General features: G+C 42.4%; 5 protein-coding genes across 5 annotated transcripts in view; 3 read left to right on the top strand and 2 right to left on the bottom strand.

The window, feature by feature from the left end:
- The window catches only part of LOC308662815 (olfactory receptor 5AR1-like), a gene marked incomplete at both ends in the record, with an annotated part of 1,482 nt that extends 879 nt beyond the window's left edge, over nucleotides 1-603 (top strand). The window contains one exon of the mRNA XM_081318960.1: nucleotides 1-603. This exon is cut by the window's left edge and continues 370 nt beyond it. Coding sequence (XP_081175086.1) covers nucleotides 1-603 — 603 coding nt within the window.
- A 553-nt stretch (nucleotides 604-1,156) lies between these two features.
- Nucleotides 1,157-16,539, bottom strand: LOC308662550 (oxidoreductase HTATIP2-like). Its single transcript, XM_081318492.1, has 6 exons — nucleotides 16,440-16,539; nucleotides 14,727-14,901; nucleotides 13,363-13,470; nucleotides 12,163-12,300; nucleotides 7,069-7,130; nucleotides 1,157-1,634 (listed from the first exon to the last, which is right to left on the bottom strand). The coding sequence occupies exons 2-6, from the start codon at nucleotides 14,898-14,900 to the stop codon at nucleotides 1,418-1,420; spliced, it is 699 nt and encodes a 232-aa protein (XP_081174618.1). The 5' UTR covers nucleotide 14,901; nucleotides 16,440-16,539; the 3' UTR covers nucleotides 1,157-1,417.
- A 20,144-nt stretch (nucleotides 16,540-36,683) lies between these two features.
- LOC308662551 (oxidoreductase HTATIP2-like) lies at nucleotides 36,684-45,876 on the top strand. Its single transcript, XM_081318493.1, has 5 exons — nucleotides 36,684-37,466; nucleotides 38,879-38,986; nucleotides 40,570-40,707; nucleotides 44,018-44,079; nucleotides 45,562-45,876. The coding sequence occupies exons 1-5, from the start codon at nucleotides 37,293-37,295 to the stop codon at nucleotides 45,776-45,778; spliced, it is 699 nt and encodes a 232-aa protein (XP_081174619.1). The 5' UTR covers nucleotides 36,684-37,292; the 3' UTR covers nucleotides 45,779-45,876.
- Nucleotides 45,877-46,573: 697 nt separating this feature from the next.
- On the bottom strand, nucleotides 46,574-50,613 carry LOC308662814 (olfactory receptor 5AR1-like; the record flags this gene model as incomplete). Its single annotated transcript, XM_081318959.1, has 2 exons — nucleotides 46,574-47,546; nucleotides 50,606-50,613. 2 exons carry the CDS (start codon nucleotides 50,611-50,613, stop codon nucleotides 46,574-46,576), a joined length of 981 nt encoding a protein of 326 aa, XP_081175085.1.
- Nucleotides 50,614-67,115: 16,502 nt separating this feature from the next.
- Nucleotides 67,116-67,979, top strand: LOC308662813 (1-phosphatidylinositol phosphodiesterase-like; the record flags this gene model as incomplete). Its single annotated transcript, XM_081318958.1, has 1 exon — nucleotides 67,116-67,979. One exon carries the CDS (start codon nucleotides 67,116-67,118, stop codon nucleotides 67,977-67,979), a length of 864 nt encoding a protein of 287 aa, XP_081175084.1.
- Between the last annotated feature and the right edge of the window lie 100 nt (nucleotides 67,980-68,079).

Here is a 68,079-nt window from a genome sequence, read left to right as displayed (position 1 = left end):
CTGGCAGCCATGGCCTATGATCGTTTCCTGGCCATTTGCCACCCTTTGACCTATACCTTACTCATGACCCAGAAGAATTGCATTTGCCTTGTGCTGGGGGCTTACAGTTGTGGTTTAGTGGGTTCCATCGTTCAGACTAGCGGAGCTTTCCGGTTGTCCTATTGTGGGCCAAGCCATATCAACCACTTCTTCTGTGATATCCCTGCTGTCTTGAAGCTCTCTTGCTCTGACACTCAGCTTTCTGAAGTAATCCTTTTTGTTTCCACAACTGTCATTGCCATAGTAACCATCACTACCATCTTTGTCTCTTATCTCCGGGTTTTGTGGAATGTCCTCTGGAGCCACTCTACGCAAGGACGACAAAAGGCCCTCTCCACCTGCTCTTCCCACCTGATCATTCTGAGCCTCTTCTATGGCACTGCCATCTTCATGTATGCCCAGCCAAGGAACAAGGATGGATCACAAGATCAAGACAAAGTGGTCTCTCTGTTTTATACTCTGGTGATACCTCTTCTGAATCCAGTCATCTACAGCCTGAGGAACAAAGATGTGAAAGAGGCTATGAAACATCTGTTGACCAGGAAGATCCTGGCCATGAGGTAGCTTGGAAGATGGAAATAGTTGAATATCACTCATAAGTTTGCCTTATGACAGTCTCAAGCATAGGCTGGTGGTGTGAGAAGTCTCATGAACCAGTTAGTGGATTCTCCCCTTTATCTTTGTTTATTCAGGGTCCCTATAGCCCATATGCAAATGGCTAAGCATTAGACCTCTTATTTCTGAAAGTCTTAATGACCGTTTTGCTTAATCACCTGGTTGGTGGACCAGAACGAAGTCACTAAATGAAGGATTGGTGTATTAGATAGGCACCTAGGCAACAAATAAGCCGAAGTCTCTGCAGCAGCATATAAGGCCTGAAATGAGATTAACAGGAGCTCTTCATAACATTCCTATAAAACTAGTGAATTTTGTACAAGGAGTCTCTATATGGCTACTGTATAAATGTTTCTGCATTCTGCTTGATATTCCTGGATTTTGACCATAATAAAGTTTATACATTCATATCTTCATTCTGTCCACCATGCATTTTTAAGTTGCACTGTTGACATTAGTGTTTAATCAACAGACCATACACAATTCCGTAGCTAATTAATTAATTTTATTAAGAGGCAGGATCCACGTTTAAAGCTTTTGAAAGAGCACCAATGACATTAAGGCTTTTTTTTTTAGTTATTTCAGGATCACATGCTCCTGATGCAACAATCCTATGAAATGCAATTCAAATGCCATTCATAGGTTCTTATTATTCAAAGAGCCTCTGCAGTATAAAAAAATTGCAAGTAAAGCTGGGCTTTGGGAATCAATGGAACCCCTTCATTACAAAGCTATCCAAGAAACATCCCTTCTTCTCTGTTGATTACTTTGACTGACCAAGGGCATGGATGGCTGCATTTTCCAGCACCTCCACTTTCTGCCCATCTTTTGCTGGCATCACTGCAATATTGGCCATTGCTCGAGCCACTGTTGTGACAGGGATAGACATATACGTGGGAAAGAAATGGGCTACCACTCCTAGGGCTTTCCTGGCCATCCATTCACCAGGCCGAGATTCCTGGCGATCACATAGCAGCACCCTAGGGAAGAAAGGCAGAACAGTTACTTTTTTCTCAGTTATATGTTACCTGGCTTTTGTTGTTCTCAACAAAGCAGCAACAAGAAGATAATATTTTCTTATTCACACCAAAGAAGTATGTAGCAAGATAATTGCAAAACAAGCCACGGAAGGATGAGATAGGAACAGTGGGTTTTAATACATGAAAGCCTTCATTATAATGAGTTATGTTTGATTATTGATAGAACGCTTGATAAAATTTACCTGCCTGTCAATAGAATGTACTGAAAAGTTTGATTACAAGTGTAACATTATGTGGTACTAATGCTTAAGATGGTGCTTCTAGCTGAATTGATTCTTGTCCCTATTGGCTCTTTTGTATAAATGGAAATATTGTAGTGCATCTCCTTGGTTATATAATAGAGGGAAAAAGCACAGTTCAATCAAGCTCTAAGAACTTTGTTAAAAACAGTTATGCTCTGCTTCATCCTAAAACACATGTAAATTTGTACCCTACTGGCAAACAGAAAAAAATCCTGTGTGCATTCAGCAGTTTACTGGTGATTTTACTTCTTTTTCTTCAAGGTTGGGAAATGAGGTGCATTCAAGACCAGAGAGATGGTGAAGAAATAAAACTTCTTGATAAGGCAACATCTGTTGCTGGGGATGCCAAAATTAACCAACTATAAAGGTAAAGGTAAAGGTTCCCCCGCACATGCGTGCTAGTCGTTTCCGACTCTAGGGGCCGGTGCTCATCTCCGTTTCAAAGCCGAAGAGCCAGCGCTTGTCCGAGGACGTCTCCGTGGTCATGTGGCCGGCATGACTAGACACCAAAGGCGCACGGAACGCTGTTACCTTCCCACCATAGTGGTTCCTATTTTTCTACTTGCATTTTTACGTGCTTTCGAACTGCTAGGTTGGCAGAAGCTGGGACAAGTAACAGGCGCTCACTCTGTTACGCGGCACTCGGGATTCGACCCGCCAAACTGCCGACCTTCTGATCGACAAGCTCAGCGTCCTAACCCACTGAGCCACCGCGTCCCTATTAACCAACTATAGAAAATCCTTAAAAAGAAAAAGATAATACTAAATTGTGTTTCCAGTAGAGCAAAGGTATTTGCCCAAGCTAGGAAAGGGCAGCCACACCATGGTAGCTGTATATATAGTTTGGCTGAGAAAGCAATGGCCCTGGGAGAGGCTGTTGTTAATTTCTGCTATGAATCTGTGTGGTTCAAATAATATGTTGAACAGCCACAGGTGAAGGAAAATGGTTCTCTGTGATCTGCAGTGTGAATTTTGGTTTTGCCTTGGCGAGGGCCAGGGCTTAAATTTCTGCTCATCAATGAAAAACAAAACAAATTAACTTACTCATTTGTATGTTAATCTGCTTCACAGCATTGTGACTTGGACTGCACCCCCAATTACATACAAAATAAACTCTTAAATCTGACTCTGCATAAATGATACCTGTGGTTTAGGTTCTCAAATTTACTCAAAATCACCACTGGTATTAGTTTTCACCAATTTGCTTAAGCATGTGTGAATGGCAGTATACTCATACCTCCATTCTTGGAGATCAAATTTTGAAATTGGCTACATTGCAATAATTTAATTTAATTTAATAATTTGATTTCTATACCGCCCTTCTCCCGAAGGACTCAGGGCGGTGAACAGGGCAATACACAATAAAAATCAGATACAAAAATTAAAAAACCATTAAAAACCAATTAAACATCATGCCCATAAAAACAATACATATTAAGTTAAAAACTAATTTTAAAAACCCAACCCCATCCCGTCAGACCAGGCCAGCTTGTTCGAAAAAGAATGTTTTAAGATCGCGCCGGAAGGAGCGAAGGTCGGGGGCCGTCCGGAGCTCAACCGGTAAGCTGTTCCAAAGGTCTGGCGCGCCCACAGAGAACGCTCTCCCCCTGGGGGTCACCAATCGGCATTCTTTGATCGGCGGCACCCTGAGGAGGCCCTCTCTGTGGGAGCGCACTGGACGGAGGGACGTTGACGCCGGTCGCAGGTGTTGCCGTAGGTAATCCGGACCCATGCCATGAAGGGCTTTGTACGTCATAACTAACACCTTGAACCTCACCCGGAGAGCAACCGGTAGCCAATGCAGCTCGCGGAGCAGAGGTGTAACATGGGAGTATCGGGAAACTCCCAAGACGACTCGCGCGGCTGCATTCTGCACCAGCTGGAGTCTCCGGGTGGACCTCAAGGGCAGCCCCATGTAGAGAGCATTACAGTAGTCTAGACGAGAGGTCACGAGCGCATGAGTGACTGTGCGCAAGGCATCCCGGTCTAGATAGGGCCGCAACTGGCGCACCAGGCGAACCTGGGCAAAGGCCCCCCTAGTCACAGCTCCAATATGCTCTTCCAAAGAGAGCTGTGAATCTAGAAGGACCCCCAAGTTGCGGGCCCTATCTACGGGGGGTAATAGCTCACCCCCCATGGCCAATGATGGAATAATCGGAATTTCCCGGGATGCCGGCACGAACAGCCACTCAGTCTTGTCAGGGTTGAGTCGAAACCTGTTCCTCCCCATCCAGACCCGGACCGCCTCCAGGCAACGGGACATCACGTTGAGGGCATCGCTGGGGTGGTTTGGGGTAGAAATAAAAAGTTGGGTATCATCAGCATATTGGTGATACCCAACTCCAAAACCACGAATGATCTCACCCAGCGGCTTCATATAGATGTTGAACAGGAGAGGCGAGAGAACCGATCCCTGAGGAACTCCACAAATGAGAGGTCTCAGGGTCGATCTCTGCCCCCCTGCTAACACCGACTGCGAACGTCCCAGGAGGTAAGAGGAGAACCACTGGAGAACCGTGCCTCCCACTCCTAACCCCCTGAGACGTCGCAGCAGGATACCATGGTCGATGGTATCAAAAGCCGCTGAGAGGTCTAAAAGGACTAGGACAGAGGAACAACCCCTGTCCCGAGCCCGCCAGAGATCATTCACCAGCGCGACCAATGCCGTCTCCGTGCTGTACCCGGGCCTGAAACCCGATTGGTACGGGTCTAGGTAGTCAGCTTCCTCCAAGAACAAAGGGAGCTGATGCGCCACCACGCTCTCAACAACCTTCGCCAAAAAGCGAAGGTTGGAGACCGGACGATAGTTGTTTAAAATTGCTGGGTCCAAGGCAGGCTTCTTGAGGAGGGGTCTCACCACCGCCTCCTTCAAGGCGGCGGGAAAACTACCCTGACTCAAAGAAGCAGTAATCACTGCCTGGAGCCAGCCTCGTGTCCCATCCCGGGCTGCATAAGTCAGCCAGGAGGGGCACGGGTCCAACAAACACGTGGTGGAGCTCAGCTTCCCCATGATCTTGTCCACTTCTTCAGGGGTCACAGGATCGAACTCTTCCCAGATTAAATCGACAAGACCGCCCGTATCCTCTTCGTCAGACTCTGCCCAGTCGGAGTCCAAACCGGTCCGGATCCGAGCGATTTTGTCCGACAGAAATCGACTAAACTCCTCGGCTCGACCCTGCAAGGGTTCCTCCCTCACCTCCTGATTAAGGAGAGAGCGAGTCACCCTAAACAGGGCGGCCGGGCGATTCTCTGCGGATGCAATGAGGGTGGCAAAGTGGTTAGACCTAGCCACCCTCAATGCTGCGAGATAAGTTCTCGTAAACGACCTTAGTCGTAACCGGTCGGATTCGGATCGGCTGGACCTCCAACAGCTCTCTATGCCCCGTCTCCGACGCTTCATCTCGCGGAGCTCCATGGAGAACCATGGGGCCCGTTGGGATCTGCGTCGGGTCAAGGGCCGCATGGGTACAACTTGGTCGAGTGCCTCTGTGGCTGCCCTTTCCCAGGCTTCCACCAGGGCATCGACCGAGCTGTGAGCAAAGGAGGCAGGTGGGGGCCCAAGCGCCGTTTGGAACCGCTCAGGGTCCATAAGGCGCCTAGGGCGGAACCATCTTGTTAGCTCAGCAACCCCACGACAGGGAGTGGCAAAACGGAAGACCATCTGCAGGAGATGATGATCGGTCCATGACAGGGGTAAATTAATTGGGGAACCCCCCCCAAGATCATCTAACCACCGTCCAGATAGAAAAACCAGATCGAGCGTGTGACCCCCTCCGTGAGTTGGGCCCAGAATAACCTGCTTCAGGTCCATGGCCGTCATGGAAGCCATGAACTCCCGAGCTAACTCAGATGATCCCCCCAGGGATGGTAGGTTGAAGTCACCCAAAACTATAAGTTTGGGGAACTCAACCACCAACCCTGAGAGGATATCGAGAAGCTCAGGCAGGGCTGCTGCTGTTCTGAACCAGCCCTCTTCTCGCACCCCTAATCAAAAGAAGAGTCTGGAAAGCGTCCAAGGCTAAAAGGCTTCTGCCAAGATTTAATTACGCAGTTAACAAAAACACAAGAGCTAGTCTTCTCAAGCGGAAAAGTTGCTTTCAGCAACCAGCCCCTCCCCAAACACTTCTTTTATAGAGAGCTCAGGGCGTGGTCTCCCTGTGCCTCCTCCCGAGGAGTCCCATAGTCTTTCTTTGTTTGTCCCTGCTCGTCTGCCTCCTGCGTCGGGCGTCCTTGAACAGGGCCAGCTGTGGGTCATCATCCTCCGCACTCTCGGGCTCACACAGCTGAGAAGAGGTCCCCGGCTGAGGACTCTGCAAAGCCTCCAAATCATCATCAGCCGGTTCGTTTCCCTCCTCCAAACCATCATCAGCCGGTTCGTTTCCCTCCTCCCCCTCAGAGTCATCCGATACATCAGAGCCGGCTGTCGGACCCACAGGCTGGCCCTGAGTCACAACAGCTGCCACGTGTCTAGGTGAAATATACACCAACAGCAAGCCCAACTGAGCTCTGGGACCACATCTCAGGAGGAGGGACTCACACCCGGCTATCTGGACTATGGTGGTCTCCCGCGGACATAAGGTCTCCCTCACAACAACTGCCACTCCACCGCCCCTACCTTGAGCCCTAGGCTGGTGTAGCACCCGGAAACCTGATGGGCTAAGATCAACCAGGGGGACCCCGCCCTCTGGGCCCAACCAGGTCTCCGTAATGCAAGCCAGGTCCGCATGCTCCTCCTCAATCAGATCGCGAATGAGAGGTGCTTTATTCATTACAGACCTGGCATTGAAATACACGAGCCTGAGCTCAGGTGGCTGCTCATCCTCGCTCCCGGTACCACGTGCTGAAATCAGAAACCTTTCTACATCTACGCTGCTTATTTGGTGTACTCTTGACTAACCCTAACCCTAACCCTAACCAGCCTACAAGTAAGGTTATTAATTTTTTTAAGCAATAGCTAAAAAAGAAGTTGAATTAAATAACTAATTTTGTTACAATGAGAAACTTCAAATCTTAGCTAATCAGCAACACTCACAACTAAGACAACTTCCTATGTGATGGAACGAGCATCCTTCTACATGCCGATCAACTGACGGTTTGTTCTTCCATCAGATTCACATATACAATGTACTTACGCTGGTCTAAATATGGAGAATCTGTCAAATCCAAGTGCCTTAATCCTGTTCTCTACTTCACCCTAAAGAGGGAAGGAATAAAACAACCTCCATTGGTTGAGCTCTCTCTCCTGTACATAGAAACACATGGAAGCTGAAAAGTATACACATCAAAATAAAACAGAAGGAAGGATTGCTGAAGATCCTCATATGACAGAGGAGATCTACCTTCACAAGTACTATTAGGTTACACTCTTAGAATTATAAACTGCAGAAAAAAAGTAACCTGCATGCTCTGTAATGGCTAGAATTTGACAAACCATAGATCTTCAGCCAAGAAAAACGAAAATGTATTGCCACCTACGTTATGCTGTAGGTCACAGTGCAGCTTTTTCCTTTGCACATATTACTTGAGCAACCTGGAAAAACAATTGTAATAAAGAACAGTATCTCCTGGAGCCATTGCTCTAGAAGGGACTTGCTTCCTCTGCTGAAGCAATATTTCTTGGGGAATGTTGGAGCTTGTCTCTGAATGTATCTAGAAGGCATCAGATTGCCTATTATGGAATTACGAGTGGTAGTCTACACTTGGGAAAGGAACAGATAAGGGGAATCTGGGTTATTAGATTTAAAATAGTTAGAAATTAGTGGGAAATAAGGCTCTGATTTGTACAATATTGAAAAATTAGGATTCAAAGGGAAATAAAAATTAACTATCAGGAATATGTTTGAGTTATTGATTAACCCAGGCAATATCTATAATGGCTATAATCTACTAAAAGGGGAGAGTTTATTATTAACTAGAATATTTAGTATGGTGGGAAATAGAAAATCTTTAGGAAATAGCATAAGATTACATTAAAACAGGTAAAACGTGTATTTTGGATATTATAGTCTCTTATGAAGTGAGATAAGGGAAACCTTGGTTACCCAGAGCTTGAAAATTATGGATTTTAAAGGTTGATTGGAATATTGGTGAGAATTTAAAAATTAAGTAAAAATTAACAAAAGGACATGGATTGTTATACCCAGATTAATTAAAATATGTATAAGTTAAAAATGTATTGATAAATGTAACAATGATGTTTTTATTGAGTTGATTTAATCAGAAATGTACTACCTTGATTAAGGGGAAAAGAGAAGGAATATTTGATAATGTAACCTGAGATCGGTACTAAAGTTTATGCTATTTATTTATTGAAAAGTTTTATAAAAGTTACAATATTATCCCATCCCCAACTCACCCCTAAACCCCCCTCCCCCTCCCCCACTTCCCAAAGCTGATTACAGGGTTACAAATATATAATAATCATAATCTAACTGACATTAACCAACCAAATACATAATGCACTTTAACCCACTTTAACCCATTTTAACCCACCTATAACATAATTACAAACAATCTAAAAGTATCCAACTTATACTAATACAATAATAATACCATATAATATATATATTATTATAACTCATAATAATAAAAAAAGGTTTAAGTTATAACAATCTAAAATTTACTCATAAGCTAAATGGAACTTTTTGGTCCCATATTTTTTCTGAATATAGTCTATCCATCTTCTCCAAACCGAAATGTATCTTTCTTGTGAATGATCCTTCAAGTAAGCAGAAATCTTAGCCATTTCTGCTAAATTTGACACTTTAAGCGTCCACTCCTCTATAGTAGGCAGGCAATCCTTCTTCCAATATTGCCCTACCAATAACCTCGCAGCTGTTATCAAATTCAACATCAAGTTAATTTCTTTAGTATCACAATCTGTAATAACACCCAATAAAAATAATTGTGGGGTAAACTTTATCTTTCTCTTAAAAATCTTTTGAATGTTCCACCAAATTTTAATCCCAAAAGCTTTTATATTTCTACAAGTCCACCAAATATGAAAATAAGTAGCGTCCAAACTACCACATCTCCAACATTTGGGCTGTAAATTGGAATATATACAAGACAGCTTTTTGGGATCCAAATGCCATCTATAAAACGTTTTATAAAAATTTTCTCTTAAATTTTGGGCTTGAGTAAATTTTACATTTCTAACCCAAATTACCTCCCAAACATCTAATGGGATCGATTCTTGAATATTTTGAGCCCACTTTACCATGCAGTCTTTCACCAATTCCGTTTCCGAATCCAATTCTATTAAAGCATTATAAATTCTCTTTATATGCGCTCGAGTTTGATCTTTAATCTGTTTTACCAAATTTTCATCCATCAGTGTCAAACCAACCTTCTGATCTAATTTCCACCTAGCTTGCAATTGGGTATACTGAAACCAAGACTGTACGATATTTTCTTGTTTTAACTCGGCTACCGACCTTAATTGCCAATCATTCCCTACCAATCTAAGTAATTGCTTATAAGAAATCATATCCAAACTCATACCCATAGATACACCCTCTATCGCGTGTCCAGGAATCCCCCAAATTGGTATTTTATAATTCAACTTATAATACTTTTTCCAAACACGCAATAAAGCACTTCTTAAAATATGAGATTTAAAAGCCTTATCAACTTTTTTATCATAAATCAAATATGCATGCCAGCCATATAATAAATCCCATCCCTCCAGATAAAGTATACTTTTATTGGTTAAATTGAGCCAATCACTAACCAGTGTTAAAACCACTGCATCATAATATAATTTCAAATTAGGCACCTTAAGTCCTCCTCTTTCCCGAGCGTCTTGTAAAATCTTAAGTTTAACTCTCGGTTTTCCCCCCGCCCAAATAAATTTATTAATACCCTTCTGCCAATCATCCAAATTAGCATCCTTTTTCAAAATAGGTATCATTTGAAACAAAAAGAGAAACTTTGGTAAAACATTCATTTTAACAACTGCAATTTTTCCCAACAAAGATAATTGTATTTTTTTCCAATTATTTAAATCCTTTTGTACTTTTAACCATAACATCTCATAATTATTCTTATATAATTTCACATTAGAGGCTGTAATATATACTCCCAAATATTTAACCTTTTTCACTATTTCATAACCTGTCAATTTTGCTAACATTTCCTTTTCATTCATAGTCATATTTTTAGATATTATTTTAGTCTTATTATTATTTACCTTAAAACCTGAAACTTTCCCATATTGACTTATGATTTCCATCAAATCTATAACCGATTGAATCGATTGAGATAATGTAACAACCAAGTGATCCGCAAATGCTCTTAACCTATAATCATTCTGCTTTATTTTTATTCCCTTTATTTTAGTTGATTCCCGAATTTTAATCAATAAAATCTCCAATGTTAAAACAAACAGTAATGGTGACAGGGGACACCCCTGTCTTTTTTTTTTTATTGAAAAGTTTTAAGGTACAATTTTCCTTTAAAAATCCCCCCTTCCCCCTCCCTCCTCCCCCCCCTACCTCCCCCCCTCCCCCCCTCCCCCCCCCCGACTTCCCAAAGCTAAATACAAGGTATATATATAAAAAGCAATCATAAACAATCATATACTAACAACTATAAACTCTAAAATCCAACATTCTCTAGCTTATATAGGATAAAACAAGCCTTAATAATATTGAATATATATAAAAAGAAACTAAAATAAGAAAAGAGAAAAAAAAAACGAAAGAAGACTTATTCAAATGCTACATAAAATTTCTTAACCCTATACTTGTTCTGGATAAACTCAATCCATTTTCTCCATTCCATAATATAGCGTTCTTGCGAGTGATCTTTCAAATAGGCCGAAAATAGGCATCTGTTAATCCCTCATTAATTATAATTTGCGCCGATTGTTGTTGATATATGGCCTTGATAGATTGCAAAAATTTATCCCCAAAATTCATCTTATCCACAACTTTCAATAAAAATTGCCTGTTCAACTGATCAAAGGCTTTTTTAGCGTCCAAAAATATCAATGCCGCAGGGACTTGGTTATTCTTATCCAAATACTCAATTAAATTAACTATTTGTCTTACATTATATTTCATATATCTTCCAGTTATAAATCCAGACTGATCTGTATGAACCATCTGTTTCAAAACTAACATTAATCTATTTGCCAATATTTTTTGCAAAAATCTTATAATCTGTATTTAAAAGCGACATAGGTCTATAATTCTTAGGCTGAGTAAGATCTTGATCCTCCTTTGGGATCAACGATATAAAAGCCCTTCTCCAGGATGGAGGCACCTCCCCTCCAGCCTGGATATTATTGAATAGTTCCTTTAAAGGTTCTACTATCTCTGTAAGTAAAGTTTTATAATAAATTGCTGTTAAGCCATCTGTACCAGGAGCCTTACCCACTTTTAACTGTTTAATTGCTGATATAATTTCCTCAGAAGTGATTAAACAATTCATCCCTTCCCGTTGTTCATATGAAAGCATAGGAATATGCGCTTCCTGTAAATATTTATCTATATCTAAGGTTTGTATATTCTCACTAACATATAACTTTTCATAAAAATCCAAAAAACCCTTTTTAATCAAATTTTGTTGATATGTTTCTTTACCCTTATATTCTATTTTCTCTATAGTACGTAACTTCTGTTTTTTCCTTAATTGATAAGCTAGCCACCTACCGGGCTTGTTTGCGTTACAAAAAGTATTATGTTTCGCATATCGCAAATTAGTTGCAACCTGATCCGCCATTAACATATTAAATTGCTCTTTCAACAAATTTATTGAAATCCTTAGTCTCTTATCTGATGGATTCAAAATAAAAGCTTTCTCCTTCAATTTAATCTCTTCTTCCAATTCTTTATGTTTTTGCATCTGCTTACGCCTATGACCATTATTCATATGAATCAAAATCCCCCTCATGTAAGCTTTGCTGGTTTATGCTATTGAATTATTATTTAACCCCACCACGTTGCTTTTCAAATACTTAAATGTCAAATTGGAAAACCAATAAAATGTTACAAAAAAAAAGAGTAGGGGAAAGAACCAACTATGAATCATGACCTCCTTGGAGGATACATTAAATAAGAACTATCTTTCTCTGTCTAATCCCGAATGGCAGTAGAATGGAGGAACTGGCACTCTGTATATAAAAATTAAACAGAACCTGGGGACCCAACCAGGGGAGAACTCTGAAACCAGTTGGTTCTCTCACCCACTGCGTATCTCGTTTTGCAGCCCATCAGACATACCTTGGTCTTTAGATAGAGGAATCTGCTGGAGCTATCTGCACCTTTGCTTGACTCTAGGATAAAGTGGTGGCAGCCACCAGCTTTGGCTAGCTTTGCTGCATGTTCAACATAATCACGATCAACGCGCACAAATCCATCCTGCATTTAGAGAAAGTTGCATTTACTTATTTGAAAAAGTCTCCCCTTTCCAATGACCTGGAATGAGTTGGAGCCTGTTTGACATATCAAGAGATGACACATCAAGAGTTATCTAACCTGAGTCTTCAGGGCTGTTTCATCTCCAAAACTATGTTTATGATAATCAGGCACCTCAAAAATTGCTACTAATTTTAATGTGGAAAGAAAAAAATAAATACATGCTGATCAGAGAATAGCATAATGTATAGTTATGCTTAATTAAATGTAAATGTAAATGCAAATGAACTGAGATCAAATTTATTTTTTGATATGTTGGATCTTCCTCCACCCTTTTCATGCACTCAAATTAAGTGCAACCATTGGCCCAGAAGATGTTATCCCACCAGAGGTGCAAGATAACTCCAAAAGAATTAAACCTGTAAACAGCCAGTACAATGCACAATTTGGGTGATTTGGGTAAAATCCTGTGTTAACTATAAAATTTAGAAAAGGTGGCATGCAAATTGGCTTACCATGGGCAAAAGATAAGCTAAGTTGATATGCACTTCTAGCATTTTGGAAGAAACATAGTAAACTTCTAAAGTCTTCATACCCGTTCCTCATCAGGCCAACTCATTCCCTTAAAATGCCAAGCGGCCATTTCAATCTTCTGTCTCTCAGATCCCAAGGAACTCACATTTTCCAGTTTGGTTTCTCTAAGTCAGACCTGTCAAACTTGCGACGTCACGTGACGTCGCACAACGTATCGGGACGGTTTTGCCATTGCCGGCAATGGGGTGGGCGCGCCTTCCAGATGATGCGTCTGGCCCGTGGGCCAGCAGTTTGACACCCCTGCTCTAAGTATATGGAAAATGCAATTACCATTAGTACCCAGAGCAACTAAAACTGTAGTCTAATAATAACAGGAGGATGCCAAGTTGGGAAAGGCTGAAACAATCCATGAAATCCCACCTGCCAGCAAAGTCCACTCTAAGGTGTATTTTATACCTCTTAACTTCCTTTCAATTTTCCACCTTTCTCAATTCCACCCAGACCCAGGTATTGACCTATTTTTCTCCTCACCGCTCCAGCTTTGGCTCTGCTTGTCCCCAAGCAGCAAAATCCTACGTCATGTCCTTGGAAGGCAGCAGCAGATTCATCTAGCTTCTCAAAGTCAACAACTTCTTGGACCTGGAAACAGGCAGGAGAGACACCCAAAAAACCAGACGTGAAAGAAAGAACTGGAAACTCCAATGGAGAAAATGAAATATATGTGTCTCCCTGCTTCCCAAAACATATGAAGACAGAACATCTCCTGACTAAGGACAAAATCTCAACTCATGTTGAGAAGCCAAGATGAAATTATCAAACAATCAATAAAATGTAAATATTAAAATGCACAACCTGAACAAGGCAGAGAAGGAATGCTGAAGTTTCCTTCCAGGTGTGGTGTGATAAAAGGGAGCGTAGAAGCAAATGTTCTCTACTAGGCTCCCTTCTTGTGGAATAAGCTACACTCTGAAATAAGAAAAGCACCCTCATTGCTGATGTTCAAGAAGCTAGTTAAGTTATTCTTGGGAGCATTTAGGAACTGAAGAATTGAATAGATTCATGTACCCGAGATAAGTTTGAAACAAATCAAGAAGAGAAGTAACCTAGAACTAAGAAGAAATTTCCTGGTCCCTTCCAACTGTTATTCTTTATATCTATATGTAAACAGTTATCTAAACCACTTAAGATTTAATTGAAAGAAGGAGCATAGAAATGTCTGAATCAAAAGTGCCAGTAAGCTAACTTAAGAGCTACACCATATAAAAAAAGGCTCCAGTATCTTGAAATACCAGCAACTCTGTGATGGATATTATAATCTAGTATATAAAAGACTGAAGACAGTTTGGTTTATCCAGTTCTTTTTTATATGACAGTTTTCTTTATGGCACCATATTCTTTACATTGTTCATGTACTATATTATGTCCTACATAATTCGATTTCCAAATTCTTTTATCATTAGTGTTAGTAAACGAATAATTATTTATACAAGTATTTAAAATTGCTTGATTGTCTTGTATTTTGGATAGAGTATTCAATATTTTCAATTATTTATATTTTTGATAAATTTGTAAGGTGTTCTATTGGTATAGAATAGAGAAGAATAAAATAAAAGATATGTAATATATTATTAATGACTATAAATATATTTCATCAACATTAGTGTCAAGAAATGTTGAGAGATAAGATTGGATTTTCAGGTAGCATAGATTTACAGTATTTTTTCTGAGCACTATGTTGAGGATGACTATAATAATATATAACAAAAATCCATGTGGTTAGCATTTAGAATGCAAATTATGTCCAGAGAGACCCAGCTTTAAATCTCTGTCCAGTTCTAAAGGGAATGAGAAAGTGGACAAAAACGTAAAATTTTAAAAAAAGTTTTGTTTCATACCACGTTACTGTAAAGAGTCCCTTCTAAATTTAGCTTTCGGCGGCCAATGAGGGTCACACGAGAGAATTTTTGCTGCTTTAAGATTTCAAGTAGCAATTCTTTCCCAGTTTCTCCAGAAGAACCCAAGATGAAACAGTTTTGTTTCTTCTGTTCTTCTGAACTGGGAACCGCCATACTGTTGGCAAAAAACAGCAGTGATTTTTTTTAAAAATGACATTTACAATTCAGTTCCCTACATAATGCAGACGTTTAGTCCCAAGAGATTCAGTGACAATTTCTTTCTCAAATAAAACTATACAGGATTGCAACTTCAACTTCACAAGAAATCAATTATTTGAAAACTGATAATGAAAATGGAAACACAGCATTGTTGGATCAAGTAGTGTTTGATTTCTCCAAAATAAATCAAAGGAAAACCATACTGTATACCAAAAACAACTTTTACAATTACTGCCAGGCCATCATATGATCATGGCATGCCACGTGCAAGATCTATGACCAGAAATAAAGGATGAGATTATGCTGTCAATAAACTAGACAATATTAGAGATACCGGTATATAGATAGTCCTTGACTTACAACCACAACTGAGCCCAAAATTTATGTTGCTAAGTGAGTTTTGCCCCATTTTATGACTTTTTTTTACCACAGTTAAGTGAATCATTACAGTTGTTAAGTTAATAACCCAGTTGTTAAGTGAATCTGACTTCCTCATTGACTTTGCTTGTCAGAAGGTTGCAAAAAGTGATCACATGACCCCGGGATGCTGCAACCGTCATAAATATGAACCAGTTGCCAAGCATCTGAAGTTTAATCAGAAGACCATGGGGATGCTGCGACAGTCATAAGTGTGAAAAATGGTCATGTCAATGCCGTTGTAGCTTTGAACAGTCACTAAATGAACAATTGTAAGTCTAGAATTACCTGTACTGGGGTAGGCTGTTATATTAAGATTATAAGAACAGCCTAAACCAGTATATAGGTAAAAGACTCTGTATTTGGAAGAAAATTACTACGTTTTACCTTCCCACAAGTGAAGAATGGGCATTTTCCTTCTTTCTGACAAGTGTACGGTATCATACTATGCCTTTTTTTTTCATTTAAGAGCAACCCAGGAACCAACAGATTCCCAGATGTTGTTGAACTACATATCCCAGAATCCTTCACCACAGGCTTGCAGCTGCTGGGAAGTGTTGTTCGGCAACTTATTTGAGAAATCGCTCCCGGCTATAAGGGCGGGGCAGACTGGTAAAGGAAAACAAGCAGCTATTTTTCCTTTAAGAAATAATTTCCCTCGCAATAAAAGTCACTGAACCACAGGCCTCGCTGTCTTTCTTTGAGGACGCCGTTTCTCCCCCCCCCCCGAGAAACGGTCCACGGGAAAACATTGCTTGCGCACCAAGGCAAAACAAAACAAAAAACCCTTCCCGCCTTCTCCTTGTTGTCCTTCCCGGGGTCCTTCCCATTCTTCTGGCAAAACATCCAGCAACTTTTTCCTCCCGGGACTTCTCTGGAGAAGCTCCTACTAGCCTAATTAGAGAGAGAGAGGGGGGTTGGGGGGGGAAAGATGCTGCAACCATCTTTAGACTCAGAAATAGCGCACCTGGTTTACGTGCCAGGCTCCAGTTGCATTTCAGGCGTCTGGACTAGCCACCTACTTGGCGGGGGGGGCCTTCGGCTGCTGTCCCAGCGGAGGAAGCGCCAATCGCTCACCTGTCACGAAGTCTCGGAGAGAAGCCCTGACAGAGAGCGAGGGAGAGAACGGGGTGCAGACTCCAACGTGCCACTGCCCGCGAAGGGACGCGTGCGCAGAACCGTGCTGCCTCTGGTTGAACTGAAGGTGAAGTTGCCGCTGTGGGTTTTTCTCAGAGCGGGTTTACCTAGAGCAGGGGTCGGCAACCTCGGCTCTTTTATGACTCGTGGACTTCAACTCCCAGAATTCCTGAGCTGGCTCAGGAATTCTGGGAGTTGAAGTCCACGAGTCATAAAAGAGCCGAGGTTGCCGACCCCTGACCTAGAGGACCTGATGCCTCACTTCCAAAGAATTGATCTTTTTGGATTTTCTGGGAATAACCGATGAGATTCCCTCTTGGCTATGTTTCTTTTATGGCCGAGATTGCTTGGAGTTTGCAAGCCACCCTGAGCCTCATACAGAAGAGAGGTTATGAGGAATTTAATAAGATACGTTTAGAGATCTTCTTTAAAACGGGGCTTTCCAATCTTTTCATCCATTGTACGTCTTTTAGGACAAGGCAATGTCCGAGTACCACCAGTCGCCCAGCAAAGTGTCAAAAACTTGACCAAAAAAAAAGGGGGGGGGAAATGATAAAGTACAGGTAGTCCTCAACTTACAACAATTCACTTAGTGACTGTTCAAAGTTATGACGGCACTGAAAAAAGTGACTTATGAACAGCGCTTTTTTTGTAAAAGAAAAAGGTGCCAGAACTCACACATGTCATACAACCCACCTTGCCTACTCCAGAAGGTTCTATCCGAAAAAGGTGCCGGAACTCCGTTCTGAGCGTTCTATGAGAAAAAAAGCCCTATGACCATTTTTCACACTTATGAGCATTGCAGTATCCCCAGGGTCATGTGATTTACATTCAGATGCTTGGCAATCTATTCATATTTATGATGGGCACATTGTTCCAGGGTCATGTGATCACCTTTTGCAACCTTCTGACAAGCAAATTTAGTGGGGAAACCAGATTCAACAATCACGTTACTAATTTAATTTCTCTCCCTCTCTTTCTCTCCCTCTCTCTGCCCTCTCCCCCTCCCTCTTTCTTTCTCCTCTGTCTCCCTTTCTCTCCCTCTCTCTATTTTTCTCTTTCCCTCTCTCTATTTCTCCCTTTCCCTCTCCCTCTATTTCCTTCCCTCTTTCTTTCTCCTTGTCTCTCCCTCTTTCTCTTTCTCTCCCTCTTTCCCTCTCTCTATTTCTCCCTCTTTCTCTCTCTCCCTCTATTTCCCTCCCTTTCTTTCTCCTTCTCTCCCTCTTTCTCTCCCTCTTTATTTCTCTCTCCCTCTTTTTCTCCCTCCCTATTTGTTTCTCCTTCTCTCTCCCTCTTTCTCTCTCTATTTCCCTATTTCCCTATTTGTTTCTCCTTCTCTCTCCCTCTTTCTCTCTCTATTTCTCTCCCTCTTTCCTCCCTCTTTATTTCTCTCCCTTTTTCTCCCTCCCTATTTCTCCTTCTCTCTCTCCCTCTTTCTCTCCCTCTTTCTCTCTCTCCCTCTCTTTTTCTCCCTCCCTCTATTTCTCTCTCTTTCTCTCCCTGTCTCTATTTCTCTCTCTCCCTCTCTCTCCCATTGTTCCTTCCTTCTTTCCTTCCTTCCTTCCTTCTTTCCTTCCTTCCTTCCTTCCTTCCTTCCTTCCTTCCTTCCTTCCTTCCTTCCTTCCTTCCTTCCTTCCTTCCTTCCTTCCTTCCTTCCTTCCTTCCCATTGTCATTTATTTCCTTCCAAATCCATTTTTACCAAGAAACCTGATGCCCACTTAACTCTTTATGAAGCACCAGAGGAAAGTTGGGGAAGATCTATCAGTGATACTCGGAGGTTGCTAGCTCATTTAATAAGCTTTATTCCAGCAACAGAAACACCTCGTATTCGCTCAGAGTCAATCCATGCACGCCAACAATGCTGCTGTGGACTGGGGCAGGAAGGCGCCCTTCACACCGGAGGGATGGAAGATGCACCAAAGCACCCTTCGCCCTGCTCGCCTTCTGCAGACGCGGCCGGAGTCCCGGGTGGGGGGAGATCCGGCACTCAGGGAAGCGCACACTAGCAACTCACAACCAGCTGCTCTTGGGGGACGGAGGCACAGAGCCGGCCAGACAGGGCTCGAAGCGGTTGACCATCCCAGACTACAGCTGCACTTCCACCTTTCCCAGGACAGCCCCCGCAGTGAAGCGCAGCGCAGCGCAGGGCAGGGCACCAGCATGCCCCACTGCCACAGAAACGGCCCGCCGGAGCAGCCCCAACTCCTTCACCCCTGACAGGCCCTCATCCCGGAGCCTCCCACTGTTGGAAACCTGCAGCGGTGGCATAGCTGGGCTTGCGAAAAGCAGGGTGGGTGATGGTAGCTGCTCCTGGCGCCAGCTAAGGGCAAGCAGGGAAGGCTGCTCCCGCTCGAAAGCCAGGATTCAGTGGCCAGCGAGCCGCTCGCACGGGGCTCTCTCGGGGCTGGTAGGCCGAATGAGGACCAGCCTCTCCCTCTCAGCACTAGAGCAGCACCCACGGAGGCGGCCCTGTGGTCTGGCTTTCTCTTGCAGAAAGCAAGCTGAAACTGAGTGAGGGAGATTGCCAGGAATGCAAATCGGCCGATCTTGCGCTGCTGGGGACCCAACCAGGGGAGAACTCTGAAACCAGTTGGTTCTCTCACCCACTGCGTATCTCGTTTTGCAGCCCATCAGACATACCTTGGTCTTTAGATAGAGGAATCTGCTGGAGCTATCTGCACCTTTGCTTGACTCTAGGATAAAGTGGTGGCAGCCACCAGCTTTGGCTAGCTTTGCTGCATGTTCAACATAATCACGATCAACATGCACAAATCCATCCTGCATTTAGAGAAAGTTGCATTTACTTATTTGAAAAAGTCTCCCCTTTCCAATGACCTGGAATGAGTTGGAGCCTGTTTGACATATCAAGAGATGACACATCAAGAGTTATCTAACCTGAGTCTTCAGGGCTGTTTCATCTCCAAAACTATGTTTATGATAATCAGGCACCTCAAAAATTGCTATTAATTTTAATGTGGAAAGAAAAAAATAAATACATGCTGATCAGAGAATAGCATAATGTATAGTTATGCTTAATTAAATGTAAATGTAAATGCAAATGAACTGAGATCAAATTTATTTTTTGATATGTTGGATCTTCCTCCACCCTTTTCATGCACTCAAATTAAGTGCAACCATTGGCCCAGAAGATGTTATCCCACCAGAGGTGCAAGATAACTCCAAAAGAATTAAACCTGTAAACAGCCAGTACAATGCACAATTTGGGTGATTTGGGTAAAATCCTGTGTTAACTATAAAATTTAGAAAAGGGCATGCAAATTGGCTTACCATGGGCAAAAGATAAGCTAAGTTGATATGCACTTCTAGCATTTTGGAAGAAACATAGTAAACTTCTAAAGTCTTCATACCCGTTCCTCATCAGGCCAACTCATTCCCTTAAAATGCCAAGCGGCCATTTCAATCTTCTGTCTCTCAGATCCCAAGGAACTCACATTTTCCAGTTTGGTTTCTCTAAGTCAGACCTGTCAAACTTGCGACGTCACGTGACGTCGCACAACGTATCGGGACGGTTTTGCCATTGCCGGCAATGGGGTGGGCGCGCCTTCCAGATGATGCGTCTGGCCCGTGGGCCAGCAGTTTGACACCCCTGCTCTAAGTATATGGAAAATGCAATTACCATTAGTACCCAGAGCAACTAAAACTGTAGTCTAATAATAACAGGAGGATGCCAAGTTGGGAAAGGCTGAAACAATCCATGAAATCCCACCTGCCAGCAAAGTCCACTCTAAGGTGTATTTTATACCTCTTAACTTCCTTTCAATTTTCCACCTTTCTCAATTCCACCCAGACCCAGGTATTGACCTATTTTTCTCCTCACCGCTCCAGCTTTGGCTCTGCTTGTCCCCAAGCAGCAAAATCCTACGTCATGTCCTTGGAAGGCAGCAGCAGATTCATCTAGCTTCTCAAAGTCAACAACTTCTTGGACCTGGAAACAGGCAGGAGAGACACCCAAAAAACCAGACGTGAAAGAAAGAACTGGAAACTCCAATGGAGAAAATGAAATATATGTGTCTCCCTGCTTCCCAAAACATATGAAGACAGAACATCTCTATTAAGAAAAATTAACTAACTTTGCTTGTCAGAAGGTTGCAAAAGGCAATCACATGACCCTGGAACAATGTGACCATCATAAGTATGAATCGATTGCCAAGCATCCGAATGTAAATCACATGACCCTGGGGATGCTGTAATGGTCATAAGTGTGAAAAATGGTCATAAGTCACTTTTTTCAGTGCCATCGTAACTTTGAACAGTCACTAAGTGAATTGTTGTAAGAAGAGGACTACCTGTACTTTATAATTTTTCTCCCCTTTTTTTGATCAAGTTTTTGACACCTTGCTGGGCGACTGGTGGTACTCAGACATTGCCTTGTCCTAAAAGTGGTACAATGGATGAAAAGTTTGAAAAGCCCTGGCTTAAATGAAGCAAGGGAGATTGCAGCAGCGCGAGATTGGCCAATTCGCATTCCTGGCAATCTCACTTGCTCCATTTCAGCTTGCTTTCTCTTGCAGCAAGACAAGCTGAAACCGAGCGAGGGAGATTGCAGCAGCGTGAGATCGGCTGATTCGCATTCCTGGCAATCTCCCACGCTCTGTTTCAGCTTGCTTTCACTTGCAGCAAGACAAGCTGAAACCGAGCGAGGGAGATTGCAGCAGCGCGAGATTGGCTGATTCACATTCCTGGCAATCTCCCACGCTCGGTTTCAGCTTGCTTTCTGCAAGAGAAAGCTGGGTCGCAGGGCCGCCTCCACGGGTGCTGCTTTAGCACGGAGAGGGAGAGGCTGGTCTCCATTGGGGAGAAGGGCATCATATAAATTTAATAAATTCAATTCAATTCAATTCGGTCTGCCAGCCCCGGGAGAGCCTGAATCCTGGCTTTCGAGCAGGAGCAGCCTTCCCTGCTTGCAGCTACCGCCACCTGCCCTGCTTTTTGCAAGCCCTGCTATGCTGCCGCTGCAGGTTTCCAGGACGGGAGGCTCCGGGATGAGGGCCTGTCGGAGGTGAAGGAGTTGGGGCTGCTCTGTCGGGCCGCTTCTGTGGCAGTGGGGCATGCTGGTGCCCTGCGCTGCGCTCCACTGCGGGGGACAGGACCCTGGGAAAGGTGGAGGTGCATCTGTAGTCCGGGACGGTCAACCGCTCCGAGCCCTGTCTGGCTGGCTTTGTGCCTTCGTCCCCCAAGAGCAGCTGGTTGTGAGTTGCTAGCACGTGCTTCCCTGAGTGCCGGATCTCCCCCCACCTGGGACTCCGGCCACGTCTGCAGAAGGCGAGCAGGGCGAAGGGTGCTTTGGTGCATCTTCCATCCCTCCGGTGTGAAGGGCGCCTTCCTGCCCCACGGTCCACAGCAGCATTGTTGGCATGCATGGATTGACTCTGAGCGAATACGAGGTGTTTCTGTTGCTGGAATAAAGCTTATTAAATGAGCTAGCAACCTCCAAGTATCATTGATAGATCTTCCCCAACTTTCCTCCGGTGCTTCATAAAGAGTTAAGTGGGCATCAGGTTTCTTGGTAAAAATGGATTTGGAAGGAAAGAAATGACAATGGGAGAGAGGGAAGGAGGAAAGGACAAAGAGGGAGGAAAGGAAGGAAGGAAAGAAGGGACAATGGAAGAGGGAGGGAGAGAGAAAGAGAGAGAGAGAAAGAGAGAGAAAGAGGGAGAGAGAGAAATAGAGAGAGAAAGAGGGAGAGAGAAGGAGAAAGAAATAGGGAGGGAGAAGGAGAAACAAATAGAGAGGGAGAGAAAGAGGGAAAGAGAGAAGGAGAAAGAAAGGGAGGGAAATAGAGGGAGAGAGAGAAAGGGAGAAATAGAGAGAGGGAAAGAGGGAGAGAAAGAGGGAGAGAGAGACAAGGAGAAAGAAAGAGGGAGGGCAAGGAAGGAAGGAAAGGAAGGGACAATGGGAGAGTGAGGGAGAGAAAAATAGAGGAAGAGAGAAATAGAGAGGGAGGGAGAGAGAGAAAGAGAGAGAAAGGGAGAGGGAAGGAGAAAGAAATAGGGAGGGAGAGAAAGAGGGAGAGAGAAAGAGAGAGAGAGAAAGAGAGAGAAAGAGGGAGAGAGAGAAATAGAGAGAGAAAGAGGGAGAGAGAAGGAGAAAGAAATAGGGAGGGAGAAGGAGAAACAAATAGAGAGGGAGAGAAAGAGGGAAAGAGAGAAGGAGAAAGAAAGGGAGGGAAATAGAGGGAGAGAGAGAAAGGGAGAAATAGAGAGAGGGAAAGAGGGAGAGAAAGAGGGAGAGAGAGACAAGGAGAAAGAAAGAGGGAGGGCAAGGAAGGAAGGAAAGGAAGGGACAATGGGAGAGTGAGGGAGAGAAAAATAGAGGAAGAGAGAAATAGAGAGGGAGGGAGAGAGAGAAAGAGAGAGAAAGGGAGAGGGAAGGAGAAAGAAATAGGGAGGGAGAGAAAGAGGGAGAGAGAAAGAGGGAGAGAGAAGGAGAAAGAAATAGAGGGAGAAAAAGGGAGAGAGAGAAATAAAGAGGGAGAGAAGGGAGAGAGAGAAGGAGAAAGAGAGGGAAATAGAGGGAGAGAGAGAAAGGGAGAAATAGAGAGGGAAAGAGGGAGAGAAAGAGAAAGAGGGAGAGAGAGACAAGGAGAAAGAAAGAGGGAAGGAAATAGAGGGAGAGAGAGAAAGGGAGAAATAGAGAGAGGGAAAGAGAAAAATAGAGAGAGGGGGAGAAAGAGGGAGAGGGAGAGAAAGGGAGAGAGAGGAGAGAGAAAGAAAGAGGGAGGGGGAGAGAGGGAGAGAAAGAGAAGGAGATAGAGAAATTAAATTAGTAACATGATTGTTAAATGAATCTGGTTTCCCCACTAACTTTGCTTGTCAGAAGGTTGCAAAAGGCGATCACATGACCCTGGAACAATGTGACCATCATAAATATGAATAGATTGCCAAGCATCTGAATGTAAATCACATGACCCTGGGGATGCTGCAACGGTCATAAGTGTGAAAAATGGTCATAAGTCACTTTTTTCAGTGCCGTCATAACTTTGAACAGTCACTAAGTGAATTGTTGTAAGAAGAGGACTACCTGTACTTTATAATTTTTCTCCCCTTTTTTTTATCAGGTTTTTGACAACTTGCTGGGCGACTGGTGGTACTCGGACATTGCCTTGACCTAAAAGTGGTACAATGGATAAAAAGGTTGAAAAGCCCTGGCTTAAACGGAGCTAGGGAGATTGCAGCAGTGTGAGATTGACCGATTCGCGTTCTTGGCAATCTCCCTTGCTCCGTTTCAGCTTGCTTTCTCTTGCAGCAAGGCAAGCTGAAACCGAGCGAGGGAGATTGCAGCAGCGTGAGATCGGCCGATTCGCATTCCTGGCAATCTCCCTTGCTCAGTTTCAGCTTGCTTTCTCTTGCAAGGCAAGCTGAAACCGAGTGAGGGAGATTACAGCAGCGAGGTATCGGCGTTTCTCAGCACGCACCGATTTGTGCTCCTGGCAATCTCCCTCGCTTTCCACTTGTGTAGGTCAGGGCTGGCCATACGGATCAGCTGACGATTCCATACGGCCGGCCCCAACCTCCGCCAATGGGCTCCAGTCGGTGGAGGTCAGGGCCAGCTGTACGGAGTTGCCAACAGTGGGGTGGGGATGGAGTCGGGCGTGTTTTTCCCTCCACACCCGCGTTCTGATGGCTTCACCTGCCCTGGCGCACATCAAGAAAACAAACGTCGGCCTCAATTCCCACCTGCTGCCACAGGATGAATCCTCGGGTAGGGTGCGCGCTGTCTGGCCACTTTGTTTTCCCCTTTGCATTGCACATCGGGAAGAGGAGAGGGGGAAATCTCTCGAGCCCCAGGAGGGAGGCAATGTGAGGGCCGTGAGGGGTATTGCAAGCTCGCGGGTGGGGGGAGGAAAATTTCACTGCATTTTTTTTGTTTGTCAGCTACGCACGTCTCACTGTTTTTCTGCCAGCTGCATAGTATTCTTATCAATGTAACCAAGGTGATTGGCACATGTCCAGCCACGTTATGGTTTCATGCCTAGCACTGCTGTTAACTGCACATGTCTACAAAAATTCTTTACTTTTTTTCTTCTCTTTGTATTCTGTCTGATGAGAGGATGTAGTCAGTTAAGTTCTTTCTTTGCTTTCCAATTAAAGTTTTATATACAGTAGAATATGCCTCGGGTTTCTTTATTTTTACCTGATCTTTACCATACGTCAAATGGACCACGGTTCATCACCCTCTGATAGGGAAGTATTAATTTATTTTTCCCTGACAATGGTAGCAGAGGATGGTTTGTTTTTGTTTTCAAGATTTATTGCTACTGATAGGCAATTAGCCAGCTAGTTAGTCCCGCGACTGAGGAAAGCTGTGTGATTAATTGCTGCAATATGCCGAGGAAAAAGAAGAAAAAGGCCCGTTATCAGTCTGCTTCAGAGTTAAGTTTAAGTTTAAGTTTATTAAATTTTTATACCGCCCTTCTCCCGAAGGACTCAGGGCGGTGAACAGGGCATATAAATAGAAAATACAAAAGTTAAAAAGGGACAGTTATTTCACAGAGACATCTCCCTTCCAGTTTACAGACTCCGCTCACATCTGCTACACGTCTTGGAGAAGAGAATGCAGCCTCTGAGTTAAGGTCAGCCTCACCGTTTTCTGATTTTACAAGCCCTCAAGCTGACACTCCAGAAATAGTTTATACTGATGGAGCACAGGCAGTCGCTCAAGGTGCCCATGCAGATTTCGAGAGGTTCGGTGCCAGACCTAAGGGTTCACTAGGGGAGGAATTAATTTATTATCCCTCTAGACCTGAACAAACTATGCATGAGAAAGTTGTCCAAAGTTATTTTGAAGATGGATGTGAGTGGATGCAAACACATACCTGCCGAGGGAGTGGGTGGCTTTGTCCACTTCAGGCTCATGCTTGTTTCTGGGGGAAGGACAACATGGTTGCTGCACAATGAGTCCCAGGGGAGGGCGGGGCCTCACTCTGCACCTGCGCTCTTCACGCAGCCTGGTAGGTTCCTGCAGCAGCATGTTTTCCGGCAGCAAGTAAGCTAGGAAGGAGCAGGGGAGAGGTGGGGGGAGGCAGGGTGGGGAGGAAGGCGACGCCGCATACCACCAGCCATGTGCTCGCTTACCACCAGTGGTACACATACCACCAGTTGAAAAGCCCTGTTCTAAATGGTCAGGGCTAATTGCTTCCATTGTTGATTTGTTCTTAATGTTAGGATGTTTTTCAAGCAGAATTTCCTTTTTTATAATAAACACAAGTATTCCATGTCTGGTATTTTGGAATATGTGAATAGCAATAGTCTTCCGTGTGACATTTTTTCAGGTACATAAAGAGTGCTCTCCTGCTGTTCTATCCCATGTTAACATTCCCACATATATAAGAAACAGCATGAAAGAGAATTGAGTATAATAATATGACTATGGCAATGGTGAAAGAATATTTAAGAAAGACCACAGTGTCAACATATACTGGCTCTTAAAGCAATGCCCTCTGTGGGAGACTTACCTTCAATACAAATTAGCTACCAATGAACAAGAAATCAGCAACAAATGCATTTGACAGAGTTTAGTTCTGGACCTTGACTTCTCTGGTCTTTTATAAGGGCTGTGCCAGATGTACAAATCTGTGATGTACAACCTGGCCTGAAAGCTCCATTAATTGTGATGCATCTGTGAGCTTTTATTTGTGATCTCACAGGAACTGGGATGAGGAAGAACCAAGAGAACATTCCAGGAAAAGTGCCAGCTCTGATTAATTTCATCACCTAAGAACAGCAGCAAATGACAATTACATCAAATTCACATATAGGGAAAAGAGGACAAATTCAGCTTCCGTCTGGCAAATCAAGAATGGCAGATAGCAGTTCTTTAAAACTGAGTTCTTTACCTATAAACAAAATCTTGCCACACTGAGCACTCTGCAATCTGCATCTACAATATATTTTGTGAACTCTTCACCCTCTTTCTCATACACATAGTATCTGGGCTGAGTTGCCTCTTACTCCTCTGGAATGCACCTCCTCCCTCCTGGGGACCCAACTCCTCACTACACTCCATCACTTCATTAAACACTTGTTGTTGTTGTTGTTAGCTGCGAAGTCGTGTCCGACCCATCGCGACCCTATGGACAACATTCCTCCAGGCCTTCCTGTCCTCTACCATCTTCTGGAGTCCATTTAAGCTCACGCCTACTGCTTCAGTGACTCCATCCAGCCACCTCATTCTCTGTCGTCCCCTTCTTCTATTGCCCTCGATCTTTCCCAGCATTAGGCTCTTCTCCAGTGAGTCCTTCCTTCTCATTAGGTGGCCAAAGTATTTGAGTTTCAGCTTCAGGATCTGGCCTTCTAAAGAGCAGTCAGGATTGATCTCCTCTAGGACTGACCGGTTTGATCGCCTTGCAGTCCAAGGGACTCGCAGGAGTCTTCTCCAGCACCATAGTTCAAAGGCCTCAATTCTTTGGCGCTCAGCCTTTCTTATGGTCCAACTTTCACTGCCATACATTGCAATCATTAAACACTAGACATGATCTATATCATAGAAAATAATGCATAATGTTTCTTTCACAACCACCATGTTGTATTCATTATGACTTGAATTTTGATAAGCCCTCAGGGAGGACCAGAAATAAGCAAAAAGGTTTTACCATTAACCATTTCTTTGCCCTTTTGCTTATTACACACCATGGTCCATAATAAAACGTTTTGCTTTTTCCTTGGTCATGACTTAAAGATAGCAAATGATCAGCAGTAACATTAAAAAGTAAATTAAGGTCCTGTAAGGTCTGGAAAGTAACTACTGGGTCCCTGCTGACAGCAATGCCAGGAGCACATCATGATATTACTAGAACTTATTCTGTGCCACTTTTAGGTCTCAGGATCCTTTGCCAGCTTAGCTCCCTCCAGCTTTGTGGGCTTTGGGTGATACGTAGATTGGAAATTCTTGGAATGGAAGACCAACTTACTTGCAGTGTTCAACATTTGGGAAGACTAGCATAGTGGATTATGTCACAACTCTCCAACAACCTCGTAAATATTAAAGCTTTGGTGAGAAGAGATGAAGCAGAAATGAAAAGAAATCAAGTTCTAGGACACTATTTTACACAGATTAAAGACCAAGACTTTCAGCGTTTATTTGGTCAAGATTAAAATAGATATCATATCTCTGGTTACTCTTAATGAACTTTTGCTGACTGACTGAGATGCTGATGTTTTATAGATTTGTTTATAAATAAGAGATGGGCTATAGAAACAAGAGTTTATTTGTGGTATTTAAGAGAAGATAATAAGTTTATTACCTTCTGTTAAACGTCACAGATGAACTTTTCTTTCTATATCCCATCTCTTATCTATAAACAAATCCATAAACAAATGCTTTGTGGTATTGAAGAAAAGGTAATAAGTGATAGCTCAGCAGTTAAAGTTGCTGAGCTTTCAGATGGGAACGCTGACAGCCCGGGTTTGAGACCGTAGCTCCATGCAACGGGGTAAGCTCCCATTATTTGCCCCAGCTCTTGCCCACCCAGCAGTTTGAAAGCCTGCAAATGCAAGTAGATTAATAGGTACCACTTTGGTAGGAAGGTAACAGCATTCTGTGTGCTTTTGGCATATAGCCATGCTGGCCACATGACCATGGAAATCGTCTTCAGACAATGCTGGTTTCCTCAGCTAAGAAACAGATGAGCAGCATGCCCTAGAGTTGGACACAACTGGTACGGAAATATTTATCTTTCTAATAAGTTACTAAAATTATTTATAGGGAGATGTCACATATAGTACATATGCATATACATATAATTTCATTAATTTAATTTAATAATTTAATTTGTATACCGCCCTTCTCCCGAAGGACTCAGGGCGGTGAACAGGGCAATACATAATAAAAAACAGAATACAAAAATTAAAAAGTGATTAAACAACTATGCCCGTAGTACATACATATTAAAAATTAAAACTAATTATAAAAAACCCAACCCCATCCCGCTTGTTCAAAAAAGAAGGTTTTGAGATCGCGCCGGAAGGAGCGAAGGTCGGGGGCCATCCGGAGCTCGACCGGTAAGCGGTTCCATAGGTCTGGCACGCCCACAGAGAACGCTCTCCCCCTGGGGGCCACCAATATACATAAAGATATACACTGTGTGCACACTTATTAAGCAAATATTTTGACCATATCATTTTCATGCATATTTTCTACCTCTAAGCTGTATGAACCTGAATGCTTGGTGGATATAAGCATATCAGGTGATGTGTATTGGTATAATGTGGGAGGGTGTGGCCTAAGGAGATCAGCACCCTATATCCAGGTGTGCATAATTATTAGGCAGCTTCTTTTCCTTGGGCAAAAGGGGACAAAAAAGAGTTAACTGACTCTGAAAAGTGAAAACATGTAAAAAGTCTTTCAGAGGGATGCAGCACTCTTGAATTTGCTAAGATATTGGGGCGCAATCACAGAACCATCAAACGTTTTGTTGCAAATAATCAACAGGGTTGCAAGAAACGTGTTGAGCAAAAAAGATGCACATTAACTGCCAAAGATTCGAGAAGAATCAAATTATCCTCCAGGGCTGTCATATTCCCAAACTGCAACAAGCCTGGAGTGCCCAGAAGTACAACGTGTTCAGTGTTCAGAGACATGGCCAAGGTAAGGAAGGCTGAAACCCAACCACCACTAAAGAAGACACATAAGTTGAAATGGCAAGACTGGGCCGAGAAATATCTGAAGACAGATTTTTCAAAGGTTTTATGTACTGTTGAGACGAGAGTGACTCTTGACGGACCAGATGGATGGGCCTGTGGCTGCATCAGTAACGGTCACAGAACTCCACTTTGACTCAGACCCCAGCAAGGTGGAGGTGAGATACTGGTATAGGCTGGTATTATTAAAGATGAGCTAGTTGGACCTTTTGGGGTTGAAGATGGATTCCAAATCAACTCCCAAACCTACTGCCAGTTTTTAGAAGACACTTTCTTCAAGCAGTGGTTCAGGAAAAAGGCTGCATCTTTCAAGAAGACCATGATTTTTATGCAGGACAATGCTCCATTGTATGCATCAAAGTACTTCACTGTGTGGCTAGCCAGTAAAGGACTCAAAGTTGAATGAATAATGACATGGCTCCCTTCCTCACCTGACCTAAAACCTATTGAGAACTTTTGGGCCCTTTTTAAATGGAAAATTTACGGTGAAGGAAAACAGTACACCTCTCTGAAGAGTGTCTGGGAGGCTGTGGTTTCTGCTGCACAAAATGATGATCGTCAATAGACCAAAAAACTGACAGACTCCATGAATGGAAGACTTATGACTGTTATTGAAAAAAACGGAGGCTATTTTGGTCACTGATTTGTTTATTTATTTTGAAATGCCAGAAATATTTATTTGAACACTTGTTTGTTTACTATTCTTACTTTAACAGATGCAAATAAATGAGTGCGATGGGCAAATTTTTGTTTTTCATTTAGCTGCATGATAATTCTGCACATTAAGAGTTGCCCAATAATTCTGCACACATCGATATTCTCCTGAGAAAGCCAAAGCCTCACTTTCACGTTCTTAAATATGCAGGTTTGAGGTTCATTAGCCTTTTGGATTGACCAAGAGCACTGTAGTTGTTCAGTAAGAAAATTAATCCTCCAAAATACAACTTGCCTAATAATTGTGTCCACAGTATACATATTTTATTTACTAGATTCTTTTTTTCTTCTCTATTTTTCTTCCCTTTTTCCTGTCTGGGCTTTCTGTTTTTTATTTTTATTCCTTTCTTAGTGTTGTATTAATTTTAGCTTTTTATTGTAATTTTTAATACAATTATTATGAAAAAAAATAGCTACTCAACCATCTCCAGTCCAAAACACACAGTAGAACATGCAACTTTCTTGTCTTGTCATTAAAAATAATAATTGTCTATCCAGAGAATTGATATAACAGAGCTTATTAGCAAGATGTTCCCTTAAAAAGCATACTATATGTGACTTTACCAAGGGCCTTATTAAAACTTTGAGGAAGTTTCTAACAGAAGGTAGGATGGGAGAAAAGAAAAGTTATTTATAAATTCTCAGGGGAAATCACTTTGAGTAAGCAGGCAGGCCCCATGGATAATAGAAAGATTGGTTTAATTTAATGAATCAGAAAAAGACTTACATTCTGGGGGGAAAAGACCTCCCCCTTTAATAAGAAGATCCTATGCTTGCACTTTTTAAAATAAAATTTCCAATTAGCATCCTAATTTGAAGCACTGACAGGATTTAGCAGTTTTCAGTGATTCAGAGCTACAAAATGTCTAAACCATTCAGCTAGTTAAGGCTTCTTTGAAGGATGTCTAATTCCAATGCTCTCTTGATTTTCTGATTAGATTCATTTGTTGTTATAGAAATGGCTAGTTTATAATATTATGGAAAAGTAAAAAGTTGAGTTTCAATGTTAATGCTTCCTTCTACTGCAATAGAGAATGTCTGTTCTTTCCCCCTCCTCCCCCTCACTTTCCCCCCTTTTTCCTCCCCATTGTGTCCTACTATTTGCTTTTGTATTTTTGTACTTTATTCTATAATCTAATAAAATATTACAAACTGTAAAAAAAAAGGAAAAAAGTACCAGTTTTAATTTCTTCGGTGGCTGTTCCCTTGCTGAATCACTTTCCCTTTGCAATGACAAATGTATGATGAATTTATCCATGTTTAGTAATATGCACCACTACCAGCTAGTTCAGGGATCTTCAAACCTGGCACTTTTAAGACTTGTGGACTTCAACTACCAGAATTTCCAGCCACAATGGCTGGTTGAGGAATTCTGGGAGTTGAAGTCCACAGGTCTTAAAGTTGCTAAGTTTGTAGACTCATGAGCTAGCTGGTCAGCCCTTCTTCCTCTCTCTCTTCTGTGCATTTCCACAGTGTAGTAACAATGTGTAGAGATGGAGGTCAAGGATATGAAGGGACCATGTGCAGAAAACTGCCTGCCTTAGTATCCCGTTATCCACATGTCTATTAGCTCATTCCAATTAGCACTGCCGAGGACTGCCAGGAACCAGCGATATGAGAGGCTCTGCCCTGGCTGGGATGTTCAGATGTTCTCTACGATTGACTAGGGAGTACACCAATAAACAATGCTTTTGCTGTGCGTTATTTCCTGCTTGTTTAAACTGTATAAATACAATGAACTCTGCATAGGCAGACAGACATTTTGGGACACCCTGCGATGACTGGTCTCTGAATCCCACATTTTGGCACCTCAAACAGGGACAAAAAGAAATTAACAGGGACCTCCCTCCAGGGGAGCAACTTTCAACATACTTACCTTCGTCTGGAATAGACCCCAAGGTGCACCTTCATCCTACGGGACCCCTCAGAGGTAAGTATGGGTTGCAATCTGTCTCACCAACAGCAGCAGCATGTAGAGGAACTTCACTTCCTGCTACAAAAGTCAGGGCTTAAAGCACCTGAGGCAGAGATAAAGAAGCTCGTTGGAGAGATAGGGAAACATTGTCCTTGGTATCCGGAGCGCAGGACGCTCTGTTTACAGGACTGGGTAAAGATAGGGCATACTTTACATCTTGAACCCCGGGTTCCAGTTCAGATATTACATCTATGGTTTCAATGCCGTCAAGCAGTGGAAAAATTTGGCTTTCATGCTTTGGCAGGACAACAATTGACCACAAAACCTCCACTTGATTTTGATAAAATAATTCCCCCCACTTAAATCATCTTTAATTGAACCTTCAGCTCCACATGAAGAGGTTGATTCTTCTGCTCCTTCACAGCCATTGTATACCCCCATGAGGCAAATTTTAGAGGAACAATTAGCAAAAGGGGGGGGGAATATAGAAGAAATTGCTGAAGCGTCTGGTCCCTTTGTTCCAGTTGATGCTGAAGTTATATTACCAGCTGCCACTTTACAATTTTTTTACCGAGCATTTGGAAAAGTGCCTGTTTCTAGCAAACCTCATCAAGCCTTCTCTAACATCAGGCAGAAGGCTACTGAGCCGTATCCTGATTTTGTTAACAGATTACAGGATATAGGAACAGCCTTTTATCAAACCAATTTATTGGCAGCCATTTTATTGCAAGGCAGCAAGCCTCAAAAAAAGTGTTATAACTGTGGTAAACCCAGACATTTTAAAAGGGAATGTCAAGATCGGGGGGGCATGTCTGCAGCATCTCGCAGCCCTTTCTATCAGAGGTTGAAACCAAAAGCAAGTGTTTTTTTCTGTTTTTTTCTTTTAATCTGGCTCTTTGGACTATTTGATTTTTTTGTCAGAGGTGAGGACACTTCCCACTTCACACCTACAAAAGATCCCAGGTTCAATAAGTTAAGTCGTGGGCTCTGGTGAGCAGGAATGTTGACACAAGACTGAGTACAGCGAAACTCATTCTTTTATTCTTGCTGGAACTATACTGAGCATGGGCCGCACCCAGCCACAATATATAACCTAGCCCTAAGGTGGCAGCCAATAGGTTTGAACCCGTGCTTGCCGCCTGGGGCTGACCAATTGCAGGACTGGAGATGGCCTGTCTGGGTTGCTGGGGAGCCATTAGCTCTTCCAGCAATGCACGTGGTGTAATACCACAAGCCCAATACATAACACAATATTCCCCACTGTCTTTTGAAGTTGGTGAGATAAATTGTAAGTAACCATAAAAGTTCCTCTCCTTTTAATTAAAAAGGGAGGTCTGTTTTGGCCTCAAACTCCAAATTGATGTGTGTTTTGTTATGTTATATATATATTTGTACATTTGGAACATTAGGCTTGTACTTGGAATGGTGAGAAAAATGGGAGATGGTTAAAGGGCCCTATAAAACCATGTTTGGTTGGAATCACCTCCTGATTTTTCTTGCTTCTTGCAGGACAAGCCATATGTCTAAATGAATGTTGTTTTACTAGTATCTGTGTATATATGTCTGTCTATGTTGTTCTGTGTTATTCCAAGACTTGGAAGAGGGTATAAACCCCCCACTGATAACAATAAAAAAGGCCTTATTTAAAAACAAACAAACAAAAAGAGATTTGGAACAAGGAGCTCATTGGCTTGTGAACAGCTCCCTGAAATTATAATAATAGTGATTGGTTTGCCTGGAGAAAGTATGAAATGAAATTTTTGTATGTGAAATTGTTTATGCCGGCAGTTGGAATGGATGTGAATGAGTTAATTTGCTGATGTGTAAATGTGTGTGTGTTAACCCTCAAAACACCTACCACCCCCACCTCCGTCCCAGGCTGTGAAAGGAACAGTAAATTGCTGATTTAATTGTTGTAAGTGTTTGCATGAGAAGAGTTTTATGGGGGATCTGTGAGTGAATTTATGGAAAATGCATGTGAAGGAGAGCAAGCTATTTTTTTTAGTAGTGAGATTTTTGTAAAATTCCTTTTACCTTTTCTTTTCCCCTCCAGTCTTTCTCCCCCCCCTCCCCACTATGTTACTTTAAGAATGAGAGAGAGAGAGAGAGAGAGAGAGAGAGAGAGAGAGAGAGAGAGAGAGAGAGAAGAAGGGGGAGGGGCTGGTCGTTTTAACTGTTTTTTTTCTCTGCTTAGAATTCTGGTCTGAGAAAGGGAGTGTGGATGTGAAATTTAATACCCACTCTTGCAGTTTCAGCTTGCAGTTTTTTTTCCTGGAAGGAGGAGACAATACTTGTTGGACAATTCTTTTTGAAATCTTTTGATTTTTTAAAAGAAATTACTCTGCATTGTTTTGTTTAGATTTGTAAGTTTTAACCTACTTGACAGAAGTTTGTTTCCATCTGATTGGAATCTGATTTTCAATTTTATTTTCAGAATAACCTATCTCTTCAGTGTGCTTTAACTGACTATGTGGGCTGTATTGCATATCATTTGCCTAAAGATCCTCGGCTTGCGTGTTTAATGACTTCTTCTTTTCCTATCCGCCCATTGCTTTTGTCTTCTCTGCTTTTGCAAGCTCCAACTGTTTCAGATGGAGGCCAAATGAAAGGAGCAATTGCTTACAAGGATTCTCGTGATGATACATGGAAGGTGTCCTACACTGCAATACAGTCGTCTCCGCAACACTCAGAATTGTCTGCTGCTATTTTAGCTTTTTATACCTTTTCTCAACAGCCTTTTAATTTAATCTCTGACTCTTGTTTATTATGTGTGTCAACTTATTTTTAATCTTCCAGGTGCTTATATTACACCCAAGATTGACTCCAATCTCATGGCTCTGTTTTTAACTTTGCAGCAACTACTACAAGACTGAAAGCATTTACATTTTGTTTCTCACATATGCAGTCACTCTTTTTTCCATCAAAATGCCAGGGGGCTGGCACAAGCTTGCCATATTCCACTTGACCAAGCCAAGCAAATTGTTTCATCCTGTCCCCAATGTTCTGGGGCATCCCCCTCGGGGGACACGGGAGTTAATCCCCGTGGTTTTTCCTCTAATCAGCTATGGCAAATGGATGTCACCCATGTTCCCTCCTTGGCTCCCTGGAAGTATATTCATTTATCTATTGATACCTATTCAGGAGCACTTTGGGCCACACTTCAACGAGGAGAAACGGCTAGTCATGTTATTTCTCATCTTTTTTTAGCCATTACTGCCTTGGGCAAACCCTCCTCTTTAAAAACTGATAACGGCCCAGCCTATTCTTAATCGGCCTTTGTGCAATTTTGTACAACCTGGAATATGGTTCTTACTCATGGGTTACCCTACAATTCCACAGGTCAAGCCATCGTGGAACGTGCTAATCGGTCCTTTAAGGATTGTTTTCACAAACAAATAAAAAAGGAGGGATCTTGGGTACCCAATTTGTCGTGGGTAGCACAACAGGTTAAAAAAAGTTTTATTTACCTTAAATCAGTTGAATGCCTCTATTTAAAATTTGATCGCTTATCCAAGACACTTTCAACAGAAAACAAGTTTGCCTCCCCCTCTAGTATATTATTGGGCATTACCAGAAAAAACATGGTTAGGGCTGGTCCCTGATTAATTGGGGAGGAGGATATGCTGTTGTGCTTGCTCCTACAGGACCCTTGTGGATTCCAGCATGTTGCATCCGCCCAGCTAAGGATGTCGTGGCACCAGTCCCCAAATCTGGTTCCAGAAATGGCCAAAATGACTCTACAGATGGCACAGTGGCCAATATCTCACTGGACCAGCCGTCCAGTAACGTGGGGAGATATGAAAAGCCTGACCACCAAAGCGCAGGCAGTGCTGCAACAGTAGCATGTGGAGCAAACCCCCAAGAATTTATGCGCTGCCATTTTTGCGGTTTTAACTGCCAATACCTTAGCCATTATTTGTTTATGCTTGATTATTAATTGTTGCCCTTTCTTCCAGATACGGAATCTTTTAGCTATATACTGGTTTAGGCTGTTCTTATAATCTTAATATAACAGCCTACCCCAGTACAGGTAATTCTAGACTTACAATAGTTCATTTAGTGACTGTTCAAAGTTACAACGACATTGAAAAAAGTGACATGACCATTTTTCACACTTATGACTGTCGCAGCATCCCCATGGTCTTGTGATTAAACTTCAGATGCTTGGCAACTGGTTCATATTTATGACGGTTGCAGTGTCCCAGGGTCATGTGATCACTTTTTGCAACCTTCTGACAAGCAAAGTCAATGAGGAAGTCAGATTCACTTAACAACTGGGTTACTAACTTAACAACTGTAACGATTCACTTAACTGTGGCAAAAAAGTCATAAAATAGGGCAAAACTCACTTAGCAACATAAATTTTGGGCTCAATTGTGGTTGTAAGTCAAGGACTATCTATGTACCATTATCTCTAATGTTGCCTAGTTCACTGACAGCATAATCTCATCCTTTATTTCTGGTCATAGATCTTGCACGTGGCATGCCATGATCATATGATGGCCTGGCAGTAATTGTAAAAGTTGTTTTATTTTTGGTGTACAGTATGGTTTTCCTTTGATTTGTTTTGGAGAAATTAAACACTACTTGTTCCAATAATGCTGTGTTTCCATTTTCATTATCAGTTTTCAAATAATTGATTTCTTGTGAAGTTGAAGTTGCAATCCTGTATAGTTTTATTTGGGAAAGAAATTGTCACCGAATCTCTTGGGACTAAACATCTGCATTACATAGGGCAGGGCTTTTCAACCAGTGGTATGGGTACCACCTGTGGTACATTGGCACCTGGCAGGTGGTACGCAACCATCCTAGAAAAGTGGTAGTAGGGGAGGGGAATGAGCTGAACCGGTGGCAGCACTGCACAAGCCTGAGTGAGAGATGGTTGGAGCTGCAGGGCTGTCAGGGCTCAGAGGAAGCGCCAGGATCAGCACCAGGCTCCAGCCCAGAAGAAGCACTGATCAGCTGGAATGTTGCAGCATCTCCAGGGTCTTGTGATTTACATTCAGATGCTTGGCAACTGATTCATATTTATGAAGGTCACAGTGTCCCAGGGTCATGTGAAGTGACCAAAACCTGCTGCAACCACCCAGCAGAGGGGGGGGAGAATAAAAGCCAAACACCCCCCCACCCCCATTGCCAATCCTCAACAGAAATGCTCACAACAATGAAAACCTTTGTACAGGAGGAAGAGCACCACCGGGCGGGCAGGCAGGTGTCTAGCTCGGCTGTGGCTTGGGGGGCACTTTTTTCATTGCCATTGTAACTTTGAACAGTCACTAAGCGAACTGTTGTAAGTCGAGGACTACCTGTACTTCATCACTTTTTTTCCTTTTTTTTTTTTGTTCATCAAGCTTTTGACACCTTGTTCGGTGACTGGTGGTACTCGGATGTTGCCATATCCTAAGAGTGGTACAATGAGTGAAATGGTTGAAAAGCCCTGACATAGGGAACTGAATTGTAAATGCCATTTTTTAAAAAAATCACTGCTGTCTTTTGCCAACAGTATGATGGTTCACAGTTCAGAAGAACAGAAGAAACAAAACTGTTTCATCTTGGGTGCTTCTGGAGAAACTGGGAAAGAATTGCTACTTGAAATCTTAAAGCAGCAAAAATTATCTCGTGTGACCCTCATTGGCCGCCGAAAGCTAAATTTAGAAGGGACCCTTTACAGTAACGTGGTATGAAACAAAACATTTTTTTAATTTTACATTATTGCCTACCTTCTCATTCCCTTTAAAATTGGACAGAGATTTAAAGCTGGCTCTCTCTGAACCTAATTTGCATTCTAAATGCTAACCACATGAATTTTTGTTATATATTATTAAAGTCATCCTCAATGTAGTGCTCAGAAAAAATACTGTAAATTTATGCTACCTGAAAATCCAACCTTATCTCTCAATATTTCTTGATGGTAATGTTGATGAAATATACTTATAGTCATTAATAATATATTAAACATATTTTATTTTCTTCTCTATTCTATACCAATAGAACACCTTACCAATTTATCAAAAATATAAGTAATTGAAAATATTATTGAATACTCTATCCAAACTATAAGACAAGCAATTTTAAATACCTACTACATAAATAATTATTCATTTACTAACGCAGATGATAAAAGAATTTGGAAATCTAATTATGTAGGACATAATATAGTACATAATGTAAAGAATATGGTGCCATAAAGAAAACTGCCATATAAAAAAGAACTGGATGAATCAAATTGTCTTCAGTCTTTTATGTACTAGATTATAGTATCCATCACAGAGTTGCTGATATTTCAAGATACTGTAGCGTCTTTTTATATGGTGTAGCTCTTAAGTTAGCTTACAGGCACTTTTGATTCAGACATTTCTATGCTCCTTCTTTCAATTAAATCTTAAGTGGTTTACATAGCTGTTTACATATAGATATAAAGAATAACGGAGTTGGAAGGGACCTTAGAGATCTTCTAGTCCAACCCCCTGCTCAAGCGGGAAACCCTATACCATTTCAGAGATATGGCTGTCCAATTTCTTCTTAAGAACCACCAGTGTTGGAGCACCCACAACTTCTGGAAACAAGTCATTCCACTGATGAATTGTTCTAACTGCGGGGAAATTTCTTCTTAGTTCTAGGTTACTTCTCTTCTTGATTTATTTCCAACTTATCTTGGGTACATGAATCTATTCAATTCTTCAGTTCCTAAATGCTCCCAAGAATAACCATAACTTAACTAGCTTCTTGAACATCAGCCATGAGGGTGCTTTTCTTATTTCAGAGTGTAGCTTATTCCACAAGAAGGAAGCCTAGTAGAGAACATTTGCTTCTACGCTCCCTCTTATCACGCCACACCTGGAAGGAAACTTCAGCATTCCTTCTCTGTCTTGTCCAGGTTGTGCATTTTAATATTTACATTTTATTGATTGTTTGATAATTTCATCTTGGCTTCTCAACGTGAGTTGAGATTTTGTCATTAGTCAGGAGATGTTCTGTCTTCATTTGTTTTGGGAAGCAGGGAGACACATATATTTCATTTTCTCCATTGGAGTTTCCAGTTCTTTCTTTCATGTCTGGTTTTTTGTGTGTCTCTCCTGCCTGTTTCCAGGTCCAAGAAGTTGTTGACTTTGAGAAGCTAGATGAATCTGCTGCTGCCTTCCAAGGACATGACGTAGGATTCTGCTGCTTGGGGACAACCAGAGCCAAAGCTGGAGGGGTGAGGAGAAAAATAGGTCAATACCTGGGTCTGGGTGGAATTGAGAAAGGTGGAAAATTGAAAGGAAGTTAAGAGGTATAAAATACACCTTAGACTGGACTTTGCTGGCAGGTGGGATTTCATGGATTGTTTCAGCCTTTCCCAACTTGGCATCCTCCTGTTATTATTGGACTACAGTTCTAGTGGCTTTGGGTACTAATGGTAATTGCAGTTTCCATATACTTAGAGCAGGGGTGTCAAATTCAATTTCATTGAGGGCCGCGTCAGCATTGCGATTGCCCTCAGGGGGCCAGGTGGGTATGGCCAGGGTGGGTGTGGCCTACTGGGTGGGCGTGGCTAGAGTGCATATGGCCTACTGGGTGGGCATGGCCAGCTCTACATCGTTCGCATCAAGGGTGCCTATGGGGGCCTGGGACAGATCTGAGGGTCTCTGGCAGAAGGAGGGTCTCTGGGCCAGGGCCAAGGCAGTGGGGACCGTTCCCTCACTGTTTCCAGGATGGCTTCGCGGGCCGCATGAAACCACTTCGCGGGCCGCATCCGGCCCCCGGGCCTTGTGTTTGACATGTCTGACTTAGAGAAACCAAACTGGAAAATGTGAGTTCCTTGGGATCTGAGGGACAAAAGATTGAAGTGGTCGCTTGGCATTTTAAGGGAATGAGTTGGCCTGATGAGGAACAGGTGTGAAGACTTTAGAAGTTTAATATGTTTCTTCCAAAGTGCCAGAAGTGCTTATCAGCTTATCTTATCTTTTGCCCATGGTAAGCCAATTTGCATGCCAACTTTTCCAAATTTCATAGTTAACACAGGATTTTACCCAAGTCACCCAAATTGTACTGGCTGTTTACAGGTTTAATTTTTTTGGAGTTATCTTGCACCTTTGGTGGGACAACATCTTCTGGGCCAATGGTTGCACTTAATTTGAGTGCATGAGAAGGGTGGAGGAAGATCCAATATATCAAAAAATAAATTTGATCTCAGTTTATTTGCATTTACATTTACATTTAATTAAGCCTAACTATATGCAGTGACTCAGTGGGTTAGGACACTGAGCTTGTTGATCAGAAGGTCGGCAGTTTGGTGGGTCGAATCCCAAGTGCCACGTAACAGAGTGAGCACCTGTTACTCGTCCCAGCTTCTGCCAACCTAGCAGTTCGAAAGCATGTAAAAATGCAAGTAGAAAAATAGGGACCACTACGGTGGGAAGGTAACAGCGTTCCGTGAGCTTTGGCATCTAGTCATGCCGGCCACATGACCACAGAGACGTCCTCGGACAAGCGCTGGCCCCTAGAATTAAAAATGACTAGCACGCATGTGCGGGGGAACCTTTACCTTTACCTATACATTATGCTATTCTCTGATCAGCATGTATTTAATTTTTTCTTTCCACATTAAAATTAATAACAATTTTTGAGGTGCCTGATTGTCATAAACATAGTTTTGGAGATGAAACAGCCCTGAAGTCTCAGATTAGATAATTCTTGATGTGTCATCTCTTGATATGTCAAACTGGCTCCAACTCATTCCAGGTTATTGGAAAGGGGAGACTTTTTCAAATAAGTAAATACTACTTTCTCTAAATGCAGGATGGATTTGTGCGTGTTGATCGTGATTATGTTGAACATGCAGCAAAGCTAGCCAAAGCTGGTGGCTGCCACCACTTTATCCTAGTGTCAGGCCAAGGTGCAGATAGCTCCAGCAGATTCCTCACTCTAAAGACCAAGGTATGTCTGATGGGCTGCAAAACGAGATACGCAGTGGGTGAGAGAACCAACTGGTTTCAGAGTTCTCCCTGGTTGGGTCCCCAGGTTCTGTTTAATTTTTATATACAGAGTGCCAGTTCCTCCATTCTACTGCCATTCGGGATTAGACAGAGAAAGAGAGTTCTTATTTAACGTATCCTCCAAGGAGATCATGATTACATAGTTGGTTCTTTCCCCTACTCTTAATTTAAGCCTGAGGAAAACTCCCTATGAGATGGTTAGGTAGAGCTGGGAGCTGAATTCGAGTTTTCCCAAGTGTAGACTACCACTCTAATTCCATAATAGGCAATCTGATGCCTTCTAGATACATTCAGAGACAAACTCCAACATTCCCCAATAAATATTGCTTCAGCAGAGGAAGCAAGTCCCTTCTAGCGCAATGGCTCCAGGAGATACTGTTCTTTATTACAAATGTTATTCCAGGTTGCTCAAGTAATATGTGGAAAGGACAATGCTACACTATGACCTGCAGCATAATGTAGGTGGCAATACATTTTCACGAGAAAGATATTTTTTGGCTGAGGACCTATGATTTGTCAAATTCTAGCCATTACAGAGCATGCAGGTTAATTTTTTTCCTGCAGTTTATAATTCTAAGAGTGTAGCCTAATAGTACTTGTGAAGGTATATCTCTTCTGTCATATGAGGATCTTCAGCAATCCTTCCTTCTGCTTAATTTTTTTTTGGTATAAATATTTTATTAGAATTTTTTAACATAACATAAATCATTCAGTAATCTGTAAACAGTATGTTGTCTGGGTAACATTTATAAGACAGTCCTTAACAATTAATTTCTATGATCTATATTCCATATGTTAATTTCATTTGATTTCCCCTTTCCCCAAAGTATCTTTCTCTGCAAAACATTAGATTAAGGCAATTCTCATTATTTTAATTAACAACAGTTTATAGCTTCAATAATCCTACTTGTCATTTCAGTTGCCTTATCATAAATCCTGTTACCGTGTTTATTTCAGCTCATTTCTCCCCCCAATTTCTAAATATTCTTACAAGTGACAATCTTTTCAACATTTAACTATATTTACATTGGTGGATTTAATTTTATTTTTTCCATATAAACCCTCTCATGCTTTTATATTTCTTAATCAATAATTAAAAAAGTAGGAAGAGAAAAGAAAATAGAGAGACAAAAAAGAAGAAAAAAAGAAAAAGAAAAAAAGAAAGGGAAAGAAAAGAGAAACAAGAAAAAGAGACAAGAGCACTGAGATACAAAAAATAACATTTAACTTAAAATATGTATCCCTCCTAATTTAATATATATTTATTCCCTCAATTTCTTATTCTTTTTGACCATAGCTAAGAATGTATTTAATCTATTTAAACTTTAAGCATTCCATTCAGTAGTTCTAATCATCTAATCCTTTAACTCTCATTCAAAACACATTTTTATGCTTTTCTTATCGTCACATTTAAATAACTAAAACTTTTGCTTTTGTTTAAATCATTTCAACTTTTTTCAGAAGGAAAAAAACATATTATATTAGTTAAGGGGAAAAAATCATCCCTCTAGGAGTAGTATATTCAAAATTTTTCCATTTCTTTAGCCATATTCAAACATTTTTTTTCTTTTTTAAGTATTCTTTCTGATAATTTCCATCTTTTTTTCCTGAATTTCCATTTTAGTCATTTTTCTCTGGCCGTTGCCTTTCTTAATCAATATGTTTTGCTGCATCATTTGTTCCCTGTAATGAATTTTTTTTCATTCTTTTCCTTATCTTCAAAGTTGCTTAGACGTGTTAAAATATTTCCCATTTGGATTAAATCATAATTTTTATTTTATATGGTTCCATCTTCAAGTCTCTATTCTTAGAATTATGTTTAGTCACCTCTACTGTATTTTCTGGGACGCGGTGGCTCAGTGGGTTAGGACGCTGAGCTTGTCAATCAGAAGATCGGCAGTTTGGCGGGTCGAATCCTGAGTGCCACGTAGCAGAGTGAGCGCCTGTTACTCGTCCCAGCTTCTGCCAACCTAGCAGTTCGAAAGCATGTAAAAATACAAGTAGAAAAATAGGGACCACTGCGGTGGGAAGGTAACAGTGCTCCGTGCGCCTTTGGCATCTAGTCATGCCAGCCACATGACCACGGAGACGTCCTCGGACAAGCACTGGCTCTTTGGTTTTGAAACGGAGATGAGCACCGGCCCCTAGAGTCGGAAACGACTAGCACGCATGTGCGGGGGAACCTTTACCTTTACCTTTTACTGTATTTTCCTGAAAAATTTCTTGGAGTGAAATTAAGTTGAAAATAAGTTGATTCATGCTCTCAAGGTTATTCTGCATTTCCTTGTAGTTTAAAGTCATTGTCCTTTGAAATTTTTGCCGTTTATCATATGTTTCCTTTTGTGAAGTGATCATTTTATACGGTTACATCTTTAAGTCTCTATGCTCAGAATTTTGTTCAGTCATCTCTACTGTATTTTCCTGGGAAATTTCTTGGAGTGAAATTAAATTGGAAATAAGTTGATTCATGGTCTCAAAGTTATTCTGGATTTCCATGTAGTTTAAAAGCATTGTCCTTTAAAATTGTTGTCGCTTATCATATGTTTCCTTTTGTGAAGTATTCATTGCTTCAGCTTTGTTATTCTCACTTTGTTTACACAGCTGCATTTTCTAAAAACTTTGAGGGTCAGAGAAAAAAAAATCCTCATCCACTAGCAGGTGTCAGCATTTGCTCATTTTTCAGATCTTTCTAGTCTTTTTTTCTCTCTAAAGGTTAAGTTTCACTGTTAACCAAAAGGGTGGGAGCAGAGTCTCCTCCTCCTTTCCTTCTTCAGAGATCTCTTATTTGGGGGACTTTCTTCTTCAGGAAAATAGGTAGGATAGAGAAAATCAATATTCTTACCCAGATTCAAGCATGCTGTTTAAGATGCGCTTAGTTTAAAAGCTTATGGCTTCCGTTGTTGTTTTCAGCTATGGCTGGACATGAAGTTAGCCAGCCTTTTCTTCTGTTGGTTTCTGGGAGGCTTCTCCTGGACTGTTCAGAGAGACTGCCATCTCTCCTAAGTCCCAGGGATTTCCTTCCTTCATTCCACCCCTTCAGGGTGGGTTCTGGCTGGTTAGGGTCCCCAACAAAAAGAAATTTCAGCTGAAGGATTCGGCATTCCGAATCTTCCAACTGCTCCGCTGAAAAACAGGAACCGGAAGTTCCTTCTGCTTTATTTTGATGTGTATACTTTTCAGCTTCCATGTGTTTCTATGTACAGGAGAGAGAGCTCAACCAATGGAGGTTGTTTTATTTTTTCCTTCTTTAGGGTGAAGTAGAGAACAGGATAAAGGCACTTGGATTTGACAGATTCTCCATATTTAGACCAGCGTAAGTATATTGTATATGTGAATCTGATGGAAGAACAAACCGTCAGTTGATCGGCATGTAGAAGGATGCTCGTTCCATCACATAGGAAATTGTATTAGTTGTGAGTGTTGCTGATTAGTTAAGATTTGAAGTTTCTCATTGTAACAAAATTAGTTATTTAATTCAACTTCTTTTTTTAGCAATTGCTTTAAAAAATTAATAACCTTACTTCTTGTAGGCTGGTTAGGGTTAGGGTTAGGGTTAGTCAAGAGTACACCAAATAAGCAGCGTAGATGTAGAAAGGTTTCATTGCAATGTAGCCAATTTCAAAATTTGATCTCCAAGAATGGAGCTACGAGTATACTTCCATTCACACATGCTTAAGCAAATTGGTCAAAACTAATACCAGTGGTGATTTTGAGTAAATTTGAGAACCTAAACCACAGGTATCATTTATGCAGAGTCAGATTTAAGAGTTTATTTTGTATGTAATTGGGGATGCAGTCCAAGTCACAATGCTGTGAAGCAGATTAACATACAAATGAGTAAGTTAATTTGTTTTGTTTTTCATTGATGAGCAGAAATTTAAGCCCTGGCCCTCGCCAAGGCAAAACCAAAATTCACACTGCAGATCACAGAGAACCATTTTCCTTCACCTGTGGCTGTTCAACATATTATTTGAACCACACAGATTCATAGCAGGAATTAACAACAGCCTTTCCCAGGGCCATTGCTTTCTCAGCCAAACTATATATACAGCTACCATGGTGTGGCTGTCCTTTCCTAGCTTGGGCAAATACCTTTGCTCTACTGGAAACACAATTTAGTATTATCTTTTTCTTTTTAAGGATTTTCTATAATTGGTTAATTTTGGTATCCCCAGCAACAGTTGTTGCCTTATCAAGAAGTTTTATTTCTTCACCATCTCTCTGGTCTTGTATGCACCTCATTTCTCACCTTGAAGAAAAAGAAGTAAAATCAACCAATAAACTGCTGAGTGTGCACAGGATTTTTTTCTGTTTTCTGATTTAGGTGTGTTTTAGGATGAAGCAGAGCATAACTGTTTTTAACAAAATTCTTAGAGCTTGATTGAACTGTGCTTTTTCCCTCTATTATATAACCAAGGAGATGCACTACAATATTTCCATTTATACAAAAGAGCCAATAGGGACAAGAATCAATTCAGCTAGAAGCACCATCTTAAGCATTAGTACTACATAATGTTACACTTGTAATCAAACTTTTCAGTACATTCTATTGACAGGCAGGTAAATTTTATCAAGCGTTCTATCAATAATCAAACATTATAATGAAGGCTTTCATGTATTAAAACCCACTGTTCCTATCTCATACTTCCCTGGCTTGTTTTGCAATTATCTTGCTACATACTTCTTTGTTGTGAATAAGAAAATATTATCTTCTTGTCGCTGCTTTGTTGACAGCAATAAAATCCAGATAATACGTAACTGAGAAAAAAGTTCCTTTTCTGCCTGTCTTCTCTAGGTTGCTGCTATGTGATCGCCAGGAATCTCGGCCTATTGAATGGATGGCCAGAAAAGTCCTAGGAGTGGTAGCCCATTTCTTTCCCACGTATATGTCTATCCCTGTCACAACACTGGCCCGAGCAATGGCCAATATTGCAGTGATGCCAGCAAAAGATGGGCAGAAAGTGGAGGTGCTGGAAAATGCAGACATCCATGCCCTTGGTCAGTCAAAGTAATCAACAGAGAAGAAGGGATGTTTCTTGGATAGCTTTGTAATGAAGGGGTTTCATTGATTCCCAAAGCCCAGCTTTACTTGCAATTTTTTTTATACTGCAGAGGCTCTTTGAATAATAAGAACCTATGACTTGCATTTGAATTGCTTTTGATAGGATTGTTGTATCAGGAGCATGTGATCCTGAAATAACTTTTAAAAAAAGCTTTAATGTCATTGGTGCTCTTTCAAAAGCTTTAAACGTGGATCCTGCCTCTTAATAAAATTAACTAATTAGCTATGGAATTGTGTATGGTCTGTTGATTAAACACTAACGTGTTGCAACTTAAAAATGCATGGTGGACGGAATGAAGATATGAATGTATAAACTTTATTATGGTCAAAATCCAGGAATATCAGGTAGAATGCAGAAACATTTATACAGTAGCCATATACAAAATTCACTAGTTTTATAGGAATGTTATGAAGAGCTCCTGTTAATCTCATTTCAGGCCTTATATGCTGCTGCAGAGACTTCGGCTTATTTGTTGCCTAGGTGCCTATCTAATACACCAACTCTTCATTTAGTGACTTCGTTCTGGTCCACCATCCAGGCCATTAAGCAAAATGGTCATTAAGACTTTCTGAAGTCTAATTCTTAGCCATTTGCATATGGACTATAGGGACCCTGAATAAACAAAGATAAAGGGGAGATGCAATCCATTAACTGGTTCGTGAAACTTCTCACACCACCAGCCTATGCTTGAGACTGTCATAAGGCAAACTTATGAGTGATGTTCAACCATTTCCATCTTCCAAGCTACCTCAGGGCCAGGATCTTCCTGGTCAACAGATGTTTCATAGCCTCTTTCACATCTTTGTTCCTCAGGCTGTAGATGACTGGATTCAGAAGAGATATCACCAGAGTATAAAACAGAGAGACCACCTTGTCTTGATCTTGTGATCCATCCTTGCATCTTGGCTGGGCATATATGAAGATGGCAGTGCCATAGAAGAGGCTCAGAGTGATCAGGTGGGAAGAGCAGGTGGAGAGGGCCTTTTGTCGTCCTTGAGTAGAGTGTCTCCAGAGGACATTCCACAAAACCCAGAGATAAGAGACAGAGATGGTAGTGATGGTTACTGTGGCAATGACAGTTGTGGAAACAAAAAGGATTACTTCAGAAAGCTGAGTGTCAGAGCAAGAGAGCTTCAAGACAGCAGGGATATCACAGAAGAAGTGGTTGATATGGCTTGGCCCACAATAGGACAACCGGAAAGCTCCGCTAGTCTGAACGATGGAACCCACTAAACCACAACTGTAAGCCCCCAGCACAAGGCAAATGCAATTCTTGTGGGTCATGAGTAAGGTATAAGTCAAAGGGTGGCAAATGGCCAGGAAACGATCATAGGCCATGGCTGCCAGGAGAAAACATTTTGTTGTCGCCACAGTAGTAAAACAAAACATCTGAGCTGTAGAAGATGGAAGAGAAATGGAAACCTTGCCCTTTTGTAGATGAGCCTCCAGTGCCTTGGGTGCAATGACTGAGGAATAGCAAAGATCCAAGAGAGAGAGGTTGCTGAGGGAGAAGTACATTGGAGTGTGCAGACACTGTTCAGTTCTGATCAAGGTGACCATCCACCCGTTGCCCAGTACTGTAAGCACATACAGGAGAAGGAGCATGCTAGAGAAGAGAGGACTCAATTCAGGTTTCTCTGTAAAGCCTAGGAGAATGAATGTGGTCACAGTGCTTCTATTTTCATCTTCTGAGGAACTGTGGCTGGGCCTGTGAGATCTTCAGACGAAACCATAGATATGGTCAGTGCTTTTTTTCTAAAAAAAAAAAAGGTGCCGGAACTCAGAGGTGCTGTCATTAGGAGTGATGCCGGTGTCTTGCTACGGCATCGCCACCCGTCCTTTGTACCCCTGCCCCTGCCGCTCAGAGCCACATACTGCCGGGATTCCCCTCCTCACAGCTGCCATAGGGATTCCCCTCCCTGCAGTTGCCATGCCACAGCCCATGCTGAACCCTGACCCGGAGCTGCTCTGAACCCCGACCCAGAGCTGTGTTCCTCATGGCAGTGGTCTCCGGCGCCAAATAGCCTCTTTGCAACCATAACCAGAAAAATTTGTAACAAACATTGAAATTCTCAAGGCCATGTTTGGTATTTCCCAGCAATCTGTTACTGGAAAGAAAAAGCAATCCCTGCTGCATTACTGATCCCAGAGAAGCATTTGCATGTATTAAGGTATCCTTAGGGTGCCATAGTTATGGATGAGAAATATTGGTTGCAAAGTTGGCATTTCTGGATGTAATACAGATATTTTGGACTTATTTTTGTTTCTTTGCATGTTTGATATTTTTAAAAAGGCATATGCTACTGACTACACTTATGCACATATGTAACATCTTTTGCTAGGATACATGACCACTGCTTGTCCAGGATGTGAAAAGTGACTAAACAAAATTTTAATGTACAGATAATACCACCAGAAATTATTTTAGCCTTTTTAATAAATGTTGTTATTGATGTTAAGCTCACCATGAAAAACATCATATATTGTTATGTATACAGAAGGTTAATTATTTAAAGACTGAAATGCAACATAACTAGATTCTAAATAATCTGTTTTTCACAACACACAACAGTCCAAACAGTAAAAGTAAAGTCCATATTAAGAATATTTCATTCTTAAGAATTGTTTAATCTAAAGTGGTTTAGTTGTAATAGATGGTTATAGATTCAAAATAGTTTTCAAGAGTGTACAAAAGATACCATTTTTTTCTAGCATCAGCTAAATTAGACATATTACGTTGAGAAAAATGTTTCTCATTTTTTCCTGTTACCTTTACTGATTTCATTGCAGAGATGTTAACATAGGAAATAGATTATTTTCTTATCTAATTTTACCTTCCAAAAGACAGAAGCAGATGAAAAATGTGAGGTTCTTTCCTGTTCGCTTTTTTGAATTAGCTGTTTTAGATTCTAAAGGTTTAGTTAGTAAAGAAGTAATCTTGTAAATAATTTTAATGTCCTCCTCTACTGTAGGATAGGCAACCTTGGCTCTTTTATGACTCAAGGACTTCAACTCCCAGAATTCCTGAGCCAGCATAGCTCAGCTTGGAAACCTCTCTCTTTCCCCTGAGCATGGCTGGCTCAGGATTTCTGGGAGTTGAAGTCCACGAGTCATAAAAAGAGCTAAGATTGCCTACTCCTAAAGCCAATAGAGGGAGCTTTTTTTGCAAAAAAAAAAAAGGTGCCGGAACGCCGTTCTGAGTGTTCTATGAGAAAAAAAGCCCTGGATATGGTACATCACAATAAATAGGTAAACATTCAGCTCCATCCAATTGCCCCAACTCTGCCTTGAAATAAGGGATTACAGAATCATAAAAAAGGAGTTACTGTATAATAAATATGCCAAGTTAATTATGCATTTAGGTGAAAAAAAATAACATCTAAAGGCTGGCTGGCTCAGGAATTCTGGGAGTCATAAAAGAGCCAAGTTTGCCTACCTGTGACCAGGTGAAAAAAAAACACCTAAAAGCTGTTTATCAAGCAAAAAAAAAGCATTTTATTTTAATTGTATGTGTAACTAATGATTAGGTATAGTTCATTTATTTATAAAACATTTGTTGCCCACTTTGTATCCATAGACTCTGCACAGCTTACAACAGTGAGAAGGGCTAGGAAACTAATATATTTCATTTTAAGCAGGTATTTTCTAACCTACACATTGTTTATCTGGAAGGCCGCCAAGGGGTAAATCAATGACAAGCGTGATGCAACAATGCACAAACTCAGAAGCTTCCACCCACGCTGAGCCCTCTGTTTTTGCCTGCCCCATAAGGACAAATGAACAGGTAGCAGCATGGGAGGAAGCCCTGCTATGTATGGGTCAGGCTGGAAAGAGGTTTGATTATTTTAGGAAAGGAATTATATGCAACATTTACTAACTTTTAGTAGACATTATCAGTATTTTAAAATACTAGACAGGAAAGCAGCCTCCCACCGTCCTGCTCGCTGCTTCCATGCCTGTTTCACTTTGATTCCAGCTTCACTCCAACTTTGGCTCCAGATTTTGAGCCAGCTTCAGAGCTCAGTCATTCCTTTTTTCTGTTCGTTCTGTTGGGAGGTTTTGTGGAATATTTTCCTATATCCAGTTATCACCCTTTTCTACCTCCTGATTTCATTCCAGTGAAAGTTAAAAAGGAAAGAACCAGGCATGATTCGGGTTAAAAATTGTGCAGCATACTGAATAAATGCCGTATAGTTACTTTTCTACTCTACTGATTTCTTGAAGCTCTATTAATCACAGTTTTTAGAATTTGTTTTAAATGATTGGCAGTGGCAACCCGCACAAACCACTGAGTAGGAAGAGAGTCTGTGGTGGATTATTTCAGATCAGAAGTCCTACAAGACTTGCACCAACTTGTAAGGTGGAGGGCGGGTTTAATTCAATAAATGTAAGTTTAACAAAATTTAATTAAGTTTTAGTTATAGTGGGCTGAAACCTGCTCAATTTTTTATATGTTCCTAGCATATCTTGTTTTTACTCTGAATTAATCAAATCAGTAGCAAGGCTGTGAGAGGAATGGAGCTTTTTGATCATGGTAAAGGAGAAATCTTTTTACAGAGAATCCTGTATTCTCCCAGAGACTATAGGAATGCATTCTTAATTGCCTTTATTTGATTGCATTAAAATCAATTTCTAATGAATATCAAGACTGGCTTTTTCAAAAGCAAACTGAAAGATTTAACATTTAAAAAATCATTTTTTAATTTTAATAATGCATAACACGAAACTAAATATTCCAGCTAAGCTCTGTAAGATAAAGTTGTTTTAATGACTCACCTGTCCATGATTTCTCACTGAACATTTATCATCAAGCTACAAAAGAAGAATCATCAGATCACTTGATGGCAAGGAACAAAAGGGGCAATGGTGGATGCCAGCGTTTGAGAAGATAATGATGCTAATTTGGAAAAGAGAATGTTTCGACAGCTAGCACTAGCATATTGGAAGTTTTCACATATATTGTTTTTTTTTTAAAAAAAATAGTGTGCAGATTCTTGAGTTTCCATTGAGGTTGGTTTGTTTTATTTCCAAAATAATATTTAAATATTGAAATTTCAAACATTTTACCTCAGAATAAGACTTTTTAAATGTTGGGTCCTGAAATCCTTCAGCAATAAACTTAATAATGCATTAAGCTAGATAATATTTTAATCATCTGCTTGTTAGGTTACTTGCATACTGTGAAAATTAGACCACCCAGATATGAAGACCTGGAATAAGGCAATCCTTGCTTTACCTAGAATTTTCAGGCAGTTTTCGTAAAATCATGAATTGGAAGGATCCAGTGTCTCATATAGATGGCTGTGCAATTTCTTCTTGAACGCATCCAACGAAGATGGTTTACCATCTCTCTAAATGGTCAGGGCTAACTGCTTCCATTGTTGATTTGTTCTTAATGTTAGGACATTTTTCAAGCAGAATTTCCTTTTCTATAATAAAGACAAGTATTCCATGTCTGGTATTTTGGAATGATATATGAATAGCAACAGTCTTCTGTATGACATTTTTTCAGGTACATAAAGAGTGCTCTCCTGCTGTTCTTCTATGTTAACATTCCCACATATATCAGAAAAAGCTTCCATTGTTTATTTGTTCTTAATGTGCTGTTAGAGCATTTAGCATTTAAGGGGTTAAAAGCTGTCTCCTTAAGAGATGGCCTCTGGGAAATGTAGTTTAGTTGTTCATCAGTTCTATGTCTTACTGGTCACTGGGAGGGACTTCAAAGTTTATTACAGGATTTTCTGGCTACATGCCAAGGTTGTAAAAAGCCTTTGTCTAATCAAGCCTCATGCATGCTTTGGCTGATATCCTCAACCATGCTTCACTGAAATGGGGTAATTAATTTCTTTTTACACTATGTGAATGGACAGGATGTGAAACATGTGACAGATGTATCTACAGCAAACGTGAGTTACTGCTTAGAATTCATGATTAATAAATATTTTGTTTAAAACCATTCTCTGGAGTTTATCCTATCTGGAAAATGGCTAATGCATTTGCCCACATTCCAGAATACCTAATGTTAGGAAGCTTTTCAAGCAGAATGTCCTTTCTATAATAAAGACAAGTATTCCATGTCTGGTATTTTGGAATGATATGTGAATAGTGATAGTCTTCCGTATGACATTTTTTCAGTTACATAAAGAGTGCTCTCCTGTTGTTCTATCCTATGTTAACATTCCCTCATATATAAGAAAAAGCGTGAAAGAGAGTTTAGTATAATAATGTGCCTTGGCAATGGTGAAAGAATATTTAAGAAAGACCACAGTGTCAACATATACTGGCTCTTAAAGCAATGCCCTCCGTGGGAGACTTACCTTCAATGCAAATTAGCTACCAATGAACAAGAAATCAGCAACAAATGCATTTGAGAGAGTTTAGTTCTGGACCTTGACTTCTCTGGTCTTTTATGAAAGCTGTGCCAGAGGTACAAATCTGTGATGTACAACCTGGCCTGAAAGCTCCATTAATTGTGATGCATCTGTGAGCTTTTATTTGTGATCTCACAGAAACTGGGGGAGTTGTAACCTGGCCTGAAAACTCCATTAACTGTGTTGCATCTGTGAGTGTTTGTTTCTGATGTCATAGGAACTGGGGTGAGGAAGGACCAAGAGAACATTCCAGGAAAAGTGCCAGCTCTGATTAATTCATCACCTAAGAATAGCAGCAAATGACAATTACATCAAATTCACATATAGGGAAAAGAGGGCAAATTCAGCTTTAGTCTGGCAAATCAAGAATGGCAGATAGCAGTTCTTTAAAACTGAGTTGTTTACCTATAGACAAAATCTTGCCAGACTGAGCACTCTGCGATCTGCATCTACAATATATTCTGTGAACTCCTAGGGAGGAGCTGTCTTCACCCTCTTTCTCATACACATAGTATCTGAGCTGAGTTGCCTCTTACTCCTCTGGAATGCACCTCCTCCCTCCTGGGGACCCAACTCCTCACTACACTCCATCACTTCATTAAACACTATGTTAGGCATATGGTGTTAGCCTACAATGTTGGGTTGAAAATATATTAACCAAGATGTTATGTCTTTAAGATGTTAATTGGCCAATGGGTGTGTAAGTGTTCTCATGGCCATAAGAGGGAGCTAGTAACGTAGCTTCTTTCTCTCTCTGAATTCACTGCTCTCTACTGTTACTGTTTTTGCTCTGTTACCTGGACCGGTAAGAAGACTTTGTATTTTGGATTGCTACTTGGACTGTTTATTTTTGATTGTGCATTTTTGTTCTTACACCACCTCAAAAGTAAACTACTTTTTGCTTTTACAACTCAGCGTACTCTTGTGTGACTCTTACTGCTCTCAGTACCCTTCCTTGTCTGTGCAACTCTTTGGTAGCACAAGGAGATCTCTGCACAACAAATTCCTTAACACTGGTTATGGGCCCAGGCCTGTACTGAGAGTTAGTACACACAGTATCCTAGCTGAGTTTGTGTTAGCTATTTGGTGTAAAATGGCACAAGAACTGTTGTCAGGCATCTCCTGGATAACCCGGTTGGATGGGACAAACTATGTTTCCTGGTCCATGAAATGCTGCTTGCTTTTGCGCAAGGAAGGACTATGGACTGTTGTAAATAATCCACCTGATACTACTGCTTGGGATGCAAATAATGAAGAGGATGCAAAGAAGATAGACGACTTTAAAAGAAACAATGAGAAAGCTCTTTGCATTATTGGACTAACACTGAATGACCAGCAGCTTGTCCATATTCGTGGTGAGGAGTCTGCTGCTAGGTGTTGGGGTGTTTTGCGAAGGCTTTATGTTTGTGACAGTGTGGGTGCACATATACACCTTAAACGTAAGCTGTTTTGGGCTCGTCTGCAAAAGAATGGAGATATGCTGACCCATTTAAACTACATGAAGGCAACTTTTCAAGAGTTTCATGAAAAGGAGCTGATTTTTTCAGAGTTGCATCAGGTCTACATTATTCTGTCATCTTTGGATGAGAGTTATGATGGGTATGTTTCTTCTTTGGAAGTCCTGACCAGAGAGGAACTGACATTGACTAACATTACTGGGAGACTGCTGGAAGAGTCCAGAAGAAGACGTGACAGAGACCAGCTGAGAGAGACACAGCCACGAGAGGAGCAGCAATTTACCACTGCTAACAACGTCAAGAAATGTTATTCTTGTGGGGCTAGAGGGCATATAGCCAAATTCTGTAGAAAGGGTAAAAACAGAATGTAAATAGCAGTGGGAAGGCTAAGAAGAGCATTGGTTTGGCTGTTTCTGGTGAACCAACATCCAGAAATAATGAATTGTGGGTTGTTGATAGTGGGGCTTCACAATGCATTACTAAAGAGAAAAAGAGGTTTATTAATATGAAAAACAGCAACCAATATGTTTCACTAGCCAACAGTTGGAAGATGAAGGCCTCTGGTGAAGGTAATTCCTATTGTCCATGCATTGATGAACAGTTACCTATGTTATTTATACCTAAACTAAGATTCAACCTGTTATCTGTAAGGGAATTGGTTAAAGTTGGGTTTGTGGTAACATTCAGAGGGGAGCAATGCACTATTGAGAGGAATGGAACCTGTGTAACTGCTAATTTGAAAAATGGTTTATTTGTTCTCACAAGTAACCAGGTTAGTACAGTAAAAGCTAATTCAATATGTGAGAACAAGAAGCCACATGATGAATGTATACATTTATTGCATAGGCGGTTAGGGCATGTAAACTTTAACTCACTACGTAAAACAGTTGAGTTAGTAGAAGGAATTAAACTGAAGCCATGTAGTAAGTATTTGAATTGCAATGCCTGTAATCAGGAAAAGAGTAAGGTAACTCCTGCAAACAGGTTAAACGGCTTCAAAACAACTGTTCCTTTGGAAGTTGTGTTTGCAGATTTAATTGGACCCATGAAACCAAGTTTAGGAGGATCATGTTATATTTTAAGTATACTGGACCATTACTCTCGATATGGTTTCTGTTATCTGCTTAAGTCAAAGGCAGACACTTTCCAACAATTTGCAAACTGGCTGAGGTTCGTCGAGAGAAAAACAAAGAGAAAGGTTCAGTGCATAATTACTGATAATGGCACTGAATTTACAAACAAGCGCTTTGTTGATATGCTAGAATCAGCTGGCATTGAGCATAAACGTTCAGCCCCTTATAGGCCTCAACATAATGCATTTGTTGAGAGATGTGGGCAAACGTTACAAGCCATGATTAGAACCATGATAAAAGATTCTGGCTTAACAGATAGACTGTGGGGGGAGTCAGCAAAATGTGCAAACCATGTTCTGAATATAGTTGTTAATACTTCTACTGGTAAAATACCATACACAATATGGCATGGTAGAAAACCAAACCTTGATTACCTGCACACGTTTGGCACCCCAGCTTGGGTCCACATTCCTGCACAACTCAGGAGTAAAGGCCAACATAGGGCTAGGCAATTATACTTCGTAGGTTATGAAGCTAATCACAGATCCTATCGTTTCTGGGAACAAGGCACAACTAATGTATATAATAGTGCAAGTGCCAAATTCCTTGAGCACGTTGGTTCGGATAGATTAGAGCAAGAAACTGTTAATACTGATCCTCTAGTGTTTGAGGACTCCTCTGATAACGTAACTAGTAATGATAATACATCTCCTGTAAATATAAAATATGAAGAGGAGATAGGGGAGATAAAAGATGAATCAGAGGAAGGAAAGGAGTCGGAAATTCAAAGCCCTGTAATTCCTTGGCGTTCAACGCGCATCAGACGTCCACCTGATCGCTATGAAGCAAGTGTAATATGTCAAGTTAGTTTAGAGCCTTCTAACTATGATGAGATCAGGATGTATCCTGAAAAGGAACAGGCATCATGGAAAGCTGCAATGAACAGGGAGTTGAAGTCTTTGCAGGATCTTAAGGTCTATGAGAAAGCAAAATTGCCACCTGGTGAGCAAGCTATAGGATGTAAATGGATTTATAAAATAAAGAAGCGTGTAGATGGGACCGTAACCCATAAGGCACGTTTGGTTGCACAAGGTTTTGCCCAAACTACTGCGGATTATGATGAGGTGTTTGCACCCAGTCTGAGGGCAACTACCTTAAGAGCAGCTTTAGTAAGGGCGGCTAAAAACCAATATATGGTTAACCATGTAGATATTGAAACTGCATATTTACATGCTCCATTGCAACATACTATTTATTTAAGAATACCACCAGGATTGACCAATGATAGAGACCATGATTGTTGGGAATTAAAGAAAAACCTCTATGGATTGAAACAATCAGGCTATGAGTGGAATAAATGTTTAGTTAATGAGTTAAGTGCATTAGGTTTTATAGCCAGTAATGCTGATCCTTGTTTGTTTAGAAGAGAACACAACGGAGTATTATCTTTTCTTTTATTATTCACAGATGATATTGCAATAATAACAAAAACTGAGTTAGAAGCACAAACTATCATTTCAAGATTGCAAAATAAATTCACAATTAGGAATCTTGGACAAATAAGCCACTATTTGGGGTTAGATATTGTGAAAACGAATAGGGGTTTTAAGGTGTCGCAAGACAGTAAAATATCTCAGTTATTAAAGAGATACAATATGGAAATGTGTAAACCAGCAAAAACTCTGATGGCTATGGATTTTAAGGACACTAATGTTGAGAGTCCTGTATTTGATAAGACTATGTACCAATCTTTGATAGGAAGTCTTATGTATCTGAGTAATTGGACTAGACCTGATATTTCTTACTGTGTAAACCAATTAGCTAGGTACAACAATAATCCAACTGTTAGACACTGGCAATCAGCTAAACGAGTATTGAGGTATTTGAAGCAGACTATTCACTACTCGTTATATCTAGAGCCAAATCATGAGTTAATCCTTACTGCATATGCAGATGCGAGTTTTGCCTCTGATACAAGCACTCGTAAATCTACCTCAGGGTTGGCTGTAATGTTGAGTGATTCTTTAATTGGATGGAAGTCCATTAGACAAAAACACATAAGCTTATCTACAATGGAGGCTGAATTTTCATGTCTATCAGTGTTATGTACAGAACTGCTAGTGTACAAACAATTATTGTTAGATATGGGTTTAAATGTAAATGATCCATTCATTGTATATGAGGACAATCAAGCTGCAATAAAGATGGCTAACAATGCTGCAGTAAGAACAAGATCCAAGCATACTGATCTTCGTTATTTAAATGTCAGACAATGTGTCAAAGATAAATTAATACAGCTAGAGTATTGTTCATCTGATGTAAATATTGCAGACCATTTTACGAAGGTACAAAGTGCTGTAAAACACAATGCTAATTGTGAAATAATGTGCATAAGATTGTAAGAGTTATATATTATTCTACCCAAAGGGGAGAATGTTAGGCATATGGTGTTAGCCTACAATGTTGGGTTGAAAATATATTAACCAAGATGTTATGTCTTTAAGATGTTAATTGGCCAATGGGTGTGTAAGTGTTCTCATGGCCATAAGAGGGAGCTAGTAATGTAGCTTCTTTCTCTCTCTGAATTCACTGCTCTCTGCTGTTACTGTTTTTGCTCTGTTACCTGAACTGTGTATTGACCTCTGGACCGGTAAGAAGACTTTGTATTTTGGATTGCTACTTGGACTGTTTATTTTTGATTGTGCATTTTTGTTCTTACACTACCTCAAAAGTAAACTAATTTTTGCTTTTACAACTCAGTGTACTCTTGTGTGACTCTTACTGCTCTCAGTACCCTTCCTTGTCTGTGCAACTCTTTGGTAGCACAAGGAGATCTCTGCACAACAAATTCCTTAACACGATCTATATCATAGAAAATAATGCATAATGTTTCTTTCACAACCACCATGTTATATTCATTATGCCTTGAATTTTGATAAGCCCTCGGGGAGGACCAGAAATAAGGAAAAAAGTTTTACCATTAACCATTTCCTTGTCCTTTTCTTTAATACGTATCATGGTCCACAATAAAAAGTTGTTGCTTTTCCCTTGGTCATGACTTAAAGATAGCAAATGTTCAAGAGTAACATTAAAAAGTAAATTAAGGTCCTGTAAGGTCTGGAAAGTAACTACTGGTCCCTGCTGACAGCAATGCCAGGAGTACATCATGATATTACTAGAACTTATTCTGTGCCACTTTTAGGTCTCAGGATCCTTTGCCAGCTTAGCTCCCTCCAGCTTTGTGGGCTTTGGGTGATACGTAGATTGGAAATTCTTGGAATGGAAGACCAATTTACTTGAAGGGCTCAACATTTGGGAAGACTAGTTTAGTGGATTCTGTCACAACTCTCCAACAACCTCGTAAATATTAAAGCTTTGGTGAGAAGAGATGAAGCAGAAATGAAGAAAGCGAGAAATCGAGAAATCAAGTTGTAGTACACTATTTTAAATGGATTAAAGACCAAGACTTTCAACGTTTATTTGGTCAAGATTAAAATAGATATCATATCTCTGGTTACTCTTAATGAACTTTTGCTGACTGACTGAGATGCTGATGTTTTATGAATTTGTTTATAAATAAGAGATGGGCTATAGAAACAAGAGTTTATTTGTGGTACTTAAGAGAAGATAATGTTTATTACCTTCTGTTATACATCACAAATGAACTCTTCTTTCTATATCCCATCTCTTATCTATAAACAAATCCATAAACAAATGCTTTGTGATATTGAAGAAAAGGTAATAAGTGATGGCTCAGCACTTAAAGTTGCTGAGCTTTCAGATGGGAAAGCTGACAGCCTGGGTTCGAGACCCTAGCTCCATGCAATGGGGTAAGCTCCCATTATTTGCCCCAGCTCTTGCCCACTCAGCAGTTTGAAAGCCTGCAAAAGTAGATTAATAGGTACCACTTCAGTAGGAAGGTAACAACATTTTGTGCACTTTTGGCATATAGCCATGCTGGCCACATGACCATGGAAATCATCTTCAGACAATGCTGGTTCCCTCAGCTAAGAAACAGATGAGCACCACACAACTGGCATGGAAATATTTACCTTTCTAATAAGTTACTAAAATTAGTTATAGGGAGATGTCATATATACATATGCATATACCTATACATAAACATATACAATTATTAGGCAAATATTTTGACCATAGCATCATTTTCATGCATATTTTCCACCTCCAAGCTGTATAAACCTGAATGCTTAGTGGATTAGTCTGTACTAGTAATGGTATTCAAAGCCCTACATGGCAGGGGTCCGGAGTATCTGAGGGAACACCTGCTGCCGGCATCGACTTCCCTCCGCCCTGTGCGTTCCCACAGAGAGGGCCTCCTCAGGGTGCCACCGGTCAGAGAATGTCGACTGGTGGCCCCCAGGGGGAGATCCTTCTCTGTGGGCGCCCCGGAGCTATGGAATCAGCTACCGGTTGAGCTCCGGACGGCGCCCGACCTTCGCTCCTTTCGCCGCGAGCTAAAAACATACTTTTTTGAACAAGCTGGCCTGGCCGGATGAAGGGATTGGGGGGGGGTTGTTATGGTTATTTTATTGGGTTTTAAAGATGTATTTTAGTATGTGGGCATTTATTTAATCTTGTTTTAACTTTTGTAATCTGTATTTTTATTCTTGCCCTGTTCACCGCCCTGAGTCCTTCGGGAGAAGGGCGGTATAGAAATAGTATTAAATAAAATAAATAAATAAATATAAGCATATCAGGTGAGCCTTGGTGGAGCCTTGGTGGAGCAGTGGGCTAATGCCTCCTTAAGTAACACCAGCTGCCTGCAATTAGTGCAGGTTCGCATCCCACCAGGCTCAAGGTTGACTCAGCCTTCCATCCTTCCGAGGTAGGTAAAATGAGGACCCAGATTGTTGGGGGCAATAAGCTGACTTTGTAATAATGCCGCTTGGGGGGTGTATGAAAGCCCTAATAAGCAGGCATATACATAGAATGAAGGCTACTGCTAAGCTTGTAAGCCGCCCTGAGTCTTCGGAGAAGGGCGGGATATAAATGGAATTAAAATAAAAAAAATAAATAAAAAATATGTGTATTTGTGTAATGTGGGAGGGTAGGGCCTTAGGAGATCAACACCCTAGGTCAGGGGTCGGCAACCGGAAAAAGGCAAAGAGCCACTCAGAACCGGTTCCGTCACAAACACAAAAAAGTGGGAGCCGCAAAATGTGCGCGCGTATGCATGCACGCACGCGCATGCGCAAAACAAGGCAAAACGTGCACCAGCCCTGCCCCCATCCACCTCCAGTATGGATGGCTCTGCCAAAAGAAAAGCAGCCGAAGCAAGCCTCCCATTGAGAGAATGAGGCGGCGGAGGCTTGCAAAACGGCGGATCCAGCCTCTGCCGGCGGCTTGCAAAACGGCGGATCCAGCCTCTGCCGGCAGACACGCTTGCAGAATGGCGGATCGAGCTCGAAGGAATCAGCTGCCGGTGGGAGCGAGGCGATCTGTGCGGTCCCGTGACAGCCAGTCGGGCAAGCAACGCGAAGAGCGGCAGGGCTTTATTTTTGCACCGTGGAGCTCCCCCTCCCCTTCCCCCCAAACTCCCCCTCCCTCCCCCTCCCCCCCACTTCCCAGAGCTGAATACAGGGTATTAACCGGCGGCGGAGGCTTGCAGAACGGCGGATCCAGCCTCTGTCAGCGGCGGAGGCTTGCAGGCGGATCGAGCCTCCGCTGCCGACAGAGGCTGGATCCGCCATTCTGCAAGCCTCCGCCACCGGTTAATACCCTGTATTCAGCTCTGGGAAGTGGGGGGGGGAGTTTGGGGGGACACAATAAAAGTACGATACATCAATAAAAAGATCCAATTTGATTCCCCCCCCGCCACACACACACACACACACACACACACACACACACACAGGTTGGAGACCCTCCGACGTGGCTTGGGCACCCAGAGGCTCCCGCTGCCCCCTTTTCTCCACCGGGCGAGAGAGGCAAAACGTGCACCAGCCCTGCCCCCATCCACCTCCAGTATGGATGGCTCTGCCAAAAGAAAATCAGCCGAAGCAAGCCTCCCATTGAGAGAATGGGGTGGCGGAGGCTTGCAAAACGGCGGATCCAGCCTCTGCCGGCAGCGGATCCGCCGTTTTGGAAGCCTCTGCCGCTGGCAGAGGCTCGATCCGCCGTTTTGCAACCCTCCGTTGCCGGCAGAGGCTCTATCCGCCGTTTTGCAAGCCCCGGCGACGAGAGGGAAGGTGGGGAAGCGCGCACAGCCCCGGCGACGAGAGGGAAGGTGGGGAAGCGCGCACAGCCCCGGCGACGAAAGGGAAGGTGGGGAACCACGCACAGCCCCGGCGACGAGAGGGAAGGTGGGGAAGCGCGCATAGCCCCGGCGACGAGAGGGAAGGTGGGGAAGCGCGCACAGCCCCGGCGACGAGAGGGAAGGGGGGGAAGCGCGCACAGCCCCAGCGACGAGAGGGAAGGGGGGGAAGCGCGCACAGCCCCGGCGACGAGAGGGAAGGGGGGGAAGCGCGCACAGCCCCGGCGACGAGAGGGAAGGGGGGGAAGCGCGCACAGCCCCGGCGACGAGAGGGAAGGGGGGGAAGTGCGCACAGCCCCGGTGACGAGGGAAGGGGGGGAAGCACGCACAGCCCCGGCGACGAGAGGAGCCAACGGGGGGCGGGCGGGTGAAGCGCGCCTTTCGCTCGGCGGGGCTCTCAGCCCCGGCGACGACAGGAGCCAAGGGGGGGCGGGCGGGTGAAGCGCGCCTTTCGCTCGGCGGGGCTCTCAGCCCCGGCGACGAGAGGAGCCAACGGGGGCGGGCGGGTGAAGCGCGCCTTTCGCTCGGCGGGGCTCTGAGCCCCGGCGACGACAGGAGCCAACGGGGGCAGGCGGGTGAAGCGCGCCTTTCGCTCGGCGGGGCTCTCAGCCCCGGCGACGACAGGAGCCAAGGGGGGGCGGGCGGGTAAAGCGCGCCTTTCGCTCGGCGGGGCTCTCAGCCCCGGCGACGAGAGGAGCCAACGGGGGCGGGCGGGTGAAGCGCGCCTTTCGCTCAGCGGGGCTCTCAGCCCCGGCGACGACAGGAGCCAACGGGGGCGGGCGGGTGAAGCGCGCCTTTCGCTCGGCGGGGCTCTCAGCCCCGGCGACGAAAGGGAAGGTGGGGAACCACGCACAGCCCCGGCGACGAGAGGGAAGGTGGGGAAGCGCGCATAGCCCCGGCGACGAGAGGGAAGGTGGGGAAGCGCGCACAGCCCCGGCGACGAGAGGGAAGGGGGGGAAGCGCGCACAGCCCCAGCGACGAGAGGGAAGGGGGGGAAGCGCGCACAGCCCCGGCGACGAGAGGGAAGGGGGGGAAGCGCGCACAGCCCCGGCGACGAGAGGGAAGGGGGGGAAGCGCGCACAGCCCCGGCGACGAGAGGGAAGGGGGGGAAGCGCGCACAGCCCCGGTGACGAGGGAAGGGGGGGAAGCGCGCACAGCCCCGGCGACGAGAGGAGCCAACGGGGGGCGGGCGGGTGAAGCGCGCCTTTCGCTCGGCGGGGCTCTCAGCCCCGGCGACGACAGGAGCCAAGGGGGGGCGGGCGGGTGAAGCGCGCCTTTCGCTCGGCGGGGCTCTCAGCCCCGGCGACGAGAGGAGCCAACGGGGCGGGCGGGTGAAGCGCGCCTTTCGCTCGGCGGGGCTCTGAGCCCCGGCGACGACAGGAGCCAACGGGGGCAGGCGGGTGAAGCGCGCCTTTCGCTCGGCGGGGCTCTCAGCCCCGGCGACGACAGGAGCCAAGGGGGGGCGGGCGGGTGAAGCGCGCCTTTCGCTCGGCGGGGCTCTCAGCCCCGGCGACGACAGGAGCCAACGGGGGCGGGCGGGTGAAGCGCGCCTTTCGCTCGGCGGGGCTCTGAGCCCCGGCGACGACAGGAGCCAACGGGGGCAGGCGGGTGAAGCGCGCCTTTCGCTCGGCGGGGCTCTCAGCCCCGGCGACGACAGGAGCCAAGGGGGGGCGGGCGGGTGAAGCGCGCCTTTCGCTCGGCGGGGCTCTCAGCCCCGGCGACGACAGGAGCCAACGGGGGCGGGCGGGTGAAGCGCGCCTTTCGCTCGGCGGGGCTCTCAGCCCCGGCGACGAGAGGAGCCAACGGGGGCGGGCGGGTGAAGCGCGCCTTTCGCTCGGCGGGGCTCTCAGCCCCGGCGACGACAGGAGCCAACGGGGGCGGGCGGGAGAAGCGCGCCTTTCGCTCGGCGGGGCTCTCAGCCCCGGCGACGACAGGAGCCAACGGGGCGGGCGGGTGAAGCGCGCCTTTCGCTCGGCGGGGCTCTCAGCCCCGGCGACGACAGGAGCCAACGGGGGCGGGCGGGTGAAGCGCGCCTTTCGCTCGGCGGGGCTCTCAGCCCCGGCGACGACAGGAGCCAAGGGGGGGCGGGCGGGTGAAGCGCGCCTTTCGCTCGGCGGGGCTCTCAGCCCCGGCGACGACAGGAGCCAAGGGGGGGCGGGCGGGTGAAGCGCGCCTTTCGCTCGGCGGGGCTCTCAGCCCCGGCGACGAGAGGAGCCAACGGGGGGCGGGCGGGTGAAGCGCGCCTTTCGCTCGGCGGGGCTCTCAGCCCCGGCGACGACAGGAGATGAGCACCAGCCCCTAGAGTCGGAAACGACTAGCACGCACATGCGGGGGAAGCAAATATATCAACATTTAAAAACAACATGTCATTTTCTCATGGCTCCTGTTCAATACAGTAAAATAACAATAGCAATACCACCTAGACTTATATACTGTTTCACAGTGCTTTACAGCCCTGTATAAGCAGTTTACAAAATCAGCATATTGCCCCCAACAATCTGGGTCTTCATTTTACCAACCTTGAAGGATGGAAGGTTGAGTCAACCTTGAACCAGTCAGTATCAAAGTCCTGGCAGTGAACAGTGAATAGAGTCAGCCTGCAATACTGCATTCTAACCACTGTGACACCATGGCCCAAATGATGACTTAGTACATCAAAGTAAAGAATTGCTGATAGGATCTTTGAAACTGTCTACAATTGAGACACCTCAGCAGCCAGAAATTAATTGGAAGCCAAGTTAGAATGAGATGAAATACATAAACATAATTTAGACAGTAGAGATAAACCTGAGGATATTGGAAGAGATCTAGAAAAAGAATTGAAAAAATGACATATCCTAACCTCAGCATAGATAAAACTCTGAAAATTGAAGAAATTCATAGAATAAATTATTCAATAGTATAAAGGAGAAAATTGCCAATATATTTGTTAAATTCACATATTTCAAGGCTTTAAAGGCTGTAACTGAAAATAAGAGAAACTATCTTATAACTTGGTGATGCAACATTTGAGAGTTTATCATATGTGTCTTGTAGATATAGAGTAGACTTGTAAGATTTTTGATAAATTTTTTTACAAACGCACAATTCCATTTTGTCTGAAGGTCTTTGAGAATGGAGGCAAAGCTTTTCTATACTTTGTTGATGATGCTAACAGAATGTTTGAATGTTTATTCGTAACAGACAGGGGAATAGAGACAAAGAACAGGCAGACCAAAAATTGGGCCAAATAAATGGCGCAATGGAAATAAAGAAAAAGAACAGACAGAATGTCAAAAATAGGTCCAAGCAGCTGGTGCTTCTTCATAAATTAAGTGTAGAACTGTCATTAGTGAGCAAACATTTTTAATACCAATGAGATGAATAACCATTCAAAATAAAAAAATAGGTGAATGAAGGAAAAAGTGTATTGTATATGCTTTCAAGTATTACATATTAAATATGATTGTTGGAATGTAATCATCTTGGTCAAACATTTGTGGCCTCTGATAAATGGAAAAAAATGGGAGTAGCTATACATGTGAAAAATTTACAATGAATTCTAGAGAAACAAGTCCTACATAAGGAATATTACACATTCTGATTGAATCTGGGGGGAAAGAGCTGGAAAGCAGAGGCACTAATGTCTGGGAAGTTGCCTAGTCTTGTATCTAAATCAGGCATGTCAATCTCGCGACGTCACGTGACGTCGCGTGACGTATCGGAACTTTTTCCCATTGCTGAAAATGGGATGGGCGCGGTTTGTCTGTGACGCTCCGGCCCGCAGGCTGGCAGTTTGACACCCCTGATCTAAATGATTGTTCCATGATTGCTGTTGTTGAAACTGTCAGCCCAAGGTTTGGATGATTAATTTTAATAATAATTTTAAAGACAATCCTTTACAGTTTTTCCCCTCTGTCTTTCACAATCTTTTGGTGCTCAGGATCTCCATGACAGAACCTCAAAAGCAACTAAAATGGTATTCTGATAGTCCTCGACTTCTAACAGTTCATTTAGCAACTGTTCAAATTTACAACATCACTGAAAAAAGGGACTTTTGACCATTTTTCATACTTATGACCATTACATTCACATGATCAAAATTTAGATGCTCAGCAGCTGGTTCATATTTATGATGGCTGCAGTGCCCTGGGATCATCACCTTTTGTGTCCTTCTGACAACCAAAGACAATGGGGAAGCCAGATTCACTTAACAATGGAGTTACTAACATAACAACTGCAGTGATTCACTTAACGATTGTGGCAAGAAAGGTTGTAAAATGGGGCAAAATTCACTTAACTGTCTCACTTAGCAACATAAATGTTGGGCTCAATTGTGGTCATAAGTCTAGGACTACTGGTACATGCCATCTCTTTGAAACAACGAATTGCATTCTAACTGAAGTATCTCCCGCCTGTTTACAATCCAGTCCACTTGGAAATGATTAAGTTAATCATTAAAATTAAAATAAAAGGGTGTTGACCCAATATTACAAGATGACTACAAAGCTCTGACAGCTTTTGGCATAAGCTGTCAAAAACAAACCAGTTATACCAGTCCAAGTATGCTAGTTGACACCCACTTAATGATGGTTTGTTGATTAATTATTTTATAACATCCTAGCAAGTAAATCCACCTCTGAATTTTGGAAGCTGGAAGAGAGACAGATAAGAGGAACACGATTTCCAGGTAGGTTAGTAAGCCTTAGATAGAAGTTGGGATTTAATTCAAAACACTAAAAACCTCTCGGCTAAACATAGATTGCAACAATATTAGATAAGATAGAGTAGAATTGAAAAGGGGCAATAAGCTCAGATCAAAAAGAGACTGTGCTATGGAAAGCCATGGCACTGAATTTGAACTTTGCATCGTTAGGTGGTGCTTGTGTAGGTGACACATTGGATAAGTTGTTGGGATATATCTGGATTTGTATATGTATAGGTAAGATAGCCTCAAATCATTTCCCATTCCTGATGGATAAATGCATACAAGCATGCAATGTGTCTGGCAATATTACAGGAAAGGTTTTTTGCTTTCCTCTGGGATTTTTTTTAAACTTCCTCATTTGGCATATAGCTCTGTAACTTCCTGATGGTCTTCCATCCAAGCCTGATGCAGCTTGGATTTTGAACCCAGGCAAGATCAGTGAAACTCTTGCCAACTGCTGAGACTGCACCACATTTTGTTGGTTCTATGCAAGTTAGAAAATTTTTTCTTGAATTCAAAATTAGCAAATCCTCCTAAAGCATTATGCTTTAGTGTTCTCAATATTGATATTTAAGTGTTCAAAATATTTTATTTAGATCTTTTGTAACCAAGACTGTAGACTTAATTTTCCCTGCCCTCCCCATATTGTGCTATGTACAGGTGATAATTATAGCAGTGTGAATTAATTGATAGGAGGAACATTATAACAGTTCTGTTAATATCAACTATCTATGCACCTCATGCATGCCTATGCACCTTCAAATACCTTCAATATTGAACAATGGATATTCTACAGAGGTGTGATTCTTGCATAGCAGATTAATTCACAGTCTTTCATAAAAAGAGGCATGATTGATTCTCAATTCCAAATGGAGAATAAAAAAGAATAGGAATAATTACCTTAGCCATCCAGTTTTTTAAAAAAAGTTTGTTTTCAAGTCATACAGACTGTTGTTAGATATATTTATTAGATAGCATATATCAATCTTCTCCAGCCTAGTGTTTGGGAGAGCAAGTTCCACAATGTATATTATATCCTATATTTATTATACCCCATACATCCCATCCCTTGTAATATCCCATATATTTATTTTGTACTCTTTTGTTTTTATGTTTTATGTTGTACACCTCCCAGAGTCACTTGCAGAGATGGGCATCTAGAGAAACCAATAAAATAAATAAATAATGTTGATTCCAAAGTTGGAATCTGGAATCTGGAGGACACCAGATTGGGAATACTGTAGCCTCTTGAGCCCATGGGCTGGCATACTAATCAAGTTTGTATAGTTGAAGATGTGTGGTGAGAGAAATGGGAATTCTCTGATTAAACAGCCAGCTGCCTTTCTTAACCTAACTTAGCTGACATTACAGCAGGATGCTCTCTGCTCTGCAGAAGATCATGATATATTTTTTTCCCTTTCCAGATGGATGCTATGGAATGTGGAAAGAGGCAGCAAACAGAGGCATTTGACAATACCTTTTGGCCTGCCTCTTCTCTCTCTGACTGGATGTCTGGCTTACCTGACCACCTTTCTCTTTCCAAAATCTCTATCCCTGGCACCCATGACTCCATGAGTGTGCTTGGAGGCCCAAAGATCTGTTGTCAGACTTGGCCACTTGAGGCTCAGCTAGTTGCTGGGGTGCGTTTCTTGGATATCCGTTGTAAGCTGGAAAATGGCCATTTACTTGTATACCATGTCAACACTTTCCAGGAGGCAGACTTTTCTGATGTCCTGGAAGGCACCTTGAGCTTCCTCAACCAACACCCAGGGGAAACGGTACTTATGCGGGTTAAAGAAGAACTCCCATTCATTCCCCATGTAGATTATGCTTCTCGCTTCCAACGTTACTTAGCTGAAGAAGGCCAGAATAAAGTTTGGATGAAGGAGGCCATTCCCACTTTAAGGCAGGCTCGTGGGAAGATTATTATTTTGGAGGAACTTGAGAAAGAGGTGCTAGGTGTTCCATATGAAGAACTGAGTGTTAGTGATGTGTGGCATGTTTTCTGCCCTGAGTGCAAATGGGAGCAAGTGAAGGAGCATCTTGACTTGGCAACCACTGGTGACCCAAATGTCCTGCACCTTACCTTTTGTTCTGGTAATGGCCTCTTCACAAATCCTGAGAAATTAGCCAGAGACATCAATCCACGTTGTTATCAATATCTCAAGTCTCAGGCTGGACCAGCTCTGTGTTGGGGTGTGGTAATCCTGGATTTTCCTGGCACAGGATTGATTCAAACCATTGTGGAAAGTAACTTTGGAACACAGCATAATGATATAACCATTTGACATTTGTGATGAAACGGTGAAGAGGATTCTAGAATAATGCGCATACTAGCTTCAGAAGCTTGGTGACAGTATTTTTTTTTTCAAACAAACACCGAGAATC

Source organism: Vipera berus (genome assembly GCF_964194415.1).
Source record: "Vipera berus genome assembly, chromosome: 2".
In the NCBI taxonomy this organism is placed as follows: domain Eukaryota; kingdom Metazoa; phylum Chordata; class Lepidosauria; order Squamata; family Viperidae; genus Vipera; species Vipera berus.
Note: the sequence above shows the minus strand (reverse complement) of the source record. Positions and strands in the feature narration are given on the sequence as shown.

Excerpts from the sequence above, each read along its gene's own strand:
- LOC308662550 (XM_081318492.1), bottom strand. The coding sequence starts at position 14,900 with ATGGCGGTTCCCAGTTCAGAAGAACAGAAGAAACAAAACTGTTTCATC. Across the intron at positions 12,301-13,362 it reads GCAGAGCCAAAGCTGGAGCG|GATGGATTTGTGCGCGTTGA; the intron begins GTGAGGAGAAAA and ends CTCTAAATGCAG. Across the intron at positions 1,635-7,068 it reads TTCTCCATATTTAGACCAGC|GGTGCTGCTATGTGATCGCC; the intron begins GTAAGTACATTG and ends TTTCTTCCCTAG.
- LOC308662551 (XM_081318493.1), top strand. The coding sequence starts at position 37,293 with ATGATGGTTCACAGTTCAGAAGAACAGAAGAAACAAAACTGTTTCATC. Across the intron at positions 37,467-38,878 it reads GGACCCTTTACAGTAACGTG|GTCCAAGAAGTTGTTGACTT; the intron begins GTATGAAACAAA and ends GCCTGTTTCCAG. Across the intron at positions 40,708-44,017 it reads TCCTCACTCTAAAGACCAAG|GGTGAAGTAGAGAACAGGAT; the intron begins GTATGTCTGATG and ends TTCCTTCTTTAG.